The sequence below is a fragment of the Macaca mulatta genome, chromosome 6 (genome assembly GCF_049350105.2).
Source record: "Macaca mulatta isolate MMU2019108-1 chromosome 6, T2T-MMU8v2.0, whole genome shotgun sequence".
Classification (NCBI taxonomy): domain Eukaryota; kingdom Metazoa; phylum Chordata; class Mammalia; order Primates; family Cercopithecidae; genus Macaca; species Macaca mulatta.
Window position 1 is genome coordinate 99,361,080 of NC_133411.1, and position 72,089 is coordinate 99,433,168.

Genomic DNA, 72,089 nt, shown 5'->3' on the forward strand with positions numbered 1-72,089 from the left:
TCTGGTAAGGACGGCAGGAGACCAGCTGTGCCATCCCCTATAGGCAATTCATTCACGGCTATCCCTTTAGGTAGGCACACAGCCACTTTGGCTTCAGTCTTTCGCCTTATTATCTTAAAAGTCACATGCGTTCAATTTTCTGAACCTCTGCTTATTGCCACATCTTCCCGCTGTCCGCTGTGACCATGAATTGCATGTCAGTAAAGGATGAGGACGTACTCAAACTCTATGGCACAAAAGAAAGAATGAATTCAGACTTGTATTTTTAAAAGCTGTACGTAAGAATCCTTTTTCTTGAAGATGTAGACAGGTGAATGGGGAATATGATATCTGACATGATTGTAGGACACTAGCAGTAATAAAGTATAACTGAGTATCTGTCAACTTGGCTGTGGCTTGTTTGTTCACACTTCAGGCCAGTTTCATGAACGGGAATAATAGAAGTGTATTTTTCCATTTGCAGAGCTGTAAAAAGGAAATGACATTTTTATTTGTTATCTGAATAGTTTTCTATTGTTTCTTAGCTTCTTTTGAAGCCAGTTTTTAAAAATTTTTCTGAGAACTTTAATAAATTTTCTTAAGTAATACATTATCTTTTATCTACATTTTCAGTTTTTCAGTATACCAAAAGGACTTGCAAAATCACTTCGGTATTTCTGTTAAAAGCCCAAATGTAAACAAAGAGTAAATACAAATGCCAGGAATCTCTTAAAATTCTACAACTGTGTCCACTACCCACTATGCTTTGCTTGAATTGGGTTCTTTGTGTCCCTGTTTCCCCCAACCTTGGCCAAGAGCATTTTGTCTCTCACTATTGCCCTGATGATGATGACACAATGGTGTGCATTCATTGCAGTGGCATGTACAGAGCTGTAGTTCAAGATCTCTTCATTGTTTCCTTGGGATAACCATTCCAAGGAGTGAGTTGCATTTGCCCTTAAGGATGGACATCACAGAATTTTGACTCTCTCGATAGCTAAAAACTCTTTAGTCCAAGAGATGTTTTAATGTAACCTTTTTCTTATTTATAGACTAGAAATGCTGCATTCCAATACTAGACATTTTGAGTAGCACATAAGACAAAAAAGGATGACATTATCTTTGCCCCTCCCCAAGATATTCATAGCTTTGGATATTTTGGCTGGCATTTCCATATATTATAATTGTTTAAAAGAAAAAAATTGAATTTAGAATCTGTATAGAATGATAAAGTAATTCCAAATAGCAGTTGTATCCATATTCATCACCGATCATCAAATGGGACTGATTATAAATGTACTGGGAGACTATCAGAAAGGCACTGTTGATTTACTTTACATAGATAAACAAGCCACATAAAAAATGAAAGCACAATGCTTTCTGAATTGTAAGTGATTAAACATTAATGACTGTAAAGCTTAGTCAAACACTGAAAGTCTTAAAGTCTTCCACAGTACATCATGTTGAGTGTCAACGGATAAAACAGGATGCCAATATTAGTTGGAATGTTCTTGAAAAGAGTTCAGCTTTGTCAATAGCTATAAATGTACATGTGCCAATATCTAAAAATCTATCAATCTCTACACACTGTTTGTAGAAGCTTGATTAGTCTGACCGTACCAAAAATATTCTGGTACTAGCTGGCATTGAAAATAAACAAATCTGAAAGTGATTTTATATTCACTTATAAGCATTCGTTTCCTTTGTGCCACGTGTGTGGATTTTGGTATTGATATAATGAAGTAATTATTATCTACACTAAAGGAAGGTAGAGAATGAATACATCAATTTTTTTTTCAATTACCACATTCATTTGGCTGTAGGTGTATTTTGGTGACTATATTCCTTTATCCAGCTAACATTAATTTTGGCTTGATGTAAGAGAATGCACTTAATGTGACATCTAAGACCTGGGTCTAATTTTTGCTCTACTGTTGATTAAGTCATATGACCTTGTAAAAGTTCACTTAACCTGTTTCGGACAGTAATTGTTACTGTAAAGTAGGATATCTTTGTTAATTACATAGTTACTTGAAGGGTCCAAGGAGGAAGCAAATGCAAACACACTTAATGGACTGTGTTACATCTATGCAAGATATTGTTGAGAAGCTCCACATAAAACCGTAAGAAGCTTGCAGATGAGAAATACAAATAAAGGATAAGTTTACATGCACAGGGCTGCAAGTATAATGACTTGAGCAACTGACACCAGAATTATTCTGAGGGACAGGGTTATATTTCTCTGGGAAAATGCACCGATATGTGTTCTAGGTTTGAGGGTCAGCAGGAAAAGGGCATGGAAGGAAGAGGAAGCTGTTTTGTATCATAGATAAGATTAACACGCAACTGCAGGTGGAGGAAATCTTTGAGAGAGGGAAAGAGGAGTACAGATTCAAGAAAAGGTTCAAGATAAAAAATTATAAGATGACAAGCCTACCTCTCTATTACCTTCAGTTAGTCTGTGGAATATTTTCAATTTGCCAAAAGCTGTATATGTTGGATCTTTGTGGAAACCAGTGAAAGAAATAAATTTTAAGTTCAGTTTGGCTCAGAGTGAAAGAGAGATATCACATGCAGCTGTCAGAGCAGGCAAAGATAGAGGAAGCAGTACTCAGTATCTTAGCAAAATGAAAACCCTCAGAAATCCATGAAAGTTGGATTAATTTGACCAGTCATAGGCTCTGAAACTTAGAGTTCTAGTCAAATCTACCAAGATGGCAGAAGAAACAGGAGGCTTCAGCTGGGCCAGCTACATGCACAATTAAGTCTAACGCATGGTGAGCAGGAGAAAAACGCATTGACAGAAATTCACAATACTATATGATATTAAAGCAGGGAAGAATCACTTCCAGCTGAAGCTATCAGGGAGATTTCAAAGAGGCAGGGTATATTAGTCTGTTCTTGCATTAATATAAATACCTGAGACTGGGTAACTTTAGAAAGAAAAGAGGTTTAATTGGCTCATGGTTCTGCAGGCTGTACAGAAAGCATGATGCTGGAATCTGCTTGGCTTCTGAAGAAGCCTCAGGAAACTTAACGATGATGGCAGAAGGTGAAGGGGAAGCAAGCACATCTTACATGGCAGGAGCAGGAGCAAGAGAGAGTGAGTGGGGAGGTGCTGCATACTTTTAAACAACCAGATCTCATGAGAACTCTATCAAGAGAACAGCCCCAAGGGGATGGTGCTAAACAATCATGAAAGATTGACCCCCATGATCCAATCACCTTCCACCAGGTCCCACCTCCAGCACTGGGGATTACAATTTGACATGAGATTTGATGGGGACACAGATCCAAACCATATCAAAGAGGATCTGAGATGTTTTCATTGTGTTTCAATTTGCAATTTTTTGACTTTGTTTGTTTGTTTCTATCTATTGTAAACTTTTTTTTTAGATGGAGTCTTGCTGTGTTGCCCAGGCTGGAGTGCAGTGGTGCAATTTCAGCTCACCACAAGCTCTGCCTCGGAGGTTCAAGCGATTCTCCTGCCTCAGCCTCCCAAGTAGCTAGGATTACAGGCATATACCACCACACCCAGCTAATTTTTGTATTTTTAGTAGAGACGGAGTTTCACCATGTTGGCCAGGCTGGTCTCAAACTCCTGACCTCAGGTTATCCACCCGCCTTGGCCCCCCAGAGTGCTGGGATTACAGGTGTGAGCCACCGTGCCTGGCTTATCAATTGTAAATGTTTAACATAAGATGGATATTTTTAGCTGTGGATGCTCTTTAAAGGGGATGCTTTAAGCCCAATGTACATTGGAGAACAGGACAGCAAACCCTGTCACTGGAGTGCAAGCTCTGTGAGGGAGGCACATATTTCACTCATTTTGTTGCTTTTTTGTTGTTTTGTCTTACTGTATGAGCAGAATTTTAAAAGATAAAGACATTCCAGAGAATGTATTCCCCTTCAAATGAATATCCAAATTTCACTGTGAGAACTTGAAATTCACTCAGAAGTTTCATCTAATTTATTTCTTTAGGCAGAACATCTTTATTCATTCTTTTATTCAAAAGCCAAAAGGATTTTGCTTTGGTCCCACTGTGTCTAAAATATAGTGCTAGATATTGAGCTTATTAAAATGAGCGAAACATGTCCCTTCCCTCACAGGGCTTGCACTCCAGTGACAGGGCTTAATGTCCTGTTCCCCAATGAATACTGGGCTTAAAACATCCCTTTTACAGAGCATCTAGAGCTGAAAATATCCATCTTATGTTAAAAGTTTACGATAGATAATGAAGGTTTTTATTTAATGCCACTCTTACCATTACTGACAAATATTTTTGAACATTTAGAAAGGATCACCTTTCAAAGGTAATATGAATTTTATACTATTTTGTCACTCTGTTAATAAAATACAATTTGAGACAAACCAACAAAACATCACAAGTCTCATTTAAGTCATTAAGAAAATACTTTGGAATGAAATTGCTGAGGACATAAAAGTTTACATAGAGGATAATTATAATTTCAATTCCTTGACTGACATGCCTATAGTACAATACTATAAACTATGAACTCAAAAATGTAGTATTTTTATAGTTATATATTTCTCATGGTAAATAAGTAAACTAACATTCTAATTTCTTTTTTATTTTTTTTGTTAAGGAGTCCCTGCCTTTCAGAAATATTTGGTCAAATTCTCTGTCTCTTAATCTCTTTTGGATCATGAAAATCTAAAACACAAAATAAAGTTGTGAGTCCCCCTCTATAGAATAGTGCATATACAGATTTACACACAACATTTTTATATAGATTAGAAGATTTTTTTCTTTTTTGACGGAGTTTCCCTCTTGTTGCCGAGGCTGGAGTACAATGGCGCGATCTCAGCTCACTGCAGCCTCCACCTCGTGGGTCCAAGCGATTCTCCTGCCTCAGCCTCCCAAGTACCTGGGATTACAGGCATGCACCACCACGCCTGGCTGATTTTGTATTTTTGGTAGAAATGGGGTTTCTGCATGTTGGCCAGGCTGGTTTCGAACTCTCAACTTCAGGTGATCTGCCCGCCTCGGCCTTCTAAAGTGCTGAGATTACAGGCGTGAGCCACCGTGCCTGGCTGATTAGAAGATTTTTAAACTGCTATTTTAGTTAATACAGGAGACAATCAAGTTCACTAACAATTACAGAAAAATACAGTAAATGCTATTACTTGCAAGACTGTAATATTTAGAAGACTTGGGATATACTACACACACTTTAATATCTTAGCTCACTTTATAATAACTGTAAAGGTAAGATTGGAAAATGTCCTTTTTTAAAAAACCAATGAAGAAAAAGAGAGAATATTTTGTCATACTTAAGGGCAAGGATCATCTTTTTCATTTTAATATCCCTGTGTCCAAAAGCAATCCCCAGCATAGATATAGAAGATGCAAAGTGACCTTCATTGAAAAAAAGCAAAAGTCCAGGATAAGCCACCAACTAAATATTCATGCCCATGGTTCTTTGCCTGCTGCTAAATGGTTCTTATAATGCTTCCAAGGTAAAGACTCTCCATTGGATCCATTCCCTTGCATTCTCAACCGCCACTGGCTGGGCCTGAGTAGTCTTCACATTGCTACTGTTGGTTTGGCTCAACCCTGAGGCCATGAGACCATGCTCTCTTTCTTAGGACAAAATGTTAGAGCTTAAGTATTGCTGTAAAATGAAATAATATCTTTGGCACTGCGTTTAAAATAACAACCTGCCTAAAGGCAAACTTCTCTTCCTCCCATCACACTCTGAATGTCTATTTCACATTCAGCCCTTGTGTGGTGCGTGTTCCATCCCCAGACACTGAGAGAGAACCATGAGAACGTAATGAGTACAGAACCTTCGAGAGACAGGCAGTGCAGGAAAGATCTAAATGTTGAGGATTTGAAGAAAATTTGACCCAAAAGCACAATCATTAAATATACATTATTTTGACAGGAAAGTTGGGAAAGGTGAGCTGAATTATACATTTTGACATTTTAAAGGTAGTCTTCACATCATCAAACTTTTTATTTAAAGAAAGTCATCCTTATAAACAGGAAGGATTTGCCCTTTCAGACATATTAGTTTGAATATGTCAGAACAATCTATATCATATTAGTCAGAAATTTTAAAAATATATACATTTTACTGGTATATTAAGAGTAATTGTTGGCAAAATACCCTGAATTATTTAAACTCTTATGGTAATTTAGTATTAAAAGTCTTTGGCCTTAAATGTGTGTTAAAGAAAAATCCCAAAAGTACAGTACATATGGTATGATATCTTAGCTATTTTACCTTAAAGTGAATTGAAGAAATGTTTACATAGAATTTTTCACTTTGCAGCAACATGGGAAAGCTAAAGTCCTGCGGAAAGCTGTCCAGACGCCCAACCACCATCACAACAACAAATTTATTTTCCAATAAAAGAATATCACGCATAGTAAGATATATAACAGCAGCTTGGGATTGTTGTGAATAATTACTGGAAGTTATATTTTTTTAATTCGACTAGTTAGAATACCTGTATTGAGCCTTATCGATCAAGATATCCTTGCACAAATCATAGCACAGTATAAAATTAACTAAGAAAGAAACCCTGAGCTTGAAATGAACATCTGTAAAACAATCATGTCTGAGAAAAAAATGTTTTGCTACATTAAACAAAGTCTTAAAACCTTAGATTAGGGGTTAACAAACTATGGCCATCTCTGAATCTGGCCTGTAGTCTGTTTTTGCATGGCCCTCAAGCTAAGTATGGTTTTTAAATTTTTAAAGGCTTGTAAAACAAAACAAAGAGGGACATGTGACAGAAACCATATGAAGCCCCCTGACCCAAACCTTAAAATATTTATTATCTGGCCATTTGCAGAAATACTCTGCCAACCCCAGGTTTACATTCTAATGGACTGGTAGCCCGCCTTCATGTGCAGTTTTGGATTAAGTTGGAAACACCATGTCATTTTACTAAAAACAGCTCTCTTCTGGTATAGTCAACTTGTACTGAAAACATGAAAAATTTCCCTAGCAACAAATTAAATGTTCAAAATCACACTAACTAGATTTGCTTCCTTATCAAAAGTAATGCCTTAGAAATGAAGTTGTCTACGGATATTCTAGAATTGAGCAATTTATTCAACATATTTAGAAGACACATGGATCTGAGGTGAAAACTGATATTTGTTGAAAACAATGAAAAATTCTTATACCCAACTGTAATATTCTTTTTCATTAATTCTTCCTCAGAAAATAAACAAATCTCTTCATATGATTTTTAATATGTAGCTTTACATAAAAATACCTAAATGCTTTGAATCTAAGAAATTTTAAATACTTGTTCAATAAAACAAAATCCTTTTACCATGCTTATCTATCTTGTAAACTAACTTCATGTAGTTCAAAATTCAAGTTCAATTAATACCACTTTATCATTAACATGATTATAATTAATATTCATGTTATATTAAATGCATATTAATCTAAATTATAGCATGAAGCCAAAAACTAAGATTAGTCTGGTGAAGATTAATAAGATTAAAAAAGATAACTATATTCTATAGCTATCTTTTATATTCCTATTGTAATACAGGAATCCTTAGCTATATTCAAGAATTATCTTTTATATTAAATAGAAATTAATAAAATAACTTTAGCAAAATTATTTTTCTCTTCTAAACAAACAATTGTGCTTATAATGCAATGTCAAGCATGTCTTATTCCTTGTAATGTGTAAGTATTAATTGTGAACTGAATATTAAGAGAAGTTTAACATTTATTAGAGAGATACAAGTACCATAAAAGAGAACTTAATTTAAATGTGTACTCACAAACATAAGAGAAAAGAAGTAATTTTTCCCTTAAAGTGCTTTAAAAACTATTACAAGAATTAAGAGAAACAGAATGTATTTTGATAAGTCCATTTAATGTAAATCAGAAATTCGGCCTGATTTAAACTTTATGAATAAGTAGATTATTTTGCTACTAGCCATAATTTTAATTGAGGTTCACCCTATCTTGTATACCTTAAGACATAGTAACAATACTTACATCAAATACTTAGACATTTTTATTGCTCTTTTACTTAGGGAAAGATGCGTTTGTTGGTTGCTCATTTAGATCTTTGACAAACTCTCCACATCAAACAAGGTCAAGCCACAAATAACGCCCAAGATCAACTAAAAATCTAGGAAAGATCAATGACTTGAAATATGGATTTGAAAGGATGTGGGTCAATGTAAAAGCTGCAAGATTTTTTTCTTCATTGTTTTAAAACGAATGCACATCTTCTGCGGGTAAAACAGCCCAAAGCAGTGTCTTTTAAACCATCTATACCAAAAGATAAAATACCTTGGAAACAACAAGCCTTTGACATCTGTGACACAGGAGACATGCAGAAGTCATTAAGGGTATCCCGAGGGAGTTCCAACAGTTGCTTCACTTTAGGGTGGATGTGAGAAGGCTTAAAATTAAATTACTTTAAAATAAAGTTAGAGCAGTAAGCAATTTCCTGCTTTCTACTCAGAAGGGTTTCCCGTGAGAAAAGAAAGTGGGCAAAAAGCTCAGACAGACAGACAAACATATTTACCCCTAGGTGGAAGGTACAAATTAAATTAGCCTCCTACAAAAGGGAGATGTTTTCTCCTTCTGTTCAGATGTCATGGTAGTGAGGAAACATAGTCTAGGGCCAAGAAAAATGGCACAAATGCATTCATCTGAGCTACCATTCATCCTGATCCAAGGTCTAAACAGAACACATAAAAGAACGGCACTGTTGAAGGACTTCCTCTCCCTAGTTACCAAGTTGAGACTTGCAAAGGCACATGGGAGCAGGGGGTGGGGATCTTTCCAGAATGTTTCAATGTTGATGGAGTGTCAGAGGATGTTATGGAGTTAATGACTGAATCTGAAATCACATCAGTATAATTTGATTCCATATTTCATAGAAAGAGCTGTATTTTATGGTGCACAGTATGGTGTGTTTAAAGGTACATTGTGAACTTTCTTTCCCTCTGTAGCTGGAAACCAATATAGGCACTTCCAAAGAGTCAAGTATCTATTATAGTGCCTCATTAATATGCATGTTTTTGGCACTCAGTTTGGTTCAGCTGGTATGCTTTCCAGTATCTCATTCTTTATTTATATGAGACTGGGAGGTGTGACCTATGGAGCCAGTTGGCTGTCATGAATTGGAATATTCATTAAGCCTCATGAATTATGCATTAGCCTGCTTATAATACTGAGATCCACATTTGATCTAGCCAGAACTCTCTGCTTTCCATTCAACGAAACGATCCACATTTTGGTCAAACTGTACATGTGTTCCATACACTGCAGAAGGACTGCCTGTGTATTTGCCACCAAAAAGGCTTGGAGATTTTGCACCTCACATCTGACTAAGTGGGTTTCATATTTTTCGCTTGTTTCAAGGGCATTGCAGACATGGTTCTCCTCTGTAAAACTAGGTTAGAGTAGCATTCTTCCCTAGCCTGACTGCTATTTCCATCCATTACTGCCCTTGCCTATAAAAGTCACCAATGACTGGTAAGCAGCCCGGATTACAAAAGATATGTAGCTATCTCCTGGCAATCCACACATAAAAGCAAAGCCAAATGTAAAAAACATGGAAAGTGCTTTTAAGAATTTAGTTCCTCTTATCTAAAACAAGGAAACCCTTCTACTGATAACCTTATCATTTGTGATACTTTTTTATGGATAGGTATATCCTGGCTACATAAAATCTAGTTTGTAGATCTTGTTGATGTTACGAGATTTTATCAAAATTCAATGACAGTATTTATTAGGCATTAAATATTTTAATTTTTAAATAATATACATCAATATTAAATTCATGCCTTGCTTAAATCCACACCTTTTACAATAGAAAGGAAAAAACAGCTGAAAAAAAATCAACTAGTAAAGATTAGTAAAATCTGTAATACACATCAGTAAACTCAAGCTCTGAAGACATTTCACCCTTTTCATTCTTTGTACAAGCTACTCAAGTTAAAATTGTCCCCCCAAAATATCAATTCTTAAGTAAAAATATTATTTTATATAACATCGATCTCAAATATTTGATCACTATCCACCTTAAAAAGTTTCTACTCTTTCTTTCTCAATGTAGACCTGCTTGGAGGGAGCTCCTATTCAGGTAAGTAATTACTATAATTTAACACCTAAAACATAATTTGAATTTAGCCCATTCCATCTGCTATATTCTTGAAAACTGGACTAAGGAATCTATAGCCAGCTCTACAAAAGGTCATGGGTGAGTCCTGGGTAAAATGGCATTGTTTACAGATTTCTTAGTGAAGAGATTAGCTGTCATTTATTTTCACATACCTAACTGAGGAGCTTTAGTGGTTCCCAGCAAGAGTGTGTTCTCTTCTCTTTCTTAGCCTGTCACATCCTTGTCAGTTTCAATAAAATTACTTACCTGAATTATGCAAATGAGGTTTTGTTATGTCCAGCTCCCATCATTGTTCATCTCCACTACAGCTGAAAATTCTAGCAGACCCCTTGCTTACACTGTCTGATTCCAGGACTCCTTAGGTCAAGACCTTTCAACCTCAGAGCTTGACTTATGCCACAACCATTTGACAAATCGCCCAGACCCTCACAAAAGCTGGTTGAGCTCCAGAGTGGCTGCTCTCTCTATACACCACTGTTTCTCTGTTTTGACATTTCCTTCTCACTTTTCCTCTCAGTAATTAGACAAAGGGAAAAAAAGACATTTGTGTTTAAAGAATGCTTTCATTTAGGACTGTGATAAATGGCTCCCCTTTCCAAGAAGCTGCAATCCCACTACAGGACAGAAGGTTCCTTCACAAGGGGCTTGGACAGCAAAGGCCTCCCACCAAAGTTTTCCCGGACTTCAGCTTTGCCTCTAAAAAGCCTGCAGAGAGTTTCCACTGATCTCTTCTGTGTTTTCAGTAAAACTGAAAAATGGAAAAATGTAGCATGAACTTCCACATTAAAAGTATCATAGTTGTAAATGCAAGGACATTGAGATTATGATTTAAGTGTTTCTAGGAATGTTTGGTGTTGGAAAACACATTTGGAACAAAAAGGCATTGTGCCTTGTTTCTTTTAAGTAATCTTAGTGCCTTAAAAAAATCTCTGTTCAAGTACTAAATTCCAGATTATAATATATCCCACTCTCTAGTATGTTTCATGTATCATCTTGAAAAAGAATGAATTGACAGAACTATCAGAGATCTGACGTTTTAGTGGCCCATAACAAATTTGAAATATTTGTGGGGAAGTTTAATCATGTTTCTTCTAAAATAAAATACAACTCTATCATGTTGCAAAAAGGAAAGTTGGCATTATAATCAAGAAAAAAAAATTAATAGAGAGTAATGTATGTCAGCCAGATTTTCTTAAGGTGCTTTCAGAGTAATGAGTTAATGTTTATTGTTCCATTAGGGAAAAAAGATTGCCAAACATGTAAAACAATTGAATCTGCATGTGACTCAACTGTTGAGAGTTTCAGTGAGGAATTAGTGTGTTACTGTTCATGCTATAGTTAATCTGTCACCTTTGCTCATGGAAGTGCATTAATCAGAACATCACCAAATGACGTTCCCAAACCAGGCAAATCACCTTTAATCTGATATCACACTTTAAGTAATTAACCAACAAGTTTATCTTGGAAATTTAAGGCATGATATATGACTTTATTCACAAATTAAGGAAGGAAAAAAACCAGGAATTTAGAAAAAATAATGAAATTGAAACATGGCATTTATCTGATTTATAGAACACTATTGTTATACTCATTAGTCTTGTGAAATTATGACACTTTAAAAGTTTGCAAGAAAAGATGACTTTTATCTTATATTATTTTAAAATAATTGATAGATCATACACAGAGTTCCTACTAATAGATTTATAATGCATTTATTTTAATAAAAACAAAACGCACATGATTTTTAAAAGCCATGATTCGTGTAAACAAACGATCTGTGGTCCCTTCCTCTTCCTTGTGGTTAGTTATGGGAGCTAAAACAAGATAAATGAATAAACATATCAAAGTTTCTATCCCCCAAATCAAAACAAAGCCAAACACAGAATCAATTTTATTTGGATTTTTATTAAAATCTTTGTGAGGGAACAAGATATTTAGACGTTTCCCATGTAAAAGGCACTAGACCAAGCAGCCTGATATGCTTGAAATAACGTATCCCCAGGCCTAAAGGCCAGGATGCATTCCATTTCAGAGACCTTTCCACCATGCAGGCACGCCTTTAGTGAGAAAAGGAAACTATAGGAACTCATTTGGTAAACCTTTAACTGATACAGTATATGCTTAGTTTATGGTTTCCATTCATTCTGTGGATTAAACAAAACAGAGGTGAACCTGCTGATGCATAACTGAAAATGAATGTCAGTAAAACCCCACACTTCTGATGTTTAAGGAGGAGTAGCTCCATGTAAAAGGGAGCTCCTTGTTGTTGACAAATATGAAGTAATATTAGACATATAAGTTCTCATTACGGCACAAAAACCTTATAACTTTAGGTGTAAATATGTCCCTAACTGACATTGTGTTTATGTGTTAGTGTATCACTCTGAATGAGACTTATCTTCTTGATGACACTTTGTGTGCTCCAATATCAGTACTTTCAAGTTTTTAAAAGTTTATTCTATCTCTTTATAATGACCCATTATGTGCTTCTGTTTGCATTTTGTCGACAAAAATTTATCTATTTTTAAAAACATGTTTATTTTTAAAACAAAAAGTCTACTTTCTCTGGTGGATCAAAATCAAATGATGACTTTCTCAATTTCAAAGAATGAGAATCTGTTTTAATTATTTACTTAATATGATCTCCTTCAAAGGAGGGCATTGATTATTTAGAAAAGTCACAATCAAAATTTACTTACTCAACTCACTAACATGCCATTCCATTAAAGGCATGTTTCTTAAGCACATCATGAATAGTCAGTAAATGTTTGTTTAAAAGATTACTTTTAACTAAACACCTATTATGTGTTACTCATTCCTTCTCCTAGGAAGCTCACAGTCTAAAAATGAAAATAAAACTAATATATAAAATAAACATAAAGCAAAGAAGAAAACTCAAATGCTATATGAGCAATATTATAGGACTTCAAAGGAACTGACAGATTACTTACAATGATGGTTACCAGGGAGGTTGGTGGGTAGGAAATGTACCTATCATTGACTATAAAGAAATATGCTTCTTAAACTCTATTCATTAATCAGAAAAAGTCTAGTTTTTCTAGATTAGATGTCCTTCTAGAGTTTTAGTTAGATTTTTTCAAAATTCTGTGTATTTGATGGAATTTTTGCCAAAGTCAGAAATTTTCTTACCTAATTACCCTCATTAACCAGTCAGAAAGTAGTCAAAGAAAGTATTTAACCTGTGGCTGTTTCCATTGCCTATTTTCTTATCCTTTTAAGCAGGTCTTCGAGTCCAGTAATAAGTTCTTGTCCAAAAGGGAATTCTTGCTGGAGTTACCATAGATGAGTAGGACATGACTTCTCTGTGAAGGTATGGTCTGAAATAAGACACTGCATTTGATTTTGGAACTTAGTTACAATAATGGTTTCCAATTTCTGTTCAAGAGTAGAATATAGTGCAACTTGATTTGTCAAAATGACAGCAGTAATTTCTATTCATATCTCTTCTTCACCCTATAGTCTATTTTAGAATACCTAAATAAGAAATTCTTATTGTACTCTTGAAATATATAGAAATAATACTGGAAAGGCAATAGCATGCCTTTCTTCCTCACTTTCCAAACAGAACCTGCTCCTCCTCCTGCGCTCCGTCTCAGTGCATGGCACTATGATATCCCCCATCACTGAAATCACAGAAACCTGAGACTCACCTAAACCCCTGTACGCTTTCTTTTCCCACTTCCCACACATATACAATATGTGCACCTTAATATCTTATATATTTGTCCCTTATTTCACCCCTTTGTTTCTGTCTTAATCCAGACCCCCTTGAATTCTCCACAAAGGCCCTGACCCCTGAACCTGCCTCTCCTCCCTTTGATAGACAGTCTTCAATATAAAATGCAGTGTCAAGCATACTGCAGCTCAGTGGCCTTCAATGGCTCCCACATAGATTTCAGGATAAAATTCAAATGCCTTGGAGGAGCCCACCACTCTGTCACAGATAGTACTCTTCTTCACACTGTACCTAGTGATTTTCATGCTTCTTTGTTGATCCTTCATGCTTCCATATGGTGTTTCCCAAACCTAAATGTTTCTCTTCCCCTCTTCCTCAACCTTCATTTTACCTACCTAAGCTCTACTCTTGATTCCATCAACTTCTTCCAGAACTCTTCCCTGACCTGGAGTCTAATGCTTTCTTGCTCTCTTAGCACCCTACCCATTCATTTATTCTGGTTCTTGTCTATTTATAACACTAGACCTTGAACTCTTCTAGGGTAGAAAACTTGTTCCAGTTTGTGTCTCGCCTAGAATTTATTTAGCTGATTTTACCTACAAAATGAAAAGCCTTCTAGAGCAAAGAGACTAAGTCTTATGGAGGTTCTAATGAGTAAATATTCTGTTTCCAACAAGGGCAAAGAAAAAAAAAGTCAGAAAGAAATTTACAACCGTAGAAATAATGATGATGGTATAAATCCAACCTGTATCATTGAGGCCATGAATTACATAGAGAAAAAAATTCATAGATACAAACTTCTAATTGCCGCCCCAACATATAAGGAGCATAAAAGTCATCACCCTTTCCATACAACAGGAAAAAATCTGGCCAATCTGAAAATCCATCACTTTCCTTGCACTTCTCAGACAACCAAGGTTACAGGGAAAATCACCATCCTGGTAGCTGAAGAACAACATCCTGAGATACTACAACTGAGATGTACTTAAGCAGAGCAGAAGCCACTGGAGCCATAAACTAATATGAATTCTTAAAAGATAATTTTCACGAATTAAATTTGGATTGCCAGAGAGTAGTCACCTTTTGGGAACACTTTGATGGGATTCACTTCCAAGAACCCCACCAGGGTCTCACTACAAAGATCTGAAAGTTATACTCATAGCTGTGGCAGCAGGAGGAAGAGTAATCCTTATGAAATATTCTTAGAGCCTTCTTTGTAATAAAGATCTTGTCTGGGACTTATCCCAATCAGAGAAACGGCATTCATTCCACCTTAGGCCCTATAGCCTCCGTGTTTTATCTAAGAAAGAAAACATTTCAAACAGTTAGGGCTTCAAGGAAATAGATTGGAAACTCCTTAGTCAGGAAAGAGAAAGGGGAGAGGATGGGGGAGTTAGGGCACTAGAGAAACACTTCTGAAGGCCACATTCCAAAGACAAAGGCCCACTGACACACCAAGCCATTATCAGAAGACAATAGAATTTTTCACCTTCCCCACATGTTACCGCTATACCAATAGGGCTTTGATATGATAACAATGCATTACAACTGAAAGACCTGCAAGATACACAATTTCTCTGAAGAGGAGTATTAGGAAAGTCCAAAGTCAAGGAGGGAGAAAAAAATAAATAAATAACAATAGAGAAATTTGAACTTCTGGTACCTCTGGTAACAGCACATATTAAACACAGTCAAACTTCTAGTCAGATTTTCTAAATCCTCACAATGAAAGCCTATTGGTCTCAGTTGCTCAATTGCAAAACATGTCCAACTTTCAACAAAAATTACAAATCACACCAAAAAGCAAGAAAAAACACAATCTTAAGAGAGAAAGCAATCATCAGAACCAAACTGAGAAATGACACAGATATTGAAATGATCAAACAAGGAATTTAAAATAATTATAATTATTTTGTTAAGAACCTTAACAGGAAAAATAGATGACATGCAAAAATAGGTGGTATATCTCAGTGGAGAAATGGAAATTCTAAGGAAGAATCAAAATGGAATGCTAGAAATTTAAAGCATAGTAATAGATGTGAAGCATGCCCTCAATTGACTTACATTAGACTGGACACTGTCAAGTAAAGGATCCGTGAACTTGAAGACAGGTCAATAAAAACTCAAACTTACATATAAACAGAAAAATAATGGAAAAAAATCCAAGAACTGTGGGATAATTTCAAAAAGTACAACAAATACATAATTGGAATACTTCCGAAGGAGAAGAAAGAGAAAACAAAGAGAAATACCTGAAGTAAAATTGCCAAGTTTAATGACAGCTCTTAAACTACATATTAAAACATAGCAATAATTTTAAAAACTTAGGCATATTACATTTAAACTACAGACATGGAAGACAGAGAAAGTCTTAAAAGAAGCCAGAGAAAAAGACAACTTACCTATAAAGGAACGAGGATAAGAATTATAGACTTTTAACCAGAAACCATAGAAGCAAGAAGAGAGTGGAGTGATATATTTTAAAGAGCTAAAAGAAAAAAAAAAAAAAAAAAACACCAATCTAGAATTCTAGGTTCAATAAAATTATTCTTCAAAACTGAACCAGGAGGCCGGGTGTGGTGGCTCATGCCTGTAATCCTAGCACTTTGGGAGGCCGAGGCAGGTGGATCAATTAAGGTCAGGTGCTTGTAGTCCAGCTACTGGGGAGGCTGAGGCAGTAGAATCACTTGCATCTGGGGGACAGAGGTTGCAGTGAGTCAAGTTCACACCACTGCACTCCAGCCTGGGCAACAGAACGAAACGCCGTCTCAAAAAACAAAAACAAAATCAAAACTGAAGCAGGAATAATGGGTTCCTCAGAAACGCAAATTGAGGGAATTTATTGTCAATATACCTGCACTGCAAGAAATCTTAAAAGTTATTTTTAAACTGAAGAAAAATATTTATGAAAAACTTGGATCTATATATTTTTAAAAGAAAAGCATTGGATAAAGATAAAGTGAATATAAAACATTTATTTTCATCTTTTTAAACGATTTAAAATGTAAACATTAAGACAACAATAGTACAAATGTTTTCGTAAATACAGTATAGGGATAAGTACAATGAATGAGTGTAATGTAACAAGAGATGGAACTTACATTCCTTAAAAAATGTACATTGTAACTAAGCACTTTAAAATCTATATTAAAAAAGTGTAATTTACACATGAAAATGGAGACAAGACAGAGTTACATAAAATGCTCAATTAAAACAAGACAAGGAAAAAGTGAGAAATTAGAAAAGAAAATACCTTGGTAGGGGCCCGACGCGGTGACTCACGCCTGTAATCCCAGCACTTTGGGAGGCTGTGGCAGGCAGACCACTAGGTCAGGAGACCGAGGCCATCCTGGCCAACACGGTGAAACCCTGTCTCTATTAAAAATGCAATAAATTAGCCGGGGTGGTGGCAGGCTCCTGTAGTCCCAGCTACTCGGGAGGCTGAGGCAGGAGAATGACGTAAACCCGGGAGGCGGAGCTTGCAGTGAGCCGAGATCGCGCCACTGCACTCCAGCCTGGGCAACAAGCGAGACTCCGTCAGAAAGAAAAGAAAGAAAGAAAGAAAGAGAGAAAGAGAGAGAGAAAATAAAATACCTTGCTAGTTACAAATAACTATAGGAATAATCACTTTATCACTTAAAACGTGAATAGCATAAATGGACCAATCAAATGTCAGAAATTAAGAAATAAAGAGAAAAGTACAGAGTTGATAAGAAAACGAGACCCACAATATGTTGTCCACAAGAAACGTGCTTTTTAAAAGACTCAGGCTAGGAATAAAGGGATAGAAAAGATACAATATGCTAACACATACGAAAAGAAACCTGGAGTCGCTGTATTTATCTCAGAAAAAGCAGAATTCAAAGGAAGGAAGGCTATCAGTAACAAAGACGGACATTACATAGTAATAAAGCAGCCAATTCTCCAAAAAGATGTAACAATCCTAAATGTGTATGTAATTAACATCAGGATGTTAAAATATATAAAGCAAAAACTGATAGAACTGCTAGGAGTATAGTGTATAGTTGGAAACCACCACATTCCTTTTTAAGTCATTGCAAGATAGCAAGCAAAAATACATCTTAAAAGGTATAAAAGTATAAATTATACAAGGTATATCCACAGACCACAATGGAATTAATTAAACTGTAAATCAATTACAGAAACAGATGGAAATTTCTATGTATCCGAAATTATACAGCACTCATTTAAATAACCCACCACAAACAAAACAATAAATCTCAAGGGACATTAAAAAATATTTGAGCTAAATAAAGAGAAAAGTACAGCTTATTAAAATCTGCGGAAAGTGACAAAAGCAATACTGAGGAAAATTTGTAGCACTGAATGCATATATCAGAAAAAAACTAAAGTCAGTAACCTAAGATTCCTCTTTAGAAAACTAAAGAAAATTATTTAAGAAAGAAAAGAAACTTAAAATTAGAGTAGAAATTGATAAAATCAAAAACAAGAAAGTCATAGGGAAAATTAATGAATCCAAAAGCTGATTCTTTTTTTTTTTTTTTTTTTTTTTTGAGACGGAGTCTCGCTCTGTCACCCAGGCTGGAGTGCAGTGGCCGGATCTCAGCTCACTGCAAGCTCCGCCTCCCGGGTTCACGCCATTCTCCTGCCTCAGCCTCCCGAGTAGCCCGCCACCTCGCCCGGCTAGTTTTTTCTATTTTTTAGTAGAGACGGGGTTTCACCGTGTTAACCAGGATGGTCTCGATCTCCTGACCTCGTGATCCGCCCGTCTCGGCCTCCCAAAAGATTAATAAAATTAATAAATTTCTATCTACTCCAAACATGAAAAAGAGAAGAAGTGAATTAGCAATATCAAAGAGGAGTTCTTACTATTGATCCTATAAACATTAAAAGAATAATAAAGGAATACTATGAACAATTCTACACTCACAAATTTGACAATTTAGATGAAATAGGCTATTTCCTTGAAAGACACAAATTATTAAAACTCACACAAAGAAAAACACATAGCCTGAATAGCTCTGTATCTATTAAAGACTGAATCATTAATTAATACTTTCCAGAAAAGGAAGCATCATGTCCACATGGGTTCACTGATTATTCTACCAAATATTTAAGAAATAAAACCAATTATGTCTTCCAGAAAATAGAAGCAGAGGGAGGATTTTCTAACTCATTCTGTAATGTCAGTATTACCCTAACATCAAAACCAGACAAAGTCATTCCCAAAGAAGAATATTGAAGTTCAATATATTTCCTAAATATGGTAGTAAACTGAATAAAGATCCCGACCCTCCAAATTCTAATACCTAGAACCTGTGATTATGCTACCTCCTATGTATACTACCTCATATATATGGTAGCATATAGATGTAATTAAGAACCTTGAGATGAGAGTTTATCTTGGATTAGCAAGGTAGGCCTAATGTAATCACAGAAGTCATTTTAAGAGAGAGGCAGAGGGAAATTTGACTACAGCAGAAGCTTATGTTACACAGGAAAGTTGCTTGGCCATAAACTAACGAATACCTGCAGCCTGCATAGCTAAAAGAGACAAGAATTGAATTCTCTTGTCTGAAAAGGCTGCATACTATGTGATTTATACGATATTCTGGAAAAAGAAAACACTACAGAGACTCGATAAACAGACCAGTGGTTGCCAGAGGTTCAAAATGAAGAAGAGTTTCAGAAGATGAAGTACAAGGCATGTTTTAGGAAGCCCAAAACATAAATCTTAATGTATGCAATGGTTTCAAAATCATTTAGGATCATGAGGATAAAAGGATGGCTTGCAGAATGTGACAAAATAATTTCTCTGTACTACAAATCAGAATCACTGAAGGAGATCAAGGAGTAGGAAAGGGCTCACATAAATGACTTTGGATGAGTCAAGTCTGTAAGACCAAAGACAAAAGGGACTGTATGTGAATAATGTACTTTAATCGATAATGTTATTCTCCAGAAGACTATGAATTAATACTTATGAAATCATTATACATGTGTTCATAAATTAAACAATTAAATAAATAAATGGTGAATGGTGGAAGACAGTTTTCTCATTAGTGAAGTTATAATTTACAGTTGAGCAAAGGGAAGAGGCTCAAATGGTCCATGTAGTAATGGGTTAAAGTTGGAGACCTCAGTATGAATTCATGTTTAGCTTATATGGATGCAAATAGTGATGTTGGTTACATACAGAAATGCTTAAAGATATATGCATCAACATGGGTTATTACATACCCATGTATTTCCTTTCCCTGTCAGCTGAGAGGGCCTAGTAGCAATGACACCCCAGTAGCAACAAGCACACTTAACAGCCAAATCTTGGATTCCAATACCATTCTTCAATTTAAAGAATCTAAAACCCTTGAAGAAATGTCTAATTCTAGGCTTCAGCATTTTGTATCACCAGGAAGTAAGGAAGTTCTCAAAAAACCACGACAACGTGGATATGTCAGCAGGACCCAGGAGACAACTGAAAGAGCTCCCAATGGCCAAAGTTGGAACAACTGGAGCAACAAAATAAATAAAGTAGTATTAAATTATAAACCAAAGCATAAAATAAAAATACATGGGTCTGTATTGATATAAATAAATGATTGAGTAAATAAATAACTGGGGAGAACAGACACACCCCACACGCAGATGAGTTCTGAATCATTGACGTAGATACTTTGCCTTCAAGGAGAAGAAGCATAACTTGCCATTCCTGAAGCATGGGGCAGTAGAGCAACTTCCTTCCAAGGAGTACAGACACTAAGAACAGTGAAAAAGGAGTAACTTTACAGTGGAGGAACCTGGCAAACACCACCTCAGCCAGGTGATTAACATCAACACCAGCAGTGATAACTCATTTAGATAGTATTAACACTTGATATAATAACAAGAATGTCACTTTACTTCTGTGGTCTTCTTCCAAAATTCCATAACTCCTGTCTAACTTGAGAAGAACATCAGATGAATCCCAAGTGAAGGATATTTTACAAAATGCCTGAACAGTACTTCTCAAAACTCCAAGGTCATCAAAAGCAAGGAACGTCTGAGAACCCATCACAGCCAAGAGGAGCTGAAGAGGAAATGACTAAAATGTAACATGGTTTACTGGATGGGTTCCCGGAAGACAAGAAAAAAATAATAGGTAAAAGCCAAGGGAATCTAAATAAAGTAATACTTTAGTTAATAATATATCAATATTGATGCATTACATGTGACAAATATATTATAATAATGTAAGAGGCAATATTAGGGGAAATTGGGCCTGGGCTATATGAAAACACGCTCTCTGTACTAGCTTTGCAATATTTTTACAAATCTGAAACTATCCTAAAATAAAAAAATTATTTAAAGTACATATGAAAATGAATAGATACATGTCTAACATTGCAAGTGTACATTGATAAGCGAAATGTTCAAAGTCACTTTCAACTGTGTATGTGCCCTATTTTTAAACATAATCATTTTAACATACACTGTAATTCATGATTCAGTTAGAAAATGCTTCAAAGCTTCTCAACAATTTCTAGCATACAGCTTGACCTTTAAGATTTTCATACATCTTGCCATAAGAAAAAATGTTTCTATGTAATGAGCTTGATCTTCTGCTGTGCTGGCTATGACTGTGCCTAGCAAGGACTGACAAGGAGGCATTCCTCTGCCTTTCCTCACTCTTCCAAGCACTAGCCTGCCCCACCCAGTTGACTCCTGTCCTCCACTGCTCACCCTCCCGAGGCTACAAGGTGAAATAGCACATGTAAGTGCTCAAATGAATATGATAGAGAGGCTGGGATGTGACAGCAAGCCAGGACCATTGTCCTAGAATACTTTCATCTATCCTGTGTTCCTGAGAAAACAAGTCTACAGTTGGCAGCATGGAAAATTGTGTCTCTCGGTTTCAAGCTAGGGAACTCTAGGAAAAATTGAAGTGGAATAAATTATCATTTCACCTATTTCTCGGTTTTCCCATTTGTTAAGTGATAAGACTTGAAATCATACGTCACTTCATCTCCTAATGAGACCAGCCCCTAAGGTAAGGCCCAAGTCAGATGTTCATCCCAGATCCCGCTCGGCATGGTCCGTGTTATCCAGGTGCTAAATTACTCTCTTGTGAGATGCAGGTGCTGAACTACTCCCAGAGTCACAGGTTCCTGGAGCAAAATATTCTTAGCCGTGTTCATACCCTCTGTTCTCCCTCTCAATGGGGACAAAGGGAGGTCAGGACAGGTCCCTGGAGGGCAAGAGTAGGAAAAAGACGTGTGCAGCCTTTCTTTGGCAGACAAATATTCATTTTACGACTTGGAAGCCTCCGGCTCCCTCTCTGGAATCAAGGACTGCTGCAGCTCAGGCTGCTGCAGGATGTATTTGTCTTTCCCTGCACATTATTATTTTATTGTTATTACTCTCATTCCTTCCTAACTGTGAGCCAATGAACAGAATTATTTTTATTTACTCTGATTTTTTGGATGCTTAAATATATTACTTCAATATAGTTTATAATCCCTATAATAGCACATAATGGTTATACTTTAGACATTTAAAAGCAATTGGGCACATTCAATATGCTCATGACATATAACTTTATAATGCCCTATCTCTTTGCGCATTAAATGTTTTATGTTAATAAATTCTAGCCTATTTTGTATGTTTCATATTTGTGTGTATAAACTCATAAAAATAATAATAACCAGCATGAATTTTTCTGGCAAACTTAAAGTGTGAAAACGTAATCGAAAATAGTTGATACCAGAGGTAAAGCTCGATAATTGAGGAAATCAAGTAGAACATAAAGATGTCTTAAAATTCAATTTCAATGGGATTCTGACCAGATCCAAAAATAACATCTTGGCGATCTATTTAAATAAAACTCTTTGTGGTGTCAAGCAAGCAATACACTCTGCTTTATGGCCAAGGGTGGTCTGTGTGCTGATGAGTCATCCTCTGTCTGACCCAGACTCCTGACAAAGAACGATTTTCATTGTAAACTAATTTTTATAATGTCCTAGTTTCAATGTCATCTATGTCACTAACACAACCTTCATCCAAAATGCTGGCTCTGCCTTGCAAAAGCTCTGCAGCCTCTCTTTGACAAGTCTAAAGAGGAGGATTAATAACCAGATATAATGGAGCATGATGACATGACATCATCCTCAAAGGTGACCCAGGGCCAGACCAGAGCCCGCACCCCTGGAGCATATTATTGTTGACTGTTGCAGCTGTGCCTATTGTCCTGTCAGACATGTGCAGGGTGATGGAAGGAATGCATGCTGGTGGTCAGGAGAAGGGGCTAATCATCTTTAGAAGTTTTTATGAGTATGTTAGACTTCTCTTTATTTTTCCAGAAGAAATGCATAATTCACTGTACACATGTAAGTAGGATGTGAAACTTAGGGAGAAGGCACTTAAATAAACCAGCCTGCAGGGTTTCAGGAATTTAATAAACATAATTCCAGTAGCTTTAGGTTTAATCTCTTGTGACTGGACAACTTAATCCTTTATTTTTGTACTGGGAGATATTTAGCACCTTTTCTCTCTGGTCCCTTATTATTTATAGTCATCCCATGACAATATTCCTTTTCTCTAAAGCTAGGCTGACTCATAAGAAAAGAAACTATTTTCTGTCAAGTCCTTCTGTAGGTAATAGCCAACTTCGGTCTAATGTAGTCCCTATAGTTCTGACCCAGAATTTTTTTTTTTCCTCTCCTGGGACAACTCTACCGGATTTCTTTCTTGTTTTCATTTCTGTGTAAGATATATAGCACCATGTTCAAGGAAATACTATTCAATATTATATCAATCATCTATTATAAAATAGTGGTTAAAAAAGTAGTAACTTTCAGTAGGTCTTCAGAAATGTTTGTTCTGTTAAATAACAGGAATTCAATTTTTAATGATTTGATGTGACTTGACTTTTTAAACTTCTATAACTAAAATCTCCATGGATAACATACAAACCAGAGTTAAACCATTATCAAACTTTAATAGCAATTATCCAATATATTATCAAATGATTTTAATGGAATCCTAAAGATTCATTTTTACTGTTTCTTTTTCTATTGAAAGGGGAGGCTAGCTTACACTATGTCTGGAGTATTCAGGATCAAAAAATAAATGTAAGAAAAGGAAAAGCTGCTAAAGTCAGAGAATCATTTCTAGACTCCATATTTCTGTCTTTTTTTTTAAGCTTTCAACTTGTTGCTTTGGATACCAAAAATCATTTAATTAAAAAAATCATATTTTACCTTTTGAAATCATATTACAAAGAAAGACATAATTTTACAACTATTATTTCCCTCAGAAAAACTGAAACTTTAGAAATAAATTATGTGTATAAATACAGAGAATAAATTCTTACATTTAAAAAATAATGTATATTTTCAAACATTTAAATGATTTAATATTTAAATAATTTTAATAGAAGCAGGAATTCTTTTCTATTTTTATGTATTTTCAGTTTGGCAAAATACATACACATTTTTTAAATATTAAAATTGTAGGTGATATCTTTAAAGCACATTATCATTTACAGATACACATGTTTACAATCCTTTGTAAAGCATAAAAGATGTTTAAAAGCAGTAAAATATGAATCATTAATAAAAACAATAACATATAAATACCCAAATAAAGTAAATACAGTAAATACATTCAAAATATTGATTTGAAAATTGAATTTGTGGGACAGAATACTACAGCAGAGCAATACCCGGCTGAATTAAAAATCCCAGCTTAGTCCTAATTCCATCTGGCTCACAGTGCAACCTGGGACAAGTCACTTAATTTCTCTAGACTCAGTTTTTAATTTTCACAGGATTGATTTTTAAACTCTGTATTGTCTTTTGTCCAACTGCATTTTTTGATACTATGCATTATTTTCCATTATTTTAATGGCTACCCTTGAATCAGGGCCGATACTTAACTGTTAGGCATAAGAATAGCAGTCCTCGTTGTTCCCCTGGTACCCACCCCCTCTGACTGGTCAGTGACGCTTTATAATTAGCTCTTGCTCAGACCATATTAGTTGTTAAATATTTTTGTCTATCTCTCCCTTAAATATTTATCACATTTTTATCCCAAATCCATCTTTAAAAATAGACCTAACCTCTTTGCAAACAATACCAGGAACTTGAAAAACTTTGAATGCAATAATCTCCATCCATCTTTCACATTATTGTCTATCACTTAGGTCTCTAATTTATTTAACCTCCTATCCTTCAAATATAGGTTTGCTTCTGACATGATTGTCAATATATTTGTAAGTTTATATTATGAAAATATAAACACATATATTACTGTTTTGATCACCACCACTTTTATTATTCCCATATCCTCTTTCTATGTTTGATTTTCTTCTTACTAAAATGTATTATTTTAAAATTCTTTTAGAAAGTGTCTGTGAGTTATAAATGTACTCAGTCATTCTTGTCTGGAACTGTCTTTATTTTGCCCTTACTCTTGAATGATAATCTGGCTAGGCATAGAAATTGAGGCAAAAATTAATTTCTCTAAGTTATTTAAAGACATTAGTCTGCTGCCTTCTGAGAAAAACTTGTCACCTAGCAAATTGTCTGTATTTTCTGTTTGCATTTAAGATTTTCTCTTTGTCTTTGATGTTATAGTTTCACCACTATGTGTCTTAGAGAGGACTTGTTTCTATTTTTCATGTTTTAGATTCACTGTGTCTAGAAATTATGGATTTGCATGTTCTTTCTTTCATGGAAAAATTTCAGAACTTATTACTTTGAATGTTTCCTCTCTCCATTTTTTCCCCTTTGCTCTATATGAAACTCCTCTGAACATGTAGTGGACCTTCATAATCCATACTCCATATCTCTTAAATCATCTTTCATGTTATTTACCTATTTACCTCTCTAGTCATCATTTTGGGTGATTCCTTCAAATCTACCATCCAGGTCACTAACTATCTCTTCAGCTATGTCTAGACCCATCCCTATAGTTTTTATGTTGAAAAACTTAGTTTTTAACTCAGAAATATTTTCTTTGACTCCTTTTTACATTAATCTGTCTTTTTTTCTACATTGTGGGTAAGGCTGTCTAATATTGGAGGTCTGGAATGGGAAGTCCACTGTTGCTTTATACCCAGACTTTATTTTTTAATAGCTCTGTCAGTAATAAAGCCACCATTTTAATCTCCTACATCACTCAAATTAGATCCCAGTGTGTTTGTTTCTTAAATAGAATAAATTAGCATGTGAAAACATGGAAGAATGCAGAAATCTCAAACTCAAATGCCTGTGAGAATAATGCAAATAGCATAAACAAGTGGAGCCAGCCAGGGAAAAACTACATCATACTGGAAAGATAATTGCCAGTGTAAAATGGGTCATTACTACTCAGTTGTAGCCAATTGGTGCTATGTGGAATGTAGGCCTACTGTTGTCACATTTTCTGTTTTTCTTTTTTTCAAGAGAATCCAAATATTTCTACTTTTCTGTGAAATCTGCCAAAATTTAAGTGTTTGAAACTGATTTATTTTTATAAAGTTTCTGGTTTCCATAAAATCATGTCAAATGGCCATATTTGCAAGCACAGATTTGGAAAACAGACAGCTCTTGGTTGAGGTTTTGGCTTTTGGAAGGCAATTTACTTAACATCTTTAAGAATTAGTTTCTATACCTGTAAAATGGAGATCATAAACTGCTATGATAATTAAATGAGAAAAAAATAGTCAATGCATCTTAAACAGTACTTAATACATAAGGATATTTAACAGAGTTCTAGAGAATAATCTCCTTGAGGAATATGAACATTAAATTTTATCCCCAGTGTCCAATCTAGAGTGGTACCTATTAAGAACCTGTTAACTCAACAACTGTTTGTTAGTTAAATAATTTTTTTTTTTTTTTTGAGACGGAGTCTCGCTCTGTCGCCCAGGCTGGAGTGCAGTGGCCGGATCTCAGCTCACTGCAAGCTCCGCCTCCCAGGTTCACGCCCTTCTCCTGCCTCAGCCTCCCGAGTAGCTGGGACTCTAGGCGCCCGCCACCTCGCCCGGCTAGTTTTTTGTATTTTTTAGTAGAGATGGGGTTTCACCGTGTTAGCCAGGATGGTCTCGATCTCCTGACCTCGTAATCCACCTGTCTCGGCCTCCCAAAGTGCTGGGATTACAGGCTTGAGCCACCGTGCCCGGCCAGTTAAATAAATTATTAATGTTAGTTAAATAAATTTCAGTTCATGAAGTTGACCACATTCGACACAGATGCACTAGTTATATTTTCCATAAAATTTCTAAAATTATTGTAAAATATCTGGAACGAGAAAGTACAGAGAAATAGAGCTTACACTGTAGACCAGTTTCCCTGGTTCAAGGGGGCTTATACTTTGGTAAGAGAGAAAATAATACACATATATTGCAAAGGAAAAAAAAAAGTGTGTTTGGTGGGAAAATAGGGTTGTTTAAAGCACAGATTGTGTTAAATTGATACTTCCAAGATTTCAAATAATGCACTGATTTTCTGAAATGTGCCTTTTTAAATCATCCTCCAAATGCATGGTTGTTGGCAACATGTACCAATCAAATCTCAAGGCTAAAGAACAGGCTGTCAGAGTCCTTTTAATCCTGTCTTAGCTACATATCTGAAGGTCATGGTTCTAAATTCATTTAGGTTTCAAATTCAAGAATATTTTGAGACAGTGAATACTGTCTTTGGCTCCATTTTGAATTTATTTTTATTTGTGTTATAGTAAAAGAAGCACATTATAGGATTAATTTCAGGTTTAGTAAATTTGTACAGTTCAGTGTCAAGTTCTATCATTTCTTCATGTGATGCAGGTTAATATTTGGGTGGATTCAGAAATACATGAACCTTGTAATTATCTAAGGTTCACCTTCCATGATCCAGTCTTCTCAGAACTAATCCTCTTTCTGAGAGTTTCTGGTATGTGGCTTTGCTGAATTCTCTGAAATGAGTTCAGGTATTATCAGCATATCTTCTCTAAGGTCAAGACACCAAATTAATAAACTTTATAAAGTTCCTATGAAATTTATGAAAATTTAATTTTCATAAATTATGAAAACTAGTTTGAATAATTGCATTCAAAACTCTGGCCCAAAATTTATATAATTGCCAAAAATTTCACAATGTAGACTGCTAACTGAAAATAAGAAAAAAATACATTTTCTGTACCCCATATCTATATTCCTTTGTGTTTAGCTTCCATCTGTTTGCCTTTTGTTTTTGTTTATGTGATGTTTTACATTTCGCCATCAATATGTTGTGCTGTGTTAACTTGTAAACTGAGACATAAAGATAATAAATTATACAGATTCACCAACTTTTTAGTTGACTGACTAGTAAAATCCGATTTGAAAATTCAGTAAGGATATGATAAGTTTAATAAGACTGCATTACAGATACCTGCTGTGGACAAACTCTTACATGAAAAGGACCGATAATTTCTTAAAGGGCAGTGGCTAAAGAACGATGTCTCCACATCACAAGTGAGAAGTTAGTATACTCATGGGAGAAAATGTCCAACTTCCAGAGAAAGTTTATTCCCAGTGTTGTTTTTCTTTCCCCTCTTTATAGAAAATGCCTCCAACTGGAAATTCTCTAAGGATTTCAGCTAGTTGAAGGGTTTTCTATATCTTTATTTTATGTAGACCATAAGAGGAGAGGATAATACATAAAGCTAGTAATATATGAAGAATGAAGTTTTTTGCATATAATAATAAGCAGACTCACATGGTTTAAAGATATATATAAGACAACTAGTTCTGCATATAAATATTATTTTTATAGTATAGTAGGTAACAAACTCGGTTTATTGTGGTTGTATTAGTTGCCATGTTCACAGAGACACATCTTCTTCAGTCTCTTTACCATCATCTATTTTTTCTGCAGACAATGACAATAGCTTTGGCTCTAAGTATGGGCCATTTTAAGGTCATATTAAAAGAGTTTAACTCTACTCTAGCCAAAGGATGGTATTATCAAAGTAGCTGCATTGCTTTCAACCAAAGAGTGACACAACTCGAAAGCACAGGGCAGTGAAGGAAGGTTTCCCAGAATAGATGGCATCCAACTGTCACCTAAACTAACTCTTTCAATCTTCAAATACAAGATCTTTTTTTTCCCACCTTTTTTCTATTGTTCTCTACTTTTGGATGATTATTTTCTTGCTAAATATACTGCATTTATTAAGTAAAAGTAAATTGATGTTCCTTTTGTTAATGATTATATGGAGAAAGACTTTCTATGATTCTGGTCATTGCACTGCACTGATTTATTTTAATTCCAGCTGTGTCATTTTAGCTATCTCAAACCATCTTAAATATGATATATATCCACTTTTTATTTGATTTTAAATATATATATGTGTGTGTGATATGTATTAAAAATGGGTTCATAAAACACTTTTGTAGACCCCCAAAGGATATTGATTCTAAGTTGCTTTATAACAAATTCAGATGCAGTCCTCAGCACATGTATAAGGACATATCTCTCAAGGGTGGAGACTCTGCAAAAGAGAATAGCATTTATGGTATTATTTATGAATATGTACAGAAAGCATACACATACAATGTCAAAAACAACCAGAAACCTACGAGTAATCTAAAAAAATAATAAGCATTCCAAAAATTAACAATGATTTTAAAACATTTTACAACAATCAAATGTACATGTCTAGAAAGGTTTTGGGAGCACAAAAATCAGTTAATATGATTGTTTACTTGTAACCACTGCTCACGATCCAGCTTGGATATTATTTTTCACCAAGGAAATAAACACTACTCTTTGGACTAACTCCCATGTGGCAGAACCAGTGCAAGGCATTTATTGCTATTCAGCAGCTCTTTGAAAAATCAATCCAAAAGAGAAACTCTGTGGAAGATCCATCTTCTTCTTGTTTTTCTGATACTCTGCACTCTGAAAATGAACTAAAGTGAAAAAAGAAAATGAGAGAGGCACACCGAGAAGCAAAGACGAACGATGGAGAAAGCAAAACCAGTGCTTCCAAACATCAAATCAGAGAATGTTGCCCTTGTCCTGGAATTCCCCTAGAGTTACTTAAAACAAGAATCTGGTCCACTGAGATCAAAGCTAGGAAGAACAAAGAAAGTCAGAGTGATAAACAGCCTACTAGAAAGAGATCTCAAACAAACACTAACAGTTTGAGGAGTGACTGGGATAAAAATCAGCTGTTCAGTTTAATCTCTCATTTCGTCCATCAAAATAAAGATGGAATTTGCTGTGTCCCTGACAAGTGCTGGGCACCCCGAGCCTGAGTACTTCCCTAAAGTGGAGGAAATGTAATTTTTCAGTTCATTTATACTCACACTTAAACCAGGTCTTTCTTGCTTCACTGCCCAGGAATTATTCTAAAATGAGATTCTGGGTCCACTGTCACTGCAGACCTTCTGAAACTATCAATAGATTAGAATTTTTAAACAGTATCAGCCATGGATTTTTCTGTAAGTCCTAAGATTTTTCTGTACTGTGCAACACTAGATATACATAATGTTAATACAAAAAGTTCTTTGGATTGACCCATTTCCTAATTATCTGGACAAAGATAAAATGTAGTTAAGAACAGTCTCCAATACACTAACATCCCAGTGTGCAAAGAAAATACCTTTATTTTTCTATAACTGACCCAATATTCCTTAAAAATTCTTAATTCTTCTGGGGAATGCAGATATGGTTAGAGGTGATTGCAATTTGGTCCAATTAATTTTAGTACAGTCCAATGATTAAAACAACCTTTATGAGTAGCTGGTTTTCTGCCTGGATGACTAAAGAAAATATTACATTTTACCAAATTCTACTCCCTACCCTTGCTCCTCTCTGAAAGAGTATCTTGGTGTATAAGGTAGCCTGCGGTCTTGCACTAGTTAGACAATAAGAGGGGATTTCCAATGTGTGTGGTTCATTCTGGATTCTTGAAGTCTCTGGCTGCAGAGAGGTTGGACTAGCTGTTCCCTGGGCTGGTGACATTCAAAAAGCCACTGCGGCCATCTGGCTTTCTCATTACGATGTGCTGGTACCCACCCACCACTGTGGTGTCAAAATTCTCCACACACGACGACTTCTGTACTCTGCCCCAACACCTGATGGCTCACCAGCCGCATCAGCAGCCGTTTCCCCTCATTAAGGCACACAGTCTACCTCCTATGTACATGCTATGGAGGAGGAATAACATTGTCCCAAGCTAATAAATCTAGCCCTTTTCTGCCCCCTCAGTGTCACATTTGAAGTGGTCTGGTTTGAGGCTTCTCCTTGAGGGTAGCAACACCCCCTTTAGTATGCCAGTAAAAGCCCACTATTAGTTCCTTTGTTCTAAAGCTTCCAATACTTGAATTCCCAAAACTCCTCCCCCCTTTGGAGCCTGACCCTGACTGAGGTAAGGTGGAAGATGCTAAGAAGGAGAACTTTGATTTTTCACCCATTTTTCCTCTGTGCATCTCTCCTTTCCCTTCCCCATAATTTCTACAGACCATAAGGAGCAGTATTTCAGTTCTATCATATCTTCTTTTTACTCTAGGGCAGACAAGCTTGTGGTCTAGAATCCTGGCCAGAAAAAGATACAATTTCTAGATTATGAAGAATACTTCATGACATGGATTCCAAAGGCTTAATTTGATTTACTACAGAAATTTTCACAATTATGTATCTTCTCAAAAAGCTGGCTTTCTTGCTATGTTCTCAAATAAAAATGTAAGTGGACAATAAGTTCTGAATAAAGACCCTCTTGTTCTAGAAATTACGCACCATTCCCCTGCAGCACAAAAACTCAAAGTGCTATCTGGTGGGAAGTCTCCAAGAAACTAGAGTGATAAAATATAGCCATATATGTGTGTGTGTGTGTGTGTGTGTGTGTATACACACACACTGTTAAAAATATTATCCACATTATATTTTGGCCTCAGATTTTGAGTATGTAAGAGTGTTATAAGCTTTGACATCATGGCTTTATCTTCTTCACCACACCTTCCAGGCTGAAGAGAATCATGAGACTCACCACAACTCGGACTCTTGACCCACCATGCTTTACAATGGAGAGCGGGCATCTGGAAAGTCTTTTGAAAAGCTAAGCTGTGTCTTCTAGTAAAGGGTAGTGTCATCTAATTAGTGACACATAGCCATCTAAAGTGCAGGATACAATTGGACTGCCTGTAAGAATGAAGCATGGGGCTGGGCGCAGCGTCCCATGCCTGTAATTCCAGCATTTTGGGAGGCCGCAGCGGGCGGATCACGAGGTCAGAAGATGGAGACCACCCTGGCCAACATGGTGAAAGCCCGTCTCTACTAACAATACAAAAACATTAACTGGGCGTGGTGGTGCGCGCCTGTAGTCCCAGCTACCCAGCGACTCAGGAGGCTGAGGCAGGATAATCGCTTGAACCCAGGAGGAGGAGGTTGCAGTAAGCCAAGATCATGCCACTGCACTCCAGCCTGGCAACAGAGGGAGATTTCAACTCAGAAAAAAGAAGAAAAGAGGAGGAGGAGGAGGAGGAGGAGGAGGAAGAAGAAGAAGGAGGAGGAGGAGGAGGAGGAGGGGAGGGGGCGGGGGAGGGGAAGGGAGGGGGAGGCATGGGTATTCGCATCTTCAAATAAATTATCATATAAAATAGTCACATGTGAGCCATCACGAACCAGATACAGTGAGAGTCCTTAGACAGCATCTGGGGCTGTCGGGTGCGGTGGCTCATGCCTGTAATCCCAGCACTTTGGGAGGCCGAGGCGGGGGGATAATGAGATCAGGAGATCACGACCATCATCCTGGGTAACACAGTGAAACCCCGTCTCTACTAAAAATACAAAAAATTAGCCGGGCGTGGTGGCGGGCACCTGTAGTCCCAGCTACTCGGGAGGCTGAGGCAGGAGAATGGCGTGAGCCCAGAAGGCGGAGCTTGCAGTGAGCTGAGATCCGGCCACTGCACTCCAGCCTGGGCGACAGAGCGAGACTCCGTCTCAAAAAAAGAAAAAAAAAAAAAAGAAAGAAAGAAAGCATCTGGGTATCTGGCTTCTCTCCCTATGCTATTCCTTCAAATGCATAAGGGAAGAGGGTAGGGCATGAGGCTGAAAAGTGGCAGATAGAAAGAATCACAACCCATTATAAGGGCAAATAGACACAAAAGTTGGTAAGGACGGAGCAAAGAGAGAATTTTTTTTCTTCGGAATTGCTAAAGCCTCTGTTCCAATAAAGTATAGTCACCTGCTCTTTAGGAAAGATTCACAAATCTTTGAAATTGCAGAGAAATACTGTCACTGTATCAGGGAGAGATACCAAAGAGATGCCAAAGGAATGGCCTAGGACTCAAGCATATTCAGAATATCCGATAAAGGTCTCTTGTGTTTGTGAAAGAAGAATATGTAGTAGTTTTTTTTCCCCTTTCTTTGGAAAGATTTTGGCATTTAATACACATTATATGATTTTTTTTTCTGTCTTCTCAAATCAGGATACTATGAGGTCATACATGTAGTCATAATTTATGTAGTCATGCTAAGTGGACTCTAAATCTCATCCTCCCCTAGCCAATTATGAGCTGAATTTGGCTTTCTCTGTTCATCTAGGAGTTGCAGGGCCATTCGGGATGGCTGCACACTCATAGGAAATACGAAAATGATGCAATGAAAGCAACTTTTGCCTAGGTAGGGAGAATTAAATTCCTGCATAGTATCTTGAAAAATAGAAGAAGCAAGTTCGATAATTACCCTTTTTGTCCCCATGAATTGTGAACTTAATCAGAATAAGCACCTTCCTTTGAAAGGTATTTCTAAGGTCATTCATGAAGTAAAAGCCTCATGAGCAAACCTTTCCTGGAGCATCTATGGACAGATCAATATTAAGAGTAAAAAATTATTTCAAGAAAATCTAGATCTTCTTGCCTCCCCAAAGTGAAAATAATACTGATCCCTTGTAGACAACAGAATCAACCAAATATTATGGTCCTTGGCATAAAAGATTTATAAATCTATCTCAAACTCCTAAATATTTTTGACTAGGGAAAATAATTATTATCAATAAAAATGATTTAAGAATCTATGAGTTATTTTATGCATTCATTCAACAAATACTGCTGAAAAATTACTACATGTCGTACATTATTCCAGGTGCAAGGAACACAACACAGCAATATACAAAACATAGAACTCCAGGCCCTCTTAACACTAATGGAGTTCCTTATCTCATGGTTGCTGCTGCAAAGCTTAGAGAAACATTGCCACTGTATGTTAAACAACTGTATAAGACCTGTAACAATACATTTTGTTAACCAATTTCGCTTGTGGCTCTCTCTAATTTTCCTACCTTTGTTTTCTTTTTTGTTACATTTTCATTCCTTATTTTCACTTTATTTTATTTTATTGTTCATAAACTACTGAAAATTCTCTTCTGGAAAAAAGTGAAAAAAAAAATACTCACTAAGTAAATTCACTCACCCTAAGATATTACTCCTGAGCTTCGTTTGAATCAAGTTTGTCTGGATGTGCCTTCTTTGATGGCCCACAAGCATTTCAAATTATGAAGACAAAGTCAATCATCTTTTTTGCAAAATTCTATTAACTTATCACTTATGTTCCATAGACTGCTAAAGCCACCATCATCTACTAAATTGACCCAATACAGAGACTTATGTGTCATTAAATCCTCCCTTCTTTATGCAAACATATACTATCAATTCTACATTCTACACTTTTATAAAATATATACTCTTCTACTTAATAATCTCTGGCACTGTCAGGGTTAGAGACCATAGTCCTTAGTTATGTAGATGCCTGAACTATACTTCTTACTTTCCTTCATTATTTAAAAAGATAAATCCTTAAAATATGTATACACAGCTTTGATCATGTCACTTCATTGTTCAATATTTCATTGAACATGCCCTGCCCTCTATCATTGGGCCTCATATTTCTCTCCAATGAAGTGTATACATTAATGTTTTGAGCTTGATGTATTATTTATACATTTTAATAACATGGTTATACTTTTTTTATTAATATCTTAACTAAAATATAATTGTAAATGTATTAGAGAAGTGAGAGATTTAGAAAAATGATGATAAAAGAAGAATTTTTTTAAACTTGTCAATACGTGAGTCATGGTCACTTCCTTAAAAAAAAGGTAACTAAATTATATCAAGTTCCACTGGTGATAGTCAAGTCTAATAAATCACCTTTAAACCAACCAGCTTTTACTTTCATATCAAAGCTAAAAATAGATTGTAAGAATCAATATGTTGGGAGAAAAAGAAAAAATAAACCTAAAGAAAACAGAATAATAGCTATGTAAGATTATAGCCAATGGAGAACTTAAAAGACATTATATTTTGTAAAAGAGGGGAAAATCCATCAAGGAAACAATTTATGAGTGAAAGAAATCAAGATTATCTCATGTTCTTTTTCATTTTTCTTTTACACCTTCAATAGTAATTTTGATTCCTCAGAATTGTTCAACTGAATACATTTGGCATACACTAAATTTTCTATTATTATCCCATCAATTCACACATGTAAAGTTCATCAGGAAAAATATTACTTAATGTAATTTTGTGTTGTGGCCAACATAAGCCGTATTTAAGAATAATATAGGACAAGTTGGACTCTAAATCCAGTGAGTGGTTTCTTTAAAAAGACAGAGAGAAATTTGGACAAAAGGAAACAGAAGCACAGGATAGCACTATGTGACAACAGAAACAGTGATTGGAGTGATGCCTCTACAAGCCAAGAAATGTCAAGGATTGCCGGCTACCACCAGAAACGAGGAGAGAGGCATGAAACAGATTCATTCCTAGAGGCTTCAGAGGGAACATGGCGCTGCCGACAGTTTGATTTAGCTTCCAGAACCCAGAGAACAACTTTAAACTACCCAGTTTACAGTACTTTGTTACAGCAGATGTAGGAAATGAATATAGTAATAAAATTTTGTTTATATTAACTTATTCTGAGGGCAAAAGAGGTTGTAATGACTTTGGTTACAAAAATCAGACAGATATTCTTTAGAAAAATGTGTGTATAATTTTATGTACAGGTGGATCACCAACACTCTCAAATTTATCCTCTTCTCTGCCCTAAAATGGTAAAAATAAATCAATTGAGGAGGTGATTTGTAATACTTATGTAATTAAAAAGAAGAACTGGATGGAGTAATCCAAGTGTACCAGATCCCTTTAACTTTATCCCAGTCCCACCACTACACCTGAGAAAATGGGTAAAGCCCATAAAGGTTATAGGGTTATAAACTGGGTGGGACTCAATCCCATGTCTGAGCCATTATTAATATTGTCAGAAGCTCTTTACCACTCCTTATAAAAATGGACCAAACTTCAGTCTGCTGTACTTACCTTGGAAATATTTCAAAATAAATAATTCTTAATAGACTAATTTTTTAAAGGAAGGGAGGACCTTGGAAAACATCTGCTTCATTCCTCTCATTTTAAAGACAAGAAACCTGAGATCAAAAGAGCTCAAGTGGCTTTCCTTGGTTATAATTATCATTAATAATAGATTCATAGCTGGAACCAGCTCTCCAAACTTTCCTGAGCCTTCTTGCCCTTCCACTCCAGTGCTCATCTGTAGTGTCTGGCTTTGACCAGACACTAATAAACTTTCCCTCACCATTTTCATTTTATGAGGAGTTGTCAAATGTGTTTTCTTTTGTTTTTCTCTCAGTGAAACATCTATTTTAGTAGTCTTCCAATTACATTTTTAATATGGTAAAATATGCTTGTAGATAAATAATAAATTCAGCATAACACTTCTTTCTCTTAAGAGAATTGTAGTATTTGAACAAATGCTAGATGACAGACTTGAAGACTTGCTTTCAAATTCCTACCAGAATATTTAAGCTACAAAAAAAAAGTACATGAAATAATTATATTTGTGCTTACCATCCTGGAATAATTTTTTTAACAAGTTCATGGATTGAAAGCAGCTTCTAAGGCAGAGATTAAAGATAGTTACAACCCATGTCTAGCTCCAACAGAGATGTTAGGGTAAAATATACGCACATAAATGTGATAAAACACACACACACAATATATACATACACAAATACGCATGTATATAAATGACAGAGGTAAGACAGGCTTGAAAAACAGAAATGTTCACTTAGAAACCCACCATAAATTTAAAGTTATGATCAGTGGCCAAGTACTGGGCCAGCTTGATGCCAAGAAGAAAAATAACGGCTAAGTGAATACAATTAATCACTGTATTTACACAACTATCATTTTCCTATGCAAAGAGCTACCCTGGTGAGTGTTATAACACTTGTCAATTAGTTCTAATTAGTGTTTCTGCCTCTAAATGCTTGACTCCACTTTCAATTACAGTTGTTTACGTATCTTAACAACCACTGTACTAGATATACTGGCATAAGCTCTGATACATCTTTAAGCTTAAACTATCCAGTCACAACACCCCTCCTCAGGTAAGTAGAGCCATGCTGTTCGCTAGGTAGATGTGATAATTTCTTGGACTTGAAGTGGATATTCATGAGTGACCCAGTTATTGGCTGCCCTCATGAAGATAAATTTCTTCCCCAGATAACCCTCAAACAACTGAAATCTCCATTGAAATAATTTTGGAACAACTCAAGCTTTGACTTACTCATTCCTTGGAATATCTACAACAATTATGAGAACAGAAATTTAAAAAGATGACTGAATGAAAATACATAAGAAAGCAATTCCACATGTAATGTGCAATACGCTTTCTCCTACATGAGTATATTAGCAATAAGTGATGAATACTTAAAGAGATGAATAATGTACTTTATGTGCTTTTCTATATTTTTCTCACCAATAGAATCCTCCTTTTCTTGGAAGTGTCAATAGGCACAAATTTTTAAAAATTGTTTTGAAAGTGTAAATGTTTACTTTCTTTTACAGGATATATGAAAAAGTCAAATAATTCAGAAAATAAGCTTTGCACTTAATTAAATGGTAATTACCTCTGATTAGCTCTGACCCTAAGAAGTGCGTGTATGCCGACAGACTCTGCTATTTTAGTCTTGTGGAAGCTGAAGGGACAGTGTGGGGAAGAGATGGAGGTGAACAATAATTCATTCATTCTCTCAAGGATCTCAGAGTGAAAGTTTGTCAGTTGTGTAGCTGGGACTTGGTCTTTTCAATGGTTAGGGGTAGTCCTGATTCCCAGTGCCTGGCCCACAACTAAGCCTGAGCACATGATCTGCCAGGAAAGACTGTAAAACTCAAACCTTCTAATGATTCCAAGAGTTCAATAAATGTGTCCTCTTATGGAAAAGGGAAAGAGAAACCCATCAATTTTATTTGGGAACAAAACTAAAATATATTCAGTAGTACCTTTTTGCATCAGAAATGCCAGCCTTACTTGATAGCATATATTAATTATTGGAAACAAAAAGATTTTGTAGAAAATTGAGAAGATTCAGAATATTTCTTTCAACATCTTCGTGTGCCTATAGAACTATTCCTAGGTTCTAGCATGAAAGTTAGGAAATCAGGAACTCCTAAGGTCTGATTCTAAAAAAATCATAAGAAAACGATCTCAAGTAGGAGATGACTCATGAGAATATAACAGGTGGAAAGTGTTTCGTCATCCCTTTATGGAAACTTTTTTTATTTCTCTAATTCTTGCCTATAGCTGTTTAATACCCCTACATTTGGAGTGAAAACTTAAGTAGGGAGTAACAATTCCAATATCTTAAAGTCAAAGTGTAATATCAAGTTTGCATTGATGAGGAAACTGAATCAATAAAGGGCCATGGTCTCAAAAAGAAATTGCATGGAAAGCTGACTCACTTCAGATATATCAAAAATACTCCTAAATTTGGTTATATACTATGTTTTCATTACTTTAAAATATATATGCAGTCAAGAAAGTTCCTTTAACATTTTCTTAATTTTTAAAAATATAGTAGGTCTTCCATATCTGTGGGTTCTATATCCATGAATTCAACCAACTGCTAATTGAAAATAGTCAGAAAAAAAATGGTGGTTGCATCTGTGCTGAACATATACAGACTCTTTTAGCTTCTTGGTATTTCCTAAACAATTCAGTGTACAGCTGTTTACACCGCATCTACATCATATTAGGTATTACCACTAATTTCGTGATTATTTAAAGAATATCAGAGGATACCCATAAGATATGTACAAATACTACACCGTTTTATATAAAGAATTTAAACATCCATGCATTTTGGTATTTGCAGTGGTCCCGGAATGAATTCTCACTGATACTGAAGAAAAACTGTACAGTTCATCTGTTGAATAATAATTATTATTACCTAGAGGTCAAAGAGTCATTGGTAAAAGTACAATCTTAGTTCCTATATGAAACCCAGAAGTTATAAACATCTACTTGAGAAAATAATTGGTAGAATTTATTGATTATGGGACTATGTAGAAGGTTTTTTTTTTTTCTTTTAGGCTTATCTGTGCAGAAGTTATACAGTCACATATGATAGTTTGAGATAAGAACTTTGTTTTCTTTGATGAATAATTATAGAAAATTATGTTTAGGTTATAAATTACTGTAATAAAATTGTCAATTAGTATTGTAAATTGGATCGCCCTTTTTGGAAGAAAATTTGCAATTTCTATTAAATATATTTAATAACTATTATTTATAAAATACTCATCTCATACTAAGCACTGTTCTAAGCATTTAGTCATTCTTATAACAACTCCATAAGATAGGTACTAATATATTTTATTGAATCTAAAATGCCATCGATTGGGAGAAGTACCATTAAATTATATATTAATAGAAAAGAAAAAACTTTAAACTATACTATGTACAATATTTTCTTGTCATTTACTGTTTTTATTTTTACTCACCCAAAGAGGTCTTTTACATTTAGACTTGGTCTTTATGATGTATCCCTCTTATATACACACAAAAATTAATATATAAATTAAACCAATTGATTGAGACTTGCAACAGAGTGAATATGCCCCCTAAAATTCATATCTTGAAACCTAATCCACATTACAAAGGTATTTGGAGATGGGGCCTCCATTAGGTCATGGGGTGAACCTTCCTGAAGGGAATTAGTGCCTTTATAAAGGGGACCCCAGAGAAATCCCTTGTCCATTCTGCCATGTGATTACCCAGGAAAAAGATGGCTATGAACCAGAAAGCAGACCCTCACCAGGCACTACATCTGCCAGCCTTTATCTTGGACTTCCCAGCCTCCAGAACCATTAGAAATAAATTTCTCTCATTTATAAACCACCCAGTCTATAGTAGTTTGTTATAGCAGCCCAAATGAACTACGATAAGATTACACTTGGGGTCCAATTCTTCTTAAACATTTTTTTGACACAGAGTTAAGAATATCTATGTTTTTCTGCCAAGTGTTAGCCACTATTCTGGAAAGACTGTTGGTGATGCAATACTTCTTTGTAGAATTCTCTACCATCATTTATAGGGATTTCTTCCAGACTTCTGACACCCATTTGATGAATTTTGTTACTGGTAGGTTTTTTTTTAATTTAAATGAAGATATCAGTGGAAGTTTTTTAAACAACAACCAGGATGCATATTCCTGATTTCAACAGTCCTTACGTGCTTTGTTGAAGAGTTACAGATGTCTAGTCACGGAATCAGTAATAACCACGGAATGTGCATGTATGTCAGCAAAGACATCAATGCCATGTTGTTTCCTGGTTGACAATAATTGTAAGATGGCATCAATGAGGAGACAGATTCCAATTTCATAAATGTTAAAATATGTGAATAAGTATAATACCAAGAGAGAGAAATAATGGAACAGCTTAGTAGAGTGCTCTGTAGTCAGATTGTGCAGGTGCAGTGTGGGGACACAGCCTGGGTCTTCTACTGACTAGCTACATGACCTTGTATAGGTGATTTAACCCTTTTACTATTTAGTTAGCTCAGCAATAAAATGGGCATAATAACAGTAGCCCATTGTGGTATCATTTTGAAAATTTTAAATGGTAAAAAGCTATCTGCTTTGGGGTATTTTTTTCTATAGAAGGATTCACAAATATACAACTATTTATAGATATAGAGAAGAGATATACATATGAAGGGCCATCATTTTTAATGTTGATAATTACAAACTCCTAAATTTCCATCAACAAATCAGTTACACAAATTATGGTGCTTGAAAGCAGCAAAATTATATATAAAGATTAAAAATAATGAAATAGGTCTACATGTGCTGGCATGGAAAAATAACTACACTATATTAAATAAAAAGGCAAGTTTTCCCCATATTTAAAATAAATACACAAACAAGCAAATGAACAATCATACATATGCATGCTTACATTCATGTGGGTTTATATTTATATGAATTTTTTAAAAAGCCTAAAAGATTATTACCCAAATTTTAACAGTAGTTGTATTTGAGGGATAAAATCATCAATGCTTTGCACATTGCTCTATTTCTTCAATTTTTACATTGATTTATAAAACATTTATAATCAAGAAAAATAATATGAGGATATGTATATACAATACATATTTATTTAATTTGTACATCCATTATATTTTTAAGACAAAACAATATATACCAATAAGATAACAGGAAAATAAAGGAAATATAACTGGATCTGAACAGTAACTTTTCTGAACATGTTCATTAAAAATAAAATTGCCTTGGTCAAAACATATTTTCCTGTTGGTCAATATTGACTCTAAATATGTAAGTGTATTCCTTCAACATATTTTATTTTATTTTATTTATTTATTTTTTTCAAGACAGAGTCTCACTCTTGTCGCCCAGGCTGGAGTGCAATGGCTCAATCTCTGCTCACTACAACCTCCAACTCCTGGGTTCCAGCAATTCTCCTGCCTCAGCCTCCTGAGTAGCTGGGATTACAGGCAACTGCCACCATGCCGGGCTAATTTTTTTTTTTTCAATAGAGACGGGGTTTCACCATGTTAGGCTGGTTTCGAACTCCTGACCTCAGGTGATCCACGTGCCTCGACCTCCCAAAGTGCTGGAATTACAGGCATGAACCACCGCACCTAGCCCCTTCAACATATTTTAATTCTTGTTCTCTAAATCCTATAAAACATCCTATTTTATATTTAATGGAGAGTTTTCTATCCCTAACATCTGCTATCTGACCGTAGCAGACTCCCACACCTTTCTTGTAGAAACAGTCCTAATGAAAAGTATGGCCCATTTCTGAGTTCACCAGATGAAATGTGAATTCAAACAGCCACCTCTAATCACTTGCACAAGCAAGGTTTGTGAAACCCTTCTGCTCTGCCTGGACTCCTGTTTTTCCAATGTCCAGATCAAGTGGCATATAAAGCCATAAAGATGTTTGATATATGGATGTTCTCAGAGTAAAGCCATGGGCCCTGTCATTAAAAACACGTGTTGCATTTGTATATAATTTCCAGGCACACTTTACTTTCAGGTAAGCAAAGTTCATTGCATGGAAAAAACACAAGAAATAGAAGATACAAGATGAACAGAGAGTTGAGGACCTACATTACGATTAGAAAATATTTATTTTTTTATATTAGTCCAGATTAATTCATGAAATGTTTCCTGTACTGCCACTGAAGAGGAAGAACAAAACAAGAAGTTTACAATGACCTGCAGGCCGCAGCATTTCTGCATCTCTCTTTTATTAAAGTATCTTAGCTATCAACTTATAAGAAGTGTTCTCCCATGAAACTGCGTATTCCTCAAATTTATTCTATTGAGCTAGTACTGAAAGGCAGATTTCGTAACACAAACATCTTGACATCTATATTGTTAGCATAAAGATATAAATTGGTACGAGCCTTTGGAGAGGTAACTATAGGGGGAAAAAAACATTCCTATGCAGATTTCTGAATTAGCATCATAATCATACTCCTAAGAACTAAGATTTTGAATTCTTAATACAGATCTGGAACTTGGCTAAATGGTTTACAAGTGTTATTCCGTGATGTGCTGCTGGTAAACCCCCTGTCTGGGAAGGAAAATAAAAACTCTACTTTGCAGCATTTGTCAATTTCCATGGTGTAGATACTACCCCTACGGCCAATTTTAAACTACCAAGGTTTTAACAACTAGCTTGCAATATTCCTGAACCATTAACAATTGGCTAGCTCCAGCACATCATCACATTGTTTCTGCAAAACAGAGCTTTACAATAGGAATTATTATCCCCTTTTATAGATGTTTAAACTGAGACAGAAATTGGTGATTTGTCCAAGGTCATACTTTTAGTTGGGGGAGGGGATTGTTTTCCTTGCTTTATGCTTTTGCATATGTATTATAATTCTAATCTTCTTCAGAGAAAAATGCAAATTAGCAACCAAAGAATAAACTAAATCAGAAAGAAGAAAACGTAAAGCCAAACTTCCCTCTGGTGAGCTATTTGCCTAGAAAAACCTGCCACGGTAATGGATTCCAATGGGGTGTATAACATAGCAGTTAAAAAAAATACTGTAGCCTGAAAACAGAACTGACAAAGCTTTAGTATATGCTTAACATCTTTTTCTTAAGTTTTTTTTTTTTTTAAAGAAGCTAAGTTTAATAGCTACAAAGTAAGAGTTAATCAAGGGTCTAAAGTTGATGAGTTCATAACGTGGTGATAATTGGTTGAGAAAAAGTGAATAATTTATTCTGGAATTATTAATCATTTAGTTGCAAGTATCATGCTGCAATATTAGAAATATTTCTGTGAAAGAACAGAATTAGTAGCTCTTATAGAAGATTTAGCAAAATAGGCCAGAAAAAAAAAGGAGATTTAGAGAGAACTGCATGAATGCCTTTCCCATATTAATTATGAGCATTATTCTTTCCAGGAATTTATGAAAATTAAGCTATTTCAGAAGAGGTCTAATGTAGCAGAAAGAAAAATACTGAACATGTAAATCATTTAGCACCAAAACCTAAGTTTTGGTTCCAGTATTTCTACCAAGGATCTGTATATCCATAAAAATTGCTTGGTATTTTCCTGAGCAAAAAGAGAAAGGAATTCTTATCCAGATACAAATAATGTAATGATAATAAGAGGTTAAATTTTTTAAGCAATTTGAATGTGCCAGGAACTGTGCTAAGTGATTCCCATGTATTAGTTCACATAATTCTCTTAACTCAATGAGTATTAATTGGGTTACTCTCTCATTTTACTGATGGGAATCTGCTTTCCTCAGAGCACAGCTAAAAGAAGGAGCACTGGTAGAAGAAGGACTCAGAGCCAAGGCTTCTATCCTTTATCCACCACTCTACACTTTGAATATATATAATGAAAGGGAATGGGCTCCTCGAAAACTGTGGTGACTTCATCATCTCTGAAAGGTTGTGATTACTTGAGATCTGGAACTATGCCTTATCCTTGTCTATATCTCTATACTAAATGCATGAAGAATGTAGGAATGAATTAATGTATTACTGATGATGAGTGAGCAGCATCAATACCATACTATGAACACTAACATAAACCTCAAATCTTAAATGTATGTGTGCTTTGTTAAATGTTTTGAGAAAATCTTGTAAGTTCCAAAGAACTGGATTTAGGCAGTGCTTGCTAAGGTAATTAATAACATTTACCACTTACATTTTATATGTCAATGCGTTTGTAAGGGATTGATTAGTAACCATTTTTCTTTGAAATTATAATTGAAAAAGTCTTGCTTGGACTACATTAGAAAACATTTATTTATAATACATTCCATTCTCAAATTTCAAACATGTAAAATTTGACTTATATCTACCTCTATCTGTAGCCATTTATCATGATAAGGAATCATATCACGATATTTGGTAGAAACAATATAGTGTTTATTATAGCCCTCTGAATTAATATTAATTGTCATAAAGAAAATACCTCAATAGAATTTTGCTTAGCTTCATTTCCTTGTTTGATTTCTTTCACTGTTTCTAGAATTGGGATTTATCTTTTTGAGCTAATGAGACCAACATTGCTAGGATGATCTCTATTTAGAACAGCTAATATTACTATTCCACTGTTACATCCCACATATATGAAACCTTATGCTCCAAATCACAAGGGAGATGAGTACAATTCATTATCTCATAAAAACAAAAACAAAAGCTAACAAACAACACATGTCCTACCATAATGGATTAAATTGGCATGCTTCTTTTAGAGAGTAAAAAAAAAAATACAATTTTATAAATTGTTGTAAGCTTTTAAAAAGGACAAATTTTTTCCTAAATTTGTATAGTCTTTTGTGAAAACTCTTTCTTCCCACGTGATTACGTTTTCATTATAATTTCTGATTAATCTTTTCTCTGCTCTTCTTATCATATCCTTTACATGGGCTTTTTCTTTTCCTTCTACTCATTCCATTTGACTTGGGGTGGCAACCGTACCTCACTATTTTTTTCTTTCTTTGGCTCCTTACACATTACATGGCATGAAGTAAATATGCTTAATATACGTCACTGCAAAATGTTAAAGGCTATTTTCTCTGTTCAACTCCTCACTATGTCATCTGGCATTGCTTAAAAAGACAGAGAGGGTGATTGAGAAGGGAAGAGAGAATGTATGTTCCTCTCTTTTGCTCTTACGCATTTATTTTTTAAGTTGTTTTTTTTTTTTTTTTTTTTTTTTAGCATTAACCTGAGCATTGTCAGACATAGAACTACCAGTTAAGTCAAATAGAGCCCCTTCAAGAGATTTTTTTTTATGTTTTTTTGTTTTAATTTATTTTATTTTATTTTGAGACAGAGTCTCGCTCTGTGGCCAGGCTGGAGTGCAGCGGCACGATCTCGGCTCCCTGCAACCTCCACCTCCTGGGTTCAAGCGATTCCCCTGACTCAGCCTTCTGAATACCTGGGAGTACAATCGCCCGCCACCATGCCCAGCTAATTTTTGTATTTTTAGTAGAGACAGGGTTTCACCATGTTGGTCAAGATGGTCTCGATATCTTGACCTCATGATCTACCCACCTCAGCCTCCCAAAGTGCTGAGATTACAGGTGTGAGTCACCATACCCAGCCACAAGAGATATTTTAAAGTGATGAACATGTTTATTTGTTTCACTAGAGTAACTATTTTACAACCTATATGTATCCCATAAAGCCTTGTTGTATACACAACAAATTCTCTTTTTTACGGAAGAGAGAATTTTGAAGAGGACATTTTTCTTCCCTCAATAACTAGCAAGCATAATTTATCAACTGCATGGGGAAATGAGTTAAGACAAACCATAGAGATCCTTGTATTTTATAGAACCAGCAACACAGAAACCTACCCCTTCTTCAACATTCAGTCCAGTGGGCATGTTCACAAGCCACATAGACACAAAAGGTTAACAGATGCATTTTCTCAAACTTCTCACACTTTACCTCACAGGAACCATGAATGAAAGATTTGTGCTACCTCTTTCTTGACAAAGTGGATCATGGGCACTCTCATCCTGAAACTCCCTCCTTCACAGTTGGCACACCTGGAGTATTGGCCTTCACTGAACGAATCATGAGATTTTATTGCAGTCCACTACATCCATAATCCGGCTACTCCCAGAGAAATAATCTCACATGTAGCCAGCTCCCACTCAAGAATAACATAATCACAATTTCATATTTTTGTGTAACCCCATTTGGCTAGACTGAGAATTCCGAAGTCTGGTTTCCCCTAGGACTCACTCCTTAAAGACTTGAAGCAATTTAGAAAATACAAAGATTTAGCCTGAGCATTGTCAGACATAGAACTACCAGTTCAGTCAAATAGAGTCCCTTCAAGAGATATTTTATTTATTTATTTATTTTATTTTTTATTTTTTTGAGATGGAGTCTCGCTCTGTCACCAGGCTGGAGTGTTGTGGCATGATATCAGCTCACTGCAGCCTCTACCTCCTGGGTTCAAGCGATTCTCCCGCCTCAGCCTCCCCAGTGGGGGTGGGGTCGGTGGGTATTGCAGCCAACATGATGTCTGTGTGGAGTCATTTGACTTTGTCAGCACAGGAAATAAGGGAGTGTGATGGAGAATAATTGGGGTATTTTACCAATCCCTTAGAGCTTATCCTACTCCTAGGTGGCTGCTCAGGGAACTAACTCAAAGGAAGCTGAAAAGACTGTTTACTCTATCAGTTAAAATGACCATCCTGCAACCCTGGCATATCTGGGGCTCCAGAGAAGAGAGAGGTCCCATCTACTCCAAGGATCTCTGGCTTTAGGCATGGCCAGCACCCTAGGCATTAGAACTATAATCTGATGAGAGAGCTGCAAAAGAATGATTCCCATTTTGGCAACTTTGTAAAGGATCATAAAATATTGTTGCAAGGGAAACATCCCGGCTGGTTAGCTGATTTCTTTCCAGCTTCTCCTTGTATGATGTTATTCACCAGACTAAAAAGAATATAAAACAGTTAAGTGAGATAGAGTAAACCAAGAAGAGACCCAGCAAAAGACCCAGCAGTACAGAATGCTGGAAGTCAGTTCTACCAGAAGAGTTTCTATCAGCAAAAGACAGTCGAGTAGACTTCATTTATAATCCCTGATTAGAACTGTAAATCATAATGAAACCATGAGAAACAATGGCACATCAGACATTGGTATAAGGCAGCAATGGTGCCTGAATGACAGGGGCTTCCTTGCTTCAATCTATTCATTGACACATCAAGAAACACAGTATGCCTTATATGTGTAGACCTGAGGGGAAATACTTTCTAAATTGCTACACGCAAGAAAAGCAACGATAGTGCACTCTATAAAATAACATGTCATGAATAAGCAAACAAAAATAAAGGTAATAAAGTTTTAGAGTGGGGAGAGAGCATTTCCATCAAGAGTCTTCAGAGAAGGACTCATAAATGAAGGAGAATTTAAGCTGATCTTCACAGGTGGACAGACACAAAGAATGAAGAAATGTATTAAGTATGGTTCAAGTATGATAATGGCATACAAAAAAACTAGAGAAGCAGGAACATATAAGGCATATTTACAGTATGTGTGGAAGGAGTGAGTATGTATATAATGAGACATATACAATGATATGTATCTATCAATGATCAACATATATATAAAAATGACTTCTCTTTCTGTTCCTATTCTATTTTACTTTTCTTGGCTGTGGTACCAATTGTTAGCTTTGTGACCTTGGGTAAGTTACTTAACTTCTTCTAGTCTCAGTTCCCTTAAGTGCAAGATGAAAATAAAAAATGTTCCTAACTTATTGAGTTGTTATACAATTGAAAATAAAGACTAATTGGCTGAAAATAGTGAGTGGGCCATCTTAAGCACTCAAAAAATGTTTGCTCATTCTTATTCATATTAGCTCTTCTAGGTTGCTTTCCCTTCATCCTCTTATGGTCCTTTCAACAGACTTTGAGCTCTTTGAGAACAGAGATTGTCTTATTTGTATTTGACCCTCCACATCTAGCATACTTCTGGGTGTGTAGTTGGTGCCCATAAATGTCTCTTGAACGAACTGGTCCTGGGTTCTATGCATCTATATCCACATTTCTGCATCACAGAGTCTCCAAGCTCACATGCTCTTATTCCCAGACCTTCTATTTCTGGACTGCACTATGCTCTCTTTCCTTTCCTGGTGTCATCTGGATTGCTTCTCTGCTATTGTACTCAATCTAATTTCTATTGTAGTCCATGCTGTTAGTTTCACCTATGAAATTTCAGAGCAGATAGAAATGGTGATCTGTAATCAGTAATCTATGGTTCTGGCTTCTGACCTCCCAGTTCCATATAATAAGTTAAGTCTACTGAAATGTGAATCTTAAATTTTTTTTTAAAGAGTACCTAGTTAATATGCCTTGTAAGTTCTACTCCCAGTAACTTATAGGTCCATTAAAACCATTAGTTGCCTAAAGGATATACAGTACCATTATGCCTGTTTAAATCCTGGCAAAGATCAACCAACATCCACATACTCTAGAGGGTTACGGCTAAATTAAAAGATTTTTCCCTTCCCCAGCTACTTAGATTACCAAAAAAGATAGCCATGTAAGATTACTTTGCCTTTTCTGACTTTAAAAAGTTGCCTGCTTGCTACCTTTTTTTATCTGAAGCCTGTAGGCAGATTCTAATTTGGCCCTGCAAAAAAATCTGTTTGGCCCTGGGCTGAGGGAAGATGTTAATTTTCATGACTGTTTTAGAACACATCAAAATTCAGTATGCATTTTTTTCAGGATTTCAAAGCAATATGCTTAAAACATGCAATTTAGAGCTAGAACATATAGAGCATTTAAAAATATTCAGGTTTTACCAAGAATCCATCCGGTCTATTATTACAATAAGTAGGATACAAAGATATCTTTATCTGGTTGTGAATGAAACTCTATCTACATAGAAAAAAGTTCAAAGTAAAAACTGTCGCTTTTCGAATTCTACAGAGGTTCTCTAGGATGGACACTAGAAATTTGGCGTAGTTGAAATGAAAGGGATTATAAAATTGAATATGAATATGCATTAAGCCTTCCTTTAAAAATAATTTTAAAAGAAAATGGTGTCTAGCCTTTAACATCTGTTTTTAATATGTCTTAAGTAACACTTTTAGCTTGGTCAATAAATGTAACTAAAAATGAGTGAGCATATGACTCATCCCACCATGAATATGTGTTAAGACAGACACACTGAGCACCTCCACGGGCTTCAACCGCAGTATTTGTGTTCTCTTATGTCATGCAATGATGACTCCTTCCTTCCTGAGACCAGCAGGTAAGAAGAACTTTTAAAAATGGCCCAGATGAATTGAATTTGTAATTCTTCATCTCACAGATGCCAAAATGCACTTCTAGTTAGTATTAATGAATTTGTTCCTTTGGGGTTCACATTGTCCTGTTCTTTGGGAATGATAGAAGTTGGAACTTCAATGGAAATGTTACAGATGTAGTTTTGAGCTGAACCAAATTAAGGTCGTTGAAATTTATTCGGTTACTTTCTGCTTCTCCCACCCAAAGTCTACATGTTTCTAGTATCAAAATGGGATCAAATGAAATATTAAATAGCCTCCTATCCACGTGGAGACTTTGAGGAGTCTAATTTGAAACAAAAGTGGGAAAGAAATGTGCAATGATAATTTTCAGGGTCACTTTCTTGGGTGAAAACCAGCTGCTTTTGGTTTTGGCCTCACTCAAAGATAGGAGACATGAAATTCATCTTCATGTGGCTTCTGAAATAAAGTAACAACTCACAGCTTTTCAGAGGCAACTGGATTTCCAGCATGCATTTTTTGCACAGGAGTCAGCCATTGCTGAGGCATGCACATTGTTACTTCCTAGAAACAGATATTCTATGATTGCAACAGTTAACATTTCCTGAGGGCCTACTGTGTGCCAAGCTCTCTGCTAAGAGCTTTGCACTTATCAACTCATTTAATCTCACAATGACCAATAATGTAGGTATCCGAAAACACCATTTTAAGAAGAAGGAAGCTGAGCCTCAGAAAGGTAAGTAGTCAAATGAATCACAGTTAGTGGCAACAAGCAAAGCTGAGATTCAAACTCAGACAGTCCAACCTCAGGGTCCTCACTTAACTCTCACACTGTTGCCTCCCTTCCACTGCACTGATAGTATCAGAAACTAAGAGCAATTTTAACCGGCTTAAGTAACATAACTGAATCTAAGGAAGTAAAATTTGAAGAGAAAGGGAGCAGGATGTAACAACCAAAGCAAAGGATGGGGATAAGGAGGCTGAGAAACAGCCTGCACAGGGAAGTTAGTTGACAGACAGCTAAAATGAAGCACACCTAAACAAGGTCAGCCAAAAGAAATATTTCAAGATATTTGAAAAGCAAAAATCAAATGACGCCATAAATCTGTGAACCCTGGGAAACACAGCATCAGGCAGATGCACCCAGCAGGCTACCAAAGGAAATAGAATAGCACCAGGGACACCTGTGCAGGAGATTATGCCAGTGGGTACAAGAGCTTCAGACTGTAGGAGGTAAAACATCAAGGTACCCACTGGATCGACATTGATCCTAAGCACTCAAAACCTTTTTGAAGTTTTCTTTGGAACGGTTTTCAAAGTTCATGGTGAAAAGTCATCATCCGTTGAGAGTAGATTCAATGCTAAGAAACAACAAAACTTGTAACGATTGCAGTGAAAAAATGTTTAAATGATAAGCTGAATAACATAAACAAATAAACAAAAATGGAGTGACCGTAATATAGTCAAACTTATTTTCTTGAGTGCATAATTACAGAGTATAAAGATAGGTCCCAAAATATTTTGAGCATCAGTTTTATTGTTGGGATAAGTGTCTTTCAAAAAAAAAAAGAACAAAAACAGGCACTAGAATTTTTATGTACTGGTATACTTATTTAAATATCCATTTCTTACATTTTCATATATCATGTATATATTTGATCCCAATCTGAAGTAATTTACTAAGTAAATCTTTAAATTATTTGTTTCAGTTTCTACAAAATTAAAATTGAATTGGACTTTATTTAGTGTATAAAATTGTGTTAGTTAGCTAGGGCTGTCTTAACAAAATACCACAGTCCAGGTATTTTACCAGCAGGTATTTATTTTTTCACAGTTCTAGAGGCTAGACTTTCAATGAAGGTGTCAGCAGAGTTGGTTTCTTCTGAGTCCTCTCTCTGTGGCTTATGATGGCTGCCTTTTCACTTAGTCCCCACATGATCTTTATCTCTGTGTGGCCACACCTCTTGTGTCTCTTCTGAGAGTCCTAATCTGCTGTTATGAGGACACAAATCAGATTGAATAAAGACCCACTTAGCAGCCTTATTTTAATTTAATAACCTCTTTACAAACTCTGGATCCAAATCAGTCATTTTCTTAGATACTGGGCTTCAACATATGAATTTGGGGGTTAGGGAAAAGCATAAAATTCAGCCCATAATGACAGTGGTTATAACCAAATCCAGAGATACATTTTGATTTAATTTTAGGTATGTTTAGTTTACCCAGCAAGTGATTCATGCCACACAGGCTTAGAATATTAAAGATATATAAATAAATAAAGATAAACTTAAATAAGACTGAAAGTCATTTTAATTAAACAAATAATCCCCTAGTATTTTGCTTTCAGGACACTTGCATTATTTTCTTTCTCCTTGTTTACCACATTCTGGATAAAAGACAGACCCATTGGATAGATCCTTGAAATCGCTCAAATTCTTTTTGAATGCAATTTTTAAAAGTAATTTTTGCCATTGAGAAGCTGTGGTGTTCTGGGCACTATGGATAGATCTTCTAAATACATTACTTAATTATCAAAACAGCTTTATGAGATAGGGAATATTATCCCCGTTTTACTAATAAAAAAAGTAAGAGTTAAAAATTGTAAATAATCTGCTCCAAATCACATGTTAGTAAATAATAGAGCCTAGATCCAAAAACAAGTCTGCTGGTCGTCAACATCCCTGTTTTTACCAATAATGTAAACTCCAGTGTCATCATTCAAATCTGGTGAAACTCAGTTCCATCAGATGAGATATATCTAAGACTGTGTAACAATATCAAGGTTATGGATGATATTACAAACATTCATTCGACATATATTTATTGATTATCTAGGATGTGTTAAGCACTGTGCTAGGCACTGAGGTTAAGGTGATTAACAGGACACAATCTTTCAAGAAAAAACCTAGTTTGGAAGACAAACAATTTCAAGGCACAGCAATAAAACAGAGTAAGCCTTAGAGACTTTTATTCAATCAATTGGCCTGCCTAAGGCATTATCTGATAAAAGTATAAGAAATCTTCCAGATTATAAAATACACTAACTACAACAGCAGTTCTTCCCATAGCACATGTGAATTTCGTTTTAAAATAAAAAATAATTCAACAAATGGCAAGAAATCATGCTTGCATGTTCTAAATGCACAGTTATATCGCATTCTATTCCAGTAAATTTCAACAAGGCTCAGCTGAATTGTTTCATTTAACTTTTACTATAACATTTTTACAAACCACACTTTCTGATCAATGATGCTTTGGCTATGGAGCTGAGTACATGGCAATACTTATCCTTCTGTACTTTGAAATCCAGCCCTCTATTTACCAAGCATAAAGGCAAATGCTAGTTAAACTACTTTTAGTTCCATCTTTCTGATGTTCAAGTGCAGGAACAATTATCTCCATCAATATTTAATGGCCTAATCCTATGCAGACAGTGTCACAAGTGTAGGCAATAGTCCTGTTAACATGCTGTTAATTTTCAAGCATACAGGCAGAAATGGACTATACAGTTACTGAGAATGCGCAGCGGTACATTTCCCTAAGGTAAAATTCTCTCCGCACTCTCTGGTCTACCTTCCTTGATAATAAGGGAATTAGAAACATTTCAGAGTTGTGTTCAGTGGGTTAAGCTTGTGCAGTCTTTAAAATTCATGGAGACAACGAAGCTTTCCCAGTTTTTCCAGTTTTTAAATAACAAGGTTTGTGACTCTCAGATTCAAGCCAAATATCTCATGATCTCACCTACCCACAGTTTGGTTTGGTTTGGTTTGGTCTTTTTCTGAGTTATTGCTTTAAATAGCCATTATTACAGAACACATGTCATTGTCCAGGTACTTGATATCTAGATCATGGATATCAATTAGAAATATTCCTATAAAATATGAGATATTGATGCCAATGTAACAAAAGTCGTAAGAAATTTTAATGAAATACACATAGTTTTTACAACTACAACATTAATAGAGAGAACTTCAGTAACCTAAATCATTTCATTAAGAAGGCCAGAGTGTGGACTGTGTGTGATTAGCTCTCTTTTCCTTTTATTCTCTTGAAAAGACTGAAGGCTGGAGACAGATGAGGGGCTGGAGGTGGTTCGGGGGTGGGTAGGGGTAGGAGGGGTACCACCATATAAAACCATCCTTTGGGAGAAAAGCAACTTAGAGGAAGTGTAGGCAGAGAAATCATGATCTTTGAATCTTGACTCAAAGAGCAAGAGTAACAGAAGAAACAAAAGATCCTTCTTAATCTGTTTATTCGTAAGCTAAATACATTCCTGGGAGCTGTATTTGAGAATAAAGTCTGTATTATCTTCCTTATGATCTCAAGGTTGACCTCAAAAATTAGATAACATCCTCTAAGTCCGATATAATTAAGTTTTAAACCTAACTCAGTTAAAATTGTCCACTGAATAGAAAATTTCAGCAAATTTCCCACTTTATTAATAAAACTGTTTTTAAGATACTTGCATTTTTCTTCTTCCTTTGTTGTACTTCATGAGTCTTGAGATTTTCAGGAGTTAAAGAAATATCAAATAATTAGTCAACATTAAAGATCAAAGCTTAAATACATTTTTCTAAATATTAAATTAGCCTTTGTTGTCCAGTTACAGAAAGAGCAATACAGTTTGAACAGTTTGGAAATATGGTTGACTTGGGTGAACACGGTAATAGACACTTTTTACAGATTTAAGGGAAAGGAACTTCATGTCTTTATACAATTTTCTGGTTCTTGTAAAGAAAAGTGCAGAATGTCATTGTAAGAATATTTCTTGCTCCTTTGCCAAATACAGTTCTTAAGTACTATGTTTATATAACCATCTGTCATGTTTACACAGCAGAACTCAAAGGCAGAAATCTCTCATTTGTCAGAAGCATGGTCATGCCCATAAGCCTATCTATTATATAAATTATTTTGGAGTAGATTAGAATCTTTCACTATGTTCATTAAATAAAAAGTAGGGTTGGGCCTAATGCAAAATGGAGAAGCAGATGACTGTTTGTAAAACCCTGCCTCCTTCCTGCTGCTCTCCACTGGGGCTGCTTATTGCCTGGTATTTTTCACTGTACACTTCATCTGGATGAGGTTCCTGCCCATGGCCTTCCCTTCATTCATTCAACAAATATTTGTTGAGCACCCACTCTATGTGGTTAGGTATTGTTCCAGTCAGGTATGTGGGTATATCAATGAACCAAACAGAGATCCCTGGCCTCCAGAAGCTTACATTCTAAGATGGGAAACAGTAAATAAATATAATAAACAAGTAAATTGTATGAGATGTTAGAAGATAATATGGCTATGAGGGGAAAAAAAAAAGCATGGTAAAGAAGGTGAGTTATTGGCAAGGGGTGGCAAGTAGAGAAAGGATTGTACTTTCAAACAGGATGGTCAAGATAGGCTTCACTGAGAAGATGGCTTCTGAGTAAAGAAGTTAGCCGTGCAGACTCCTGGAGGAGAGTTCGTACGAGGAAATGACCTATGCCCCAAGACCCTAAGATCAGGGAATGTTTGGTGTGTTCCAGGAACCACAAGGACGTCAGCATGGCTGAAAGGAAGTGAAGAAGAAGGAGAAGAGGGAAGAGGAGAAACAGCCTAAAGGAGGAGTGGGGAATCTGGGATCTTTCACTGGGAAGACTGGCTTTTAATTTGTCTTAAATCTTATTCCACAAAGTTCCATGCTTTAAATCTCAGAGCTGACTAATCTGAATGATATATTTATATATTCATTCATTTAATCCTGTATTCATTCATTCAACAAATATTTATGAAGGGCATAAGCATCATGATAGGCAGTAAGGAACAGATGTAATTCCTGTCTTCAAGGAGTTTACAATCTAGTGAGGAAGGCAGCCAGCAATCTGATAATTATGGAAGGAGGACTCTGAAGACAAGGAAACGGAGGTGCATGGTGCTAGGGGAGTCCAGTTTAGGAGAACTTGATGTCATAAATTAGGTCAGGGAACACTGCCCTGAAAAGGCAGCAATTAAGTGAGAAATGAAAGATTTATAGGCACTAAGTAGGTAAACTACAGAAAAGTATTTCAGGGGAAGGGCACAGCAAATATAAGATTCCTGCAGCAGGTGAAAGCAGGGTGACTGCAGGAGATTGAAAGAAGGCAGAGTGGCTGGAGCTCACAGAGCAGGAGGAGAACAGTGGGGATGAGGCCAGAGAGGTGAGCAGGGAGATGGAATTGAATGTGCTGGGGCTCAGAGCCCGCATTAAGCAGTTTGTCTTTATTCTAAGCCCACTGGGAAGCTGTTGAAAGATTTTAAGTCAGGTAGTGACCCGATCAGATTTAAGTTTTAAAGATCACTAATCCATATTGAATATGTATTAATGAGTTTATGTATCTATCCTCTAGATAATTTGTTTGCATTTTAAAGAAGGCATTCTGGAGATAATCCTGAACTCAAGAAGGTCCTGGTGGGAATTTTAAATATTGTAGCAAGCTGATGAGAGAAAACAAGTTGGGTAGGGAGATTATTGAGCAACCCATCAATAAAGTCAGAGAAAGAAGTCAGATTCTATGTGTTAATCCTGTAAAATATGGCTTCTGTTAATCTATTAAGATGTCACTGAAGAACAAAATATTGTTTTGGTGTGAATACTAAATCCTTTTCATTTCTTTGATAAGCATTTTGAGGCCTGGTCTTGTTAAATGACTTTCCCAAGGTCACAGAGAAATTTTATAGCAGTTTTTCAGTTTAAATTGGGTTTTTTAAAAAGTGTAATGGGTAAATTAATTTAAGACTCACACTGAAAGGTGTGGACATCTTAGTAATTCCCAATTCTTTTGTTTTCACTTCTAAAACATTATGGAACACTTATGTCCATAGAGCCTTAAAAATCCTGCTGTTCTCTGGGCACAGTTCATAAATCCCAGTCAATAGTCTTGTCTGCAATATCTTTCTCACAGTTGTGTATTGAGTTTTCTCAAATTAGTCCTCAGAGGGAAAGCTGTTTTGTGTGTACCTTTCCTCTTCCCAGCCTTGAATGCAATCCCCTCCCACCATTACCACTGCCACACACATTTAGTTCAGTCAACAAGTATTTATTGAAAATCAACTATATACCAGTCTTATAAGGTCAGATGATACAAAAGTTTTCTCCAAAAATTCAGTAAGATGGAGGCAACTGGCAAATAAATGAATGATTGAAAACAATGTTACAGCTTCTCTTTAGGGTTGGACACAGCATCCTGTGGACCTAAGTCTACTTTAGAACAAGAAGTCTTCATAGAAATGACCTAAGTGACCAGTTCTGATGGACTTTGAAGAGTTTACCCACCACACAGGGAGGAGAAATGTTTCAGGCTGATAGAACTACACACACAAACAGCCACTTCACATAGTGTAGACAACTATATCATGGGGTATGTATAGGCAAGTAAGATGTTGGACTATAAAAATAACTAGGACACAAATACTAGAGGGAACTTTATGCCATCCTAAGAATTTAGAGTTTTCCCCTTAGGGCAATAAAGAAAACCTAAAGGCTTTTAAACTGGTGTAAAGTAAGATAAAATGTAATCAATAAGATGTGTCTCCTTGACACAATTTACAAACATTGTATTCCTGGCTTAGTTATCACATGCTTTATATATTTTGGGGAATATGTTCATTATGTTCATTGAGTTTGACAACTAGATTGCCATTCATCTTGAATTGTCATTGTCATGAAATATGAAACAGCCATCGTTTTATTTCATACTGACCCACACTGGATCACAAAATTATTCTTTATATAAGTAACTTGACATTAGGCCTCAAGGCGACATGATTTCTTCAGAATATCAAAAGGTACACATATAAACTGAAAAAGTTGTGTCCAATTTCCTCTTGGGAAAGAATTTGCTGACTATAAAAAGATGTCAATAAGACAAAAAGAGCATAGTCTGGAAAAAAGACAGTCTCTTCAATAAATGGTGCTGTGAAAACTGAATATGCATATGCAGAAGAGTGAAACTAGACCCCTATCTCTCACCATACAAAAAATATCAAATCGAAATAGATTAAAGACTAACTCTAAGACCTCAAACCATGAAATTACTACAAGAAAACATTGATAAAACTCTCTAGGATATTGGTCTGGGCAAAAACTTATTGAGCAATACCCCACAAGCGCAGGCAGCCAAAGCAAAAATGGACAAATGGGACCACATCAAGAAAAACCTTCTGCACAGCAAAGGAAACAATCAACAAAGAGACAACCCATGGAATGGGAGAAAATATTTACAAACTCCCCTTCTGACAAGGGATTAATAACCAGAATATATAAGGAGCTCAAATAACTCTATGGGAAAAAAAATCTAATAATCTGATTAAAAATGGACAAAAGATGTGAATAGACATTTTTCAAAATAAGACATACAAATGAAAAACACACATATGAAAAGGCACTCAACATCATTGATCATCTGAGAAACGCAAATCAATGCTATAATGAGATATAATATCACCTCAGTTAAAACGGTGTATATCCAAAAGACAGGCAACAAAGAATGCTGGCAAGGATGTAGAGGAAAGAGAACCCTCATACATTGTTAGTGGAAATGTAAATTAGTTCAACTACTATGGAGAACACTTTGGAGGTTTCTTAAAAAACTAAAAACAGAATTACCATACGATCCAGCAATTCCACTGCTGGGTATATACCCCCAAAAAAGGAAAGCAGTATAATAAAGAGTTATCTGCATTCCTACGTTTGTTGTAGCACTGTTCACAATAGTTAAGGTTTGGAAGCAACCTCAGCGCTCATAAACAGATGAATGGATAAAGAAAATGTGGTATGTATACACAATGGAATACTATTCAGCCATAAAAAGAATGAGATCCTGTCATTTGCAACAACATGGATGGAACTGGAGTTCATTATGTTAAATGAAATAAGCCAGGCACAGAAAGACGAACATAGCATGTTCTTATTTATTTGTGAGATCTAAAAATCAAAACAATTGAACTCGTGGACACAGAGAGTAAGATAGTTACCAGAGGCTGGGAAGGGTAATGGGGGCTCAGTTGAGGGGAAGGTGGGGATGATTAATGGGTACGAAAAATGTAATTAGAAAGAATGAATAAACCTACTATTTGATAGCACAACAGGGAAAATATAGTCAATAATAACTTAATTTTACTTTTAAAAATAATTGAAAGAGTATAATCAGACTGTTTGTAACACAAAGAATAAATGCTTGAGAGCCTGGATACCCCATTCTCCATGATGTGATTATTTCACATTGAATTCCTGTATCAAAACATCTCATGTGCTCTATAAATATATACACCTTCTGTGTACTCACAAAAATTAAAAATTAAAAACTTTTTTAAAAGGACAAAAAAGTTATGATATATTTAGGGCATATTGGCAAATAGGGCTTATGGTTAGACTCCCCCAAAAAAGTGATGAAATTTAAGTTTTGTTTTTTTTTTAAGGAATGCCATAATTAGCAATAAACCTTAAACAAAATGGCATTGGGCAGGCAGAACTCCCAACCCATTAGAATCAGAATGACCTGAGTTGGTAAATTGCTGCCTAGAAAAGATTCAGCAGAGTTGGAGAAAGCTCATCTTTGAGATATGTAAGGATTTTGTAAGGAAGGTTACAAAACTTCAAATGTAATAGGTAAAATAGCAGTGATCTATACTGAAGCATTCAACAATACAAAGCTTTGCTATTGTAGTATAATGTACCTCTTCTGAGTTTCCCATTATCTCTTTGATAATTCCAAGAGATTAGGAATGATTTAGTCTAGAGCAATGCTGCTTCTAATAATGTTAGTGAAATACTATGCTGAATTTTCCCAGGCATGACAACAAACAAATATACACACACATTTATGGCAGTAAATGACATTCATGACTTAGTTAATGTCAAATATTAACCAGACAGGTCTTCTCTTCTGTCCCATATAACCAAAACATGAGGAAAAGCATTTAATGTGTAAAATATATTATATTTTATTGTTGTGTTTTTCCAGGACTAAACTTGTAAATTAAGTGTTTTTAAACAGAAGTGACTGAATAGGGAATTTACATTATTAACTTTGATTGGCTATGTATCACTTATATGTGTATAACATCACGCTCTTATTTAAACCTTATGACATTAAAATACTGTTGAAAAGTGATATTTTACTCCCACACACAAAGTATGATTGCAATGAGATGTTACAGATGCCACAAAACTAATTTTATCTTTATGAGTTAATGCTCACACTTTGCATCTTCTTCCTTAACATTGTTTTATGCTTATAATTATTAAAAGTAGTCCTTATATATAATTTGGGAGGTAAACTAATATATAAAATTTATATTAAATGATATATAATAAACATATATTTTTAGAAAGTATGTTCTGGAGTATATGCTCTGGAATGGGCAAAATTAAAAAAAATCTTTTTGTAGAGTACGTAGAGTTGATACACCTCAAATTAACTTTACTGTGTTTTGTTATGATGCCATCTGCCTACATTGAGGGACCCAAAAAGAAACATTTTGGTGATACTTATTATTATTCACACAGGACTTTATCCTTTGCATCATGCATTGTTTTCTTTGCAAAGTTACATCTTTTATCAACATACATAGTAGTTGAATTCCTCAGTGCATCCAATGTTTTCTTCTCCATTATGTGTCTTGTAAATTGCATAGCTCAACAAATTCCCTTTTACCCATTAGAAAACCTACAGCCGGATTAAAAACCTACATCTTTAGTTATTTTATTTTTTTTAATTTGGTATGCAATTTAATGTGTCTTAACACATATATCAATTTGTGTGACCACCATCACAATCAGGATACAAGAGTTTTGTCATTACCAAAAGCCTCTTCATTCTATCCTTTCTAGTTACACTCTTTCTCCACTGCAACTCCGGCAACCTCTGCTATTCTCCATCACTGTAGTTTGTTTTTTCAAGAATGCCATAAAAATTGATGCATATAGTATGTACCCTTTAAAGACTGACCTCTTTTACTCAGCATGTCATTTTTTTAGATTCATCCAAATTATTGCATGTATCAGTAGCCTATTCCCTTTTAGTGTTCCGTGGTATGAGTGCATTACAGTTTGTCTATCCGTTCACTCATTGGAAGGCATTGGATTATTTTTAGTTTGGGCAGTAAGGGATAGAACTGCTATAAACATTCATATACAGGCATTGTGTCAACATAAAATTTCATTTGCATAGAGTAAGCATCAGGAGTGGTATTCCTAACTCAAATGGTAGATATATGTTTGACTTTATAAGAAATTGTCAAACTGTTTTCCAGAGTGGATGTACCATTTGCATTCTTACCAGCAATGTGCAAGAATCCCATTTGCTCCGCATTCTGGCCAGCACTCAGTATTGTCAGTATTTTAATTTAAGTCATCCTAATAGGTGTGCAGTAGCATCTCACTGAGGTCTTAATTTAAACTTCTCCAAAACTTTTAACTTAAATTTCCCTAAAGGTTGTTGTGCATCTTTTCACGTACTCATCTTCTTTAGTCATTTTTATTCTATTTCATGTTCAATTTTGTTATTCCTTTTTCGTGGCAACTTTTAAGTTTATGATATTATGCTGCTTTTGCTTTTTGCTATTGAGGAAACTTAAAACATTTCCGGAATAAATGTGGGTATAAAAACATAGGTTAAACACTGAAAAGTCACAAAAAGTAGCATTTCAACAAATTTCAATTTTAATTTTTTTTTATTATTTTAGCCTTTTCCTTGGATGTATTCTGGTGGTTAAGATATGTATAAAACATTGTGTTTTTGTCTTCTTATTTATAGGTCTGATTTTTTGTAAGCTCTGGAATGGAATCTAGAAAAAAAAACCACTAAATCACTAAAAGGAGACAAGATAACACTTTCAACAAAGAACCCTATGGAATTGTTCATTTGAAATGTTATTACATTGTCTTTGTGTGTATTTGGCTCTGCCAATTGCATTCTGCAATTCTTGTTCACTGCCAGCTCTGGAGAGAAATAGAGCCAAATAACTGGTTTTCTTTTTTATCTAGTTGTCACCAAAAAGTTTGACAAAAGTCCCTTAAGCATTAGAACTATAAAAAACATTCACAACAGGGCTAGAAAAAGCATGAAGTTTAACTGACTTGATTCTGCATTAAACCCATGGTTTAGACTACATTCATTAAAAGCACAAATCTTGTTGCAAACATGGAATTATTTTAAATGAATTCATTCATGTTCTGAATAGTTGCCATAAAATTTTTGGTAAAATATTATAGTTTCAATTAATTTTTCATTTGCAACCTTGCATGTAAAAGGCAAAGCTAAAGGCAAAACTCAAATACTCTATCACATCAACCAAAAGAACCACTGTTGTCCTTCACCTTAAAATGTTAGGGTGCATGCTCTACCAGCTTATGACTAGAGATCATTGTACTTTGTGCACTTTGAATGAAATTCTTGCTTGCCTGCCTACATCTATGAATCTGAGCCTCTAAAATCCAGAGGAGTTAGTAAAGGCTTCAGATAGGTCTCCATGCATTGTTTTAAGCTTCTCCCAGGGATTAGGACTCTCTAGTCCTGGAGGAGTGAGGGATGTGCTGACCCTTTAGGCTTCCCTCTCTCCAAAATAGTTAAGAGAAGGTTCATTTTGAGGCCAGTGTGTGGCTTAGCAAAATTTCAAAAGCCACAAAAAGACCTTCCATCTCCTTCATCTGTTTGCTGAGGTGCAGACTTTTTTAGGAAAGAAGAAAAGGAGCTAAGGAAAGTGGAAGGGAGACAAGGAGAGAAGAAAGGAAAGAAGGAAGGAAGGACAGAACAGAAAAAAAAAGGGAGGAGTAGTTTCTGGAACAAAATAAAGCCTCAATAGCTATATGTGAAAGGAATGAATACACAAATGTAAATTAGTTAGAAAAAGGTATCATATTAGTGTGAATGGATTTAGTCAATATATAAAAGATGAATACTACATTCTTTCCTGCAGATAAAGTATAAATGGAAGACACATAAATGGATGGGGAAAAGACTGCTCCTGAATATAAGAGAGTACCAGAAGAGGACACTAAAAATGTCAAGTAGTTTTCTACTGCATAATTTTGCCTAGAGTTGCCCCAGTTTAATCAATTACATTAATTAGTTGATATAGTATATCATGTTCATGAGCACAGGATCTCAACACCATTACCACTGTCCTTGAGTTTTACGGTCTCTGCACCTCAGTTTCCTCATCTGTTCAATGGAGATAATAGTATTATTATGAGGTTTAAAAGAGTGAATTTAGATAAAAACACTGAGTAGAATATTCACAGTGAAGCCTTACTATTAATATATTGGTTCTTATTTTCACTGAAACAAAATGATGAAAGGTATATCAATATATTATCTGGGTTGCATAAAGAAAGAATGAAGTTATCCTCTTTGTGATTATAGGCCTTCAAAATGTTGAACTGAGTATGTTAATAGAAATATTTCTATTGTAATTATTTAATTGGTTTTCAAGGAAAATTAACCTCCTATTAATTTAAACACTTTTTTCTTTGTTAGACAAAGACTCCCTGAGATAAGTTAAATATGAGATGCTAGAACAGCAGAGCTGAGAAATACACAGAGGGTAAAATTATTTCTAAGGCATCCATAAAGGCAATCCTCCCAGACCCTGTTGGTGACCTGAAGCTGTTGAATAAAGCCAATTGCCGAGCATAGGAGTGAGCAGCTTGCTGTGTCTCAGGTCTGGAACACAATCGCCAATTATTGTCAGTGGTGCTTCATGGCAGACTAAGATGACAACCATTTTCTCTCCGTAAGGTTATCTTGCTCTCCGAAAAAAAACAGAACTTCTCTGTTGTTTGAGGTAGCATTTTGCCACAATACCTAAAATTGACATGCTTGAAATTGCAAAAACTGTTGGTGATAATAAGAAATCAAGATCATATTTTTCTATTTTAATTTTTAACCCAAAGAGAGACAAACCCCAAGTAAAGCAATGGAAAGCATTCATTTTCTCAAAGACTCACCAATATACATTTTGAGCAAAAGTAATAAGGAAATCCCGCAGACTGAGTTGGCATGAATTAAAGGAATAACACAAAAAGTCGAGTAGGTTTAGTCCATGTAGAATGAGGGTGATTGAACTGCCCAAAGAGGGCTGTACTATATACCAAACTAAATTAATAAGTAATAATTTATTACTTACTACCAAGTTTTCAATATTAATCTGCTTATTTTTTAACAAAGTCATCCATGAATCAATCAACAGTTAGTACCAAGGGCAAAAGATAAAATTACTCATTGATTGATGCAAGAGCTTTCAAAAATACCAATCGATCAATAGTGATTTTTGGTATGGCAAACTTACATTTCTTTAGAGATTTGCTTAATCACAGACTTTCTCTGGAATCATTCTCACAATGCAACATCTCTTTGGATCTTCAGTAACCTCAATAATGGCTGTCCTGCGCTCTTATCTACTTTTAATTTCTTCTAGTAATAGAAAATACTTCATAATGGAAGATTTAATTAACTAAGTTTTCAAAAAGCTATTTACAGTGAACTGGGAACATTAGCTTTAATTTTTATTGTTCAAGAATGAAGATACCCTTTTTACAACAGATTAAATGCAGCAGGAAAACAACATTTTAGCCACACTAAAGTGCGGGAACCCACTGGTAAAAGACAATTGTGCTGCTGAGAAGACAAAGGTTATGAGTTCGATCAGAAGGGAGAGTCCCTGCTTGAAGCTTCTTGTCCCTTCCTTAATTTATCTTGAGCGATCCTTAACAGACTTCACTCATATCCCTAACCTAGATGACAGGTAGGCTTTCCACCACCATAGGCAAAGAATTATAGTAAACAGATGCAAGATAGTGGGTCTTTTCCATCCCTGCACCCCTCCATCCCCCCAAAAGAGAATATTGTGTAGTTTTCAAAGAACATTCGTAAGAAGTTTTTCAAGGCACATTAGAAATGTGCCTTTTACTGCTAGGCCCTGTATCCAAGAAAATACATCGTTGGGCAGTGTTAAGAGGGGGAAAGAAAAAATCATTGTGACCTTGACAAAACAGAGAGGTCTTGAGGTTAATCAGGTAAATTACATTTGTGCAGAACATTTTTTCCACACATTTGTTAATTTATAACCTTTAAGCTTGTCCTGTCATAAACTTCTTATACAAATTGATTCAAATCCAGCCAAACTTGATTGGTTATTATTTACCCAACAAACTGATAGAGTGTCTAGTGAGTCATCCAATCCAGCATGCAAACACATATTTGGGGCATGCATATTTCCTTTTTAAATTGTATCTTTAAAACCTTTATGGAAATTTGCTGCTGAATGTTACAGACTAGCCATATTTCAAAGTGAATATCTTTCACAGTTTTACCTTTTTCTCTCATTTACCAAATGAAATTAGACCACATTATAGACTAATACCTTGTGAATTGCATTTATTAGATCAGAGCCAATTTGAGTTATGGAGGCACATGCACCCAGAAGCACTAAATGCCCTGTAAAAAGGCAGAGAGGTGGCTTAAAGGTTTATAGCACCAAGTAGCTTTTCATTCTTAAAAGACCTGGGTTCAATTTTTTTTGCTTTCTGCCTGAGTAAAACTGACATTCATGGCTATACCACGACTTGTATCACAAAAACCAGATCATCATTGTTGGTTTGCTATAAATGGGGAAGCTAAACAAAGAATGGAAACCACATCTTGCAAATTGCTATAAAAGTGGAAATCATGATCTGTTTCTGACTCCAGTAGGCACAGACTAGGAAAAGAAACTTATTTTTAAGGGTCCTAAAATTTATTCTCAATAAAAACAGAAAAATTTGTATCTCTATTATACCAAAAAAAGCTTGAGAATGTATCAATTATAATAGTTCACAAGAAGCAAATTTTGAAGACAAACCTGAATCTTGAAATTTTTCATTTGGAATGGTTTAAGTATTGTAGTATTAAATATTAAGTATGTGTAATAAGATTTTATTATTAATGTTTGGACCTCTGAAGCAACTGATTTAAGAGTTAACTTTTAAAGGAGTTTACTGCTCCCCCAAATAATTCATTTCCAATAGTTATTCTGCCTTTGCAATTAATCAGGTTTGAAAGTGCTTCATTTGGTGCATTTGTATTGTTTAAATAAATCTGGAAACACTAACCCTGTCACATTCAGGGGTCGAGTGTGGGAATGAATCTGTAGACACAGAGGGTAAAATACTTCAAGGCGTATCCCCAAGAGATTTCAGCTGGACAATCAAAATGTATTTTTCAAGAAGAGGGTGTCCCTGTACAAGTGAGCCCTGTGGTGTGTTTTAAGGTCTCCTTAACCTGTCTCGGCAAATTGCATAAATCACAGCAATAAAGTCTTCCTATTCAGCATGTTAGGGCTAGGGAAAGCTGACCAGCTTTTGACCTCTTATTCTGGGCCCCAACTGACCCTAACTTCGAAGTTCAAGCGGTCAATTGCAGGTCACTGAGGGCAGTCTCAGAATCTTTTTAATTCCAGTTGGACTGCAAGGTTAGATCTATGCAGCACAGGTATTTTCCTACATTTCCTGGATGTGTTGCTCCTGGAGTTCACACCCAGATGACCAAAAGAGAAATAAAAGAAAAAAGAAGAGAGAAAGAAAACCCCAACTTTAAGTTGATATCCTCCTAACCGGCTCCACTTTAGTATACACCATGTTGGTCGTTTATCAGTATAATGGATCTACAGACAGCCTTAAACAATTGTCAAACATTCTTTTAAAAGCCATTAGTTTTTCAACTAATATATATCTGTTTTGTGCATTTGTTGAACCCTTCACTTGTCACTGAGAACGACCTGTTAAACTAAGCAGAGGCCTGATCAGTTTTCAGTGAGCGCTGAGCCTCAGGGTTCACCTGGGTCATCCACAAGATTTATGAGGCCCAGTGCCAGTATCTGATTGGGACTGTTAGTGCTAAAGAAAGCTGACACTTCCTCCCTTTCCCTCCTCCCCGAGCCTGACACACAAAGTCCAGTGACTTAACTTGTACATTCCCACTGGCTGCCTAAGAGGCAGCAAAATTGATGACCTGTACAGACACCAAAGTGGACATCAATAAAAAAAGATGGATGTGAACAAGTGGAGTGACATGCCTCATTGCTGAGGGGACTGGGGAGGGGAGAGAAAAGGTTAAAAAAACACTGGAAAGTTATTTATATAAGCTTCAAGGACAAGGATTTTGTCACCAGTTGCCTAAGGATTTGCTCTTAAAATATTCTTTCCCCTGGCTTCTCTCTTTTTCCAGTTGGCAAAAATGTTGGAATCTCTGGTAATTACTAAATATTTTAATTTGTTTGCTTAAATGTAGAAATTTTTATTAACCTTCTTGTCACTAACAAATGATATCAAGAGATGGACAGAAAATTGTTAAAAAGCATATACAAGGAAAATGTAGGGCAGCTTTTAAAAAGGAACCACAATTGATTTAACATCAGTACTGTGTTTGTTAATAATAAGGATGGCTAAAATCTTGAGCAGATTTCATTTTCTATAAGATGGTAGTTATAAATGCTCTGAAACAACATGCTCATTTTGAAAGATCTCCCAAAGAACTGCCCAGAAACACTAGGAAATATACTCTTGAAATGGAAATCTGTGAATAGTTTACAAATAGGCAATGAATGAAAGTAACTGGGTTAGCTATTGTATACTGGGTGTGTTTCTATTTTAAAGTACTTCTGAGAAAAAGTTATTTGGTGGCTTAGCTAGCACTCTAATTAGATTCAAAAAAAGACAAGTAAAATGAATAAAATAATGATTGGGGGGATTTCTTCTATTTTACTCTTGATGTGTTCATTTGACCTTTGGTATATTTTCTGCATGCTTATGTACTATGTAAATGAGGCCTAAATCTAAAATGTGATCAGCGCAGTTGGGAGAGATGATGTATTCAACCACATCAGAAAAAAAATGGCAGACTCTCCAGATCACCAGGTTTACAAGTTCTTTCGTACTAACACTGCCTTAATGTTGACGTTCAGTTAAAGTGATCTGATGGTTTATTATCATGCAGCAGAAGAAAATTACAAAAAATAAGAAATTTAGTTTCAGTGATGTTAAGTTTTTCAGATCATAGCATCTATTATGATGACAGAAACCCTTATTGGATTCATGAGCCAGAGAGTAACAATTAATGCTTTCACATTGTCCATTTTGTGTATGAAGACTGAGCTTGACGTGTTCAGGAACTGAAGTTTGAAGTTCTCCACCTGTTTGCAAATGTTAAGATAGGTCAATTTCAAAGTCCACAGTCTAATGTCTCTCATTATTCCTGCTGATGGCAATAAAGATGTCAGTACAATAGGCTCTGCACTAACATCACAACAGAATTTATGACCAAGTGGAAGGATGTAGTTCTTACTTCTGGTGACTTTGTTTTCCAGTCCAGCATACCCATCCCATTCAGAATCAAAAACCCTAAGTGAGGATGTCTATGAAATTCACACTTTCTTCTGCCCAGGCCCTGATCCAGTCTACTTACCTATGCACTGCTATATCCAACACACATACAGTAAGTCTTGAGCATGAAGCTTTACTGATAAGGATAGAGTAATATCAGTCAAGTTTGGTCAGTTAGGACTTCCATTCTAAAATATCATATAGCACTCAATCAAATAATCTGTCAGAACAGGACTCATCCAACCCTGTTAACTTTGATACCAGTTAAAGTTTTTTAAATGTCACTAAACCAGTCTCTCTCAGTTCCCCATGTAAGACTTCATATCTTTGCCCTTGGAATTCTCAGACTTCTGACACACTGGCGGCATTTCTCTAGGCTCAGTAAGCTACCCCCTATTGCAAAAAAGTGAGCAAAGTCCCCATGGAAACTTCACTGAGATCTGCAGGATTTACATAGGTAGTCTCAATCTCATCTTAAGATCTAAAGTAACAGACAGGAGGAAAATGATATGAGTTTATAAAATCCCTGATCCAAGAGTATGTTTAAAAGATTGAGTGTGATTTACTTATTTTTATCTCCTTTTACATCATAAGTGATTTTGTTTATTGTTGCTATTACAGTAATAAACTGCTGTTTTCCTCCTTTTCTTCTTTATGATGAAGACTTGACAAAGTTGTGAGGCTTACCTAGCACAGTGCTTCAATCAAGTAAGTATTAAATACATTTTAATTGACTTACCTCCTCCCTCTGCCCTTCTTTGAAGCTGAGCCAGCCATCAACCCCTTGAAGTATAGATTTTCAGGGGATCCTTGCCAATATACATGGCTCAGTGTTTTGCCTGTAGTTTGGGAGTTTAATAAAGAAGGCCCAGGTAATAACCCTCTCTTTCTCCAGAATATCTAAAAAACTCTCTTCAATAATGTTCTCAGATCCGAATACCTGTTCATTTTTTCATTTACACACACAAGTATCATCACAGACTTTCTCAAAGGGTGGTTAGAAATCATGATTACATGTTCCAGATCTGTCACTATTCATAAGGTCATTCCAAGGAATTGACTGGGTATCCACCAATAACATTCCAAGAGGCTCAGTGTCATCTAGCTGGGAGAAGGTTTGAGGTCCTAGATGCCTACGGCAACTCTAGCTCTTCAAGGGTTCACTCTGGATCTCCTATCTGCCTGGACATATCTGATCTTCTCTTTCCGTCAAATTGACAACATGAATTTCCCATTAGCATCAGGCAGCCAATGGGAGCTTCTTCAAACTGCTCAGGATTGGAGTCTAGATTGCTCTCTTCTGAATGTCAAACACACATCTTATCTGGAACTCCTTGAGTGAAAGAGTCCCAAGAAGATATCATTCAGATTTACCTGAGTGACACTGAATAATTCTTAGATGCTTAATTCAGTGTCTGTACTATGTGATAAGATTTTCAGATCCTTGGAACTAGAATGACTGGGTCCTGCCAGCCAGATAAGCCTACAAGTTTGTCATATCAGTCTCCGGATTTAAACTGATGTAAGGTAGCTCTAGGGGCTGAACTTGACCTTTCCTGGGCTGAAAATAGATGTGGAAGGAAACTTCCTTCTTCTAGCCTGGTTGGACTCTAGGATAACAAGCCAGGGTTTCTCCAGCTTGAGGCAAATATTTGGTTCTGTCTCACATGATCTAGAAGAAACAGATTAACAAACTCTCCTTGGTGTCTCTTAATGCAATATAAAAGTTTCCCAGAGTTTGGAATTCATATCGTTATTCTTAAAAATAATGAATTCTACCAAAGAATAAACCTGCCTGGGATACATAACAAACAGGTTTAAAACAACTTTACAGATAAACACAAAATGTTTGCCAAATCTCAAATTATTTTTACTAGTAGTTCTCTCTCTAGGAAGGAGATAGTAAAATAAATTGAATTACTTCCCCTTTGTCCTTTGTTGAAGTTTAATGTTATTTTTCAGTTTAAGAACTCAAAAATGCAATGACAATAATGTGTAAAACCTAAAAAAAAAAGAAAAAAGGTAGTAAGAATTAGAGAACCAAGCAATACTGGTAGTTTAGCGGAGTTGCAACTAAGTGAATTCTCTTGAATTCATTATTCATTATTCAGTGTAGATATCTCAATTGAAAGATTGAGTTGTACAGTTAATACAGACATATGTCACACGACAATATTTTGGTCAATGACAGACCACATATACTATGTTCGTCCCATAAGATTATAATGGAGCTGAACATTTTATATTTCCTAATGTCGCTTTAGCCATCATAATGATGTAGCACAATGCATTACTCCCATGTTTGTGGTGATGATGGTGGAAACAAACCTGCTGCACTGCTAGTCATATAAAAGTATAACATATACAGTTATATGTAGTACATAATCCTTGATAATGATAATAAAAGCCTGTGTTGCAGTTTTATATATTTACCATGCTATACTTTTTTATCATTATTTTAGAGTATACACCTTCTATTTATTTTTTTTAATAAGTTAACTGTAAAAAAGCCTCAGGCAGATCTTTCAGGCAGTATTCCAGAAGAAGGCATCATTATCATAGGAGATGACAGCTCCACGCGTGTTATTGCCCCTGAAGACCTTCCAGTGAAACAAGATGCGGAGGTAGAAGACAGTGACATTGATGATTCTGACCCTGTGTAGGTCTAGGCTAATACGTGTGTTTGTGTCTTCGTTTTTAACAAAAAAAGTTTAAAATGTTAAAATGTATTAATTTCTAAAAACAGAAAAAAGCTTATAGAATAAGGATATAAAGAAAAAAATTTTTGTACAGCTGTATAAAGTGTTCATATTTTAAGCTAAGTGTTATTTAAAAAGAATCAAAAAGAAAAAATTAAAAACTTTATAAAGTAAAAAGAAGCTACAGTGAGGTTAATTTATTATCGAAGAAAGAAAAAATTTCTTTATAAATTTAGTGTAGCCTAAGTGTACAGTATTTATAAAGTCTACAGTTGTGTACAGTAAAGTCCTAGGCCTTCACATTCACTCACCACTCACTCACTGACTCAACTTCCAGTCCTGCAAGTTCCATTCACAGTCAGTAAGTACCCTATACAGATGCACTATTTTTTATCTTTTATACTGTATTTTTATGATACCTTTTCTATGTTTATACACACAAATACTTACCATTGTGTTACAATGACCTACAGTATTCAATACAGTAACCTGTTGTACTGGTTTGTAGCCTAGGAGCAATAGGCTATACAGTATAGCCTAGGTGTGTAGTAGGCTCTACCATCTAGGTTTGTGTAAGTACACTCTATGATGTTTGCACAATGATAAAGTCACCTAAAAATGCATTTCTCAAAATATATCCCCAACATAAGCAATGCATCAATGTATCTCAACCTAAATCTCTATTTTACATATAAACATATAGTCACATGCTTCATATTTTCCTTTCTTTAGATCATAAAATGACTAAATGCTAATAGCAACACTATTTGAGATATTCTAGCTCGGTGTCTCCCCATATGATTAAAGTGTTTCAGAAATATTAATGATTTATTATATAAACTTCAGCAAAAAAAAAAATCTGTCAAGGCATGCTTTATTCAGAAAATACGGTTTTGTCAGTTTTCAGCCATTGACAAATGGAGTATTATCAGGATAGATCAGCAGAGATGTTGAATGTTTTTGAAATTCTCTGTTTTAAGTATTTGCTTACATTTTACCAAGCAAATCTATACTTTTCAATTTCTAGTGATCACGCATTCCTGGCATATAAGAACACTTCACAGGGACTGCGGAACTAGTCGTTAACAGCAACAGACTATTTTTGTGCTCCCACAGCAAGAAAGTATTTTGCCACAATGACCAAAATCTTTTATTTCCACTCAAAACATGTCTCAATAGAACAAGCATTTGCTTTTGAAATTCCTTCTTAAGCTATTTGAACTCTACCAAGTAAAATATTTATTTGACAAAAATATTATTTCATAAGAAAAATACGTTCCAAACTAGACGCAATTGAAGACATTATGTCTACTTTTGTTTTTTGTTTTTTGGGATGGAATCTCGCTCTGTTGCCCAGGCTTGAGTGCAGTGCGGTGATCTTGGCTCACTGCAAGCTCCGCCTCCCGGGTTCACGCCATTCTCCTGTTCAGCCTCCCGAGTAGCTGGAACTACAGGCGCCCGCCACCACGCCCGGCTAATTTTTTTGTATTTTCAGTAGAGACTGGGTTTCACCATGTTAGCCAGGATGGTCTCGATCTCCTGACCTCATGATCCACCTGCCTCAGCCTCCCAAAGTGCTGGGATTACAGGCGTGAGCCACCACGCCTGGCCTATGTCTACTTTTTAAATGAAAATAGAATTTGTTACTTTAAAAT